The sequence below is a fragment of the Gopherus evgoodei genome, chromosome 13 (assembly GCF_007399415.2).
Source record: "Gopherus evgoodei ecotype Sinaloan lineage chromosome 13, rGopEvg1_v1.p, whole genome shotgun sequence".
NCBI lineage: Eukaryota > Metazoa > Chordata > Testudines > Testudinidae > Gopherus > Gopherus evgoodei.
This window is the reverse complement of record NC_044334.1, coordinates 17981291-18053379: the sequence shown is the minus strand read 5'-3', so window position 1 is coordinate 18053379 and position 72089 is coordinate 17981291. Positions and strand designations below refer to the sequence as shown.

The window sequence follows — 72089 nt, the reverse complement described above, 5'->3', positions numbered from 1 at the left end:
AGTTGCTGCTGGAATACTGTATCGAGTTGTGGTGTCCACAGCTCAAGAAGGATGTTGATAAATGGGAGAGGGTTCAGAGGAGAGCCACGAGCATGATTAAGGGATTAGAAAACCTACCTTATAGTGATTGATAAGCTAAATAGATTGAGCTCCCTGAATCTAAGAGAATGTTAATCAAGTCACCCCTTTCAGTCTATAAGTACCTACATGAGGAACAAATATTTAATAATGGGCTCTTCAGTCTAGCGGATAAAGGTATAACATGGTCCATTGGCCGAAAGTTGAACCAAGAACAATTTACCAATGGTCATGATGGATTCTCCATTGTGACAATTTTAAATCAAGATTGAAAGTTTTTATAACAGATATACTATAAGGAATAGTTTTAGGAAGTTTTATGGCCTGTGTTATACAGGAGGTCAGACTAGATCAGTGGTTTTCAAACTGCGGGTCGCAACCTAGTACTGGGTTGTGGAATGTAAGGCATTGGGTCATGGCGGCTCTGGTCAGCACTGCCAACCAGGCCATTAAAAGTCTCATTGGCAGTGCTGCCCGGCTAAGGCAGGCTAGTCCCTACCCGTTCTGACACTGCTGCGCCCTGGAAGCAGCCAGCAGCACGTCTGGCTCCTACGCGGGGGAGCAGGGCCACAGGGCTCTGCGCACTACCCTCACCCCGAGCACCGGCTCTGCAAGTCGAGTAGCCAGGAACTTCCGGGGCATAGCAAAGTCAACAGTGCCAAGACAGTCAGGAAGCCTGCCTTAGCACCCCCCGCTGCACTGCTGATCGGGAGCCACTTGAGGTAACAAAATCCCATATCTTTGTCTTCTGGCCACTAGTGTAAACTAGTGAGGTTCTACAGTGCTTCATTAATTTAATGAAGCACTGTAATGCTTTTAGTAGCACTATAGCCTTTTAATAGTGAGAACTGAATCTGTCTACCCCCAACCATTTCCTTCTCCTTTCGGATGATTTTGGAAGGGTACCATGTCCTTTACATTCAGCACTGTAACATGTCTTCCAACTCTGCCCCCAAAAGGCAGGTGGTTTCTCAAAGTCTGAAGTATATGTTATTTCTTGAATTGTAGCTATCTGTAACATTTTGGAGATCACCCAGACCAATAATGGTCTCTTTCACCCTCTGCTTTGTAAATTTGGATGTCTTAATGCTATGCTGTTATGGTTCAGCACTCTGACACCAGTAGTCAGCCTACAAGTATAATCCCATCCTGGCTTCCCCCAGGCAAGTTACTTTGTGCAGGGTGACCTCAACAATCCCTTCTGATCCTGAGTCCCCCCAAATCTGTTTTTTCAAGTTCTTAACTACCTGACACTTGGACTTTTCCCTGCTGGTTTATCACCCAGAGGTGGGAAACTTGCCCCCAATTCTCAGTTCACTTTGGCACATACCCTCCACACAATTTGCACAACAGAGACCTACCTGAGGTAGAAATAAACAAAAAATGTATTTAATAAAAAAAATCGTAGATTCAAAGATGAAATAATAAGGAAAAGCAAACGCATACAGGTTACACAGAAAATAAACAATCTCAGGCTTTACACTTCTGTACAATATCAGTTAAATAACTTGTATTAGGAAAAGGGTACCTGTTTCCTCTGAACAGTTTCCCAGTATGCCCTCTGTCCTAGAGGGGATCCATTGTTTCATAGACAGCACCTTGCTTAGATGCTGCCCCTCAGTCTCTGGATAACCTTCACTTCAAATGCTTTGTAGTCTTTTTTTTTTTTTTCTCAGACTATGTTAATTCATGGTTACACAGGGGTGGGATGTGTGTGTCTCAAACTAGGGGTTTCATTTCAGTTCAAGTTGTTTCAGGGTTTCCCATTAACTTCAATGGTCCACTGTTGTCTACTTCTTGGCTGGACAGTGCTAGGTGCTTGGAGCCTGCCCTGGGAGGTTCCCTCCCTGTCTGATTGCCTCACCGCACTGCTCTGTAGTGCAGTACAGTTACAATTGCAACTTTCTCTGCATGTATATGTATACAGGTTATGGTTATGAATGTATACATATATCTCCTAGTGACCATCAAGTTTAGGACATTACATGCTTTCATAAAAGACCTACTTGACATATATTATACACAATAACATTGTATATAACCAGTCGATTCAGTTGCTTATTCTTTGAGATTCATAGAATATCAGGATTGGAAGGGACCTCAGGAGGTCATCTAGTCCAACCCCCTGCTCAAAGCAGGACCGATCCCCAACTAAATCATCCCAGATTGGGCTTTGTCAAGCTGGGCCTTAAACCTCTAAGGCAAGAGATTCCATCACCTCCCTAGGTAACCCATTCCAGTGCTTCATCACCCTCCTAGTGAAAATGTTTTCCTAATAGCCAGCCTAACCTCCCTCACTGCAACTTGAGACCATTGCTCCTTGTTCTGTCATCTACCACCACTGAGAACAGCCTAGCTCCATCCTTTGAAACCCTTGGTGTCTGGACCCTGACTGTCACACCATCTTTGCACCATCCCATATCTTGGGAGTCTTGCCTTTCTGTGTGCTAGAATACCATCTGGGAAGAGAGAGATCAGGTCTGCTCCCAAATCTGGGGTTATGGCTACACTACAGGGCTCACAACAGTGCAGCTGCATCGCTGTAGCACTGCTAGTGCAGATGCTCTAAGCCGATGGGAGAAAGCTCTTCAGTGGACTTAATTACTTCAGCCCCTGCAAGCAGAGGTAGCTTTTTTGGCAGAAGAAGCTCTCTCACTGACAGCACTGTCCACACTGGTGCTTAGATTGGTGCAACCTAGGTTGCTAAGGGGGGTGACTTATTCATCCCCTTAAGCAACATAACTTATACTGACATAAGCTGTAGTGTAAGCCGTAGCCATCAGTCTTCTTCACTACAGAAGGCAGCTCATTGTTAGTCTACCAGGCCTTCTCTCTTTTATTGTTATAAGCGTCTGTTTGGTTAGTGCTAAATCCTTGACCCATTGATTCAATTTTGCCTTTGCCTTCAGAATTTGACCCTTGATTGTGTCACTCTGTACAATAGGCACAACAGGCACACAATTCATTCATTTCACAATTCACTTCATTTGTAGCACGCATAAGCCCTGGAAAGTGAGCTGTTTATAAACTAGTTATGTCCTTTATTTATCGCTCCCCACAAATGCAGTCTCCAGAAGGCAGCTGTATTGCTGGATGTGCAGTGTGGCGATGGTTGCTTTTATAAAATAATACTTTTTGGAAATCATAAGAATTTGCACTTCTGTCCTTCTGAGAATTGAATGGGTTTTCAAATGATGAGTTAAACTTTGACTTCCTTGTGGGATAAGATAATAGTATCCCAGTTTTAAAGATGTGGAAATTGAGACACAAAGGTTAAAGGACTAGCCCAAGGTTATACATGCTGTCTGTGGCAGAGCCAGGAATAAAATCCAGATGCAAGGAAGCTGTTGAGGTGTATAGTCATTGAGAAATCCCAAATAAATAGTAGGTTTTTGCCCTGAGATTTTTCTAGTTTAAGCACAAGTAGGTACAGTGTACAGTCATACACCACTGTGTGTTCATTATAACTATATTGATTCACAGAACAAGTTGAGGTTTTTTCAAGTGTTATTTTTTTGAAAAAGGAGAGGGAGGAAGGAAGATGGAGAATATGATCCCAGGTTTCTTGGCTACCAGTCCCATCCTTTAGCCACTATACTCCTCTTCCCTTCTACTGTGGTTCTTCCCCCCAATAAAGTCTCTGTTTCATCACCTATTTGGAATTTGAGTTTACAAATGTAGAAGATAAATATACTAACATTGAAAGAGTTAGGAACGAAGGAAGTTGCTTTTCAATTGTTGGAAAACTTTAATTTCTTTTATAGGTGGAAGGAAGAGGCTGTGACTACATTGTTTTATGGTTGGATTGTGATAAGGAGGGGGAAAACATCTGTTTTGAGGTAAGATTTTCATTATTATTTTATTATAAAACCATAACACATGTAAGTTTACTATACATTGTGTTACCAGGCATTTTACTAGTTTATGGATATGTACTAAAGGCTATACAAATTAGACTAGTAGATTTTTAAGGCATGGAATAACTTGGTGAATAACTCATGGATTTTCAGCATCTAGAGCAATAGTTGCAAATCATAAATCAATCTTGTAGCTTATGTTTCTGTGTCGAAAGTCCTTCTACATCTTGCAGCTGGAATAATTGTTTTATTGTCTTTGTAAAAACTTGGTCACCACAGTGCTCTGTTAATTGAGAAGGTAGAAATTTTAGCTTGTAGAGGCCACCTTAAAGTGCACGAGAGATTTGGATTTGGTAAACCATAGGTATAGAATTAAAATTAACGACTTTTCCACAAAAGGATATAATGTATCACTTCGTACAGCCTTACTTCCGTACCTATCCCGCACCTGCAATTAACACACTACATTAGTGGATTTGGCTATGTTTTATTTGGTGGTTTTAATAAAATTGTGTTCATCTGCAGCTTTATTTAGCACTGTCATGATGACTGAATTGTCTTTTGAGGCCTTAAAAGGTTAATTCAGATTGAAGCTATCAAGCTTTTGCAGGGTGATGCTGCGAACTCTGCAAAGCAAAATCCCATGGGTATTTCTTTTTTGCACTTGTCTAGAAATAATGCTTCACTTTCACCAGCTGTCAGTGTTTAGTTAAACAGGTTCTTATGATGTGTTTATTCCTTAATGTGTTTCTAATGTGTATATGAGCAATACTGCTCTTGCCAGCATGTTAATGGAAAAGCATGAAATCTCATTGGTGGGAAGAAAGTGGTAATATATTGGCTATTAGTCTGTGTAATCTTTGTTATAGAGATGCACCAGCACGAAAACCCTTGCCTTCCTATTACTGCTAACACGTGCTTCTCTTTCCCCTAGGTTCTTGATGCTGTTCTTCCTGTTATGAATAAACCTCGTGGCACTGAAAAGACCGTTTACAGAGCAAAGTTCAGTTCCATTACTGACACAGACATCTGTAATGCTATGAACTGCCTGGGAGAACCCAATCGTAATGAGGCTCTGTCAGTGGATGCACGCCAGGAGCTGGATCTGAGAATTGGCTGTGCATTTACAAGGTAACAGAGAAGATTGTTCTTGTGCTGATAGTTGTTTACCTAGTTTATACATATATTTTTTTAATTAAAACCGTAACCCTAATTTTCTTTTTAATTTTAACTTCTTTGTGAAATTTAATTCTCTTTTTATGAAAGAGCCACTGATTGTCCATTGCAGTTCTGATATACATGTTCTCTGGCTAAAGAGTCTTCTTGAACCAGGCTCTAAAAATTAGGTTTATCCTGGTTTCTATCTCAGTCCCTTTTCCCAGTCTTTTCAAGAGGTAACAGGATCCCATGTGGAAAGATTTTATTTTATTTATTTATTTATTTATTTATTTATGACATTGACTAGTAAAGATTTTGGTCACTCTTGAAAAAATATTCTGATGTCTGTGTGCCCTTACATTGATATGTATCCATGTGGGTTTATGAAAATTTCCCCTTTTTGAAGGGAATAGAATTTATTAACATGCAAACATTTTTAAACAATTTTGTCAATATTTTCTCTCTTAGGTTTCAGACTAAATATTTTCAGGGGAAATATGGCAATTTAGACAGTTCACTCATCTCCTTTGGGCCATGTCAGACCCCGACACTTGGATTCTGTGTAGAAAGACATGATAAAATCCAGTCTTTCAAACCTGAAACTTATTGGGTGCTGCAAGCCAAGGTAACTTTTATGCCATGCATAGTTGTGTGTTTGTTGTATATGTGAAATTTAGTGCACATTTATCAGTAAAATTAATTTTATTTTGTCTCTATGTATTAACTTACACGCTTGTAACAGCTCTCTAGAATTCAGATTGCCTATAATTTACAGTCTAAAGAACTGATGGATTTTATTCATTTTATATGCATGTGGTCACTTGTCACAGAACAGATTCAAATATGTCAGCTTTAAATTAGTGATTATATGCACAGTTTGTCAGCCTTCTTGAATCCTAGCAGTCTAAACTTAGATTCAGTCAGAATGATTACTCGAAATGAGTTGCTTTAGATCAGTGAGTCCTTGCACAGATCCTCTAGTTATAGTCAATACATGATTTAATTAGTCAGCAAAAAACACATTGCTTCAAAACTCTCAGGCTCAGCAAAGTGTAACACTCAGTGTGCTAATTGCCAGGTGAGTCCTCTGAATACTTTGATAGGTCACACTAGTTTCACTAGCCTTGCTAGTGTTGAAGCTCTGAGAACTAACCAAAAAGTTGTTTGTGTGTACATTGACTTTTTTAAACAAGTAGTAGCAGGATGATAGAGCAGTCTATTAGCTTTTTATCTTAAATGAAAAGATGAAAGCTAATGTGTGTCAGTTCTTGTTTCCTTTCAGTCCTGCATTATATGCTTCTCCTGAATGTCAACATCAAATGTTGATTTTCTGTTCTCCAAGAGCCTAAGTTTATTAGCATCTTTACCAGGATGGTGGAGGTTGATACTTCTTTACAATCAGAATTTTAAACCTGAATTGCATTAGTCATCTCTGTCTAAGATAATTACAAATGAATAGTTATCTGTATTTACAAACTATTTTGATTTATCTGCTGCCTATCCCATGTCATTTAAAACACCCACAATCACTAAGGAACTTTAAATCGGTCGTTCAACATGTCAGCTATTTGACTACTCTGCAAGTACAATGAAACTTATCAGACTCTGAAATTCCAGCTAGGCCATCTACAACCCTGGCCCTAAGAATCCACATCTTTCTCTGAAGTCCTTGCAAAAGGAGGCTTTAGACTGTGCCTGGAAGTTAATAATGCTTGAGTGTGTCAGCCTGTACTTAAATACAAAACATTTAGATTTTTTTTTTCCCTCCTCCCCGTAGGTGAACCATGAAAAAGAAAGTTCTCTCACTTTGGAGTGGGATAGAGTGAGGGTGTTCGATCGGGAGATTGCTCAAATGTTCCTAAACATAACGAAGATGGCAAGAGAAGCAAAGGTAAGAACAGTAGTAAGTACAAGTAAAGCCATATATCATATGGCATAAGTACTAAGTAATTTATATATAAAATCTATTTTTTTCCCCCTTCTAATTCTGAAATAGAAAGGTATTCAATAAAATGTCATTTTTGTCTTGATTTTAGTTCAATTTAGTGTGCATGCAGAACGAAAGGTAGAAGAGCTATGATTGTGGTTCACGTCATTTTAGTATTAGTGGAAGCCCCTTTCCCATGGCACCTAGCACACTGGGATCCTCATTCATGGATGGGACACCTAGGCGCTTGATAATAGAAATAATAATATTGACTTTGGGAGTTGACATCACTCATGGTGGAAGGCAGCTTCCTTTAGACAAGAAGTCTGTATTACTAAACCTGCTGAGAAATACTGCTTTGTCCTTGTTGAATAGATTTCTTATTTCCCAGGAGATACTTTATAATTTAATTACTTATGTGGCAATATTCCTGCAGTGTGTATGGTTAGGGCTTCTGGTTTTTTTGGTAGAGTTGTTCTTAGCAATTTTTAAATTTTACATAGATGTCCAAAATTAGGGGTTTTCCAGGCTTTCTGTTTGTACATACTGTAAAGAGTAGACTATTTGTAAATCTTTCCTGGTATGCTTTAACATAGTACTGTTTCGGACAGCACTACATTAAAGCACATGGGAACCTTTCGTGTGCACCAGCAGAACCTACACGGACCAAGTAATGCATTTAAGAAATCTCACTCCAGTAGTCCACATTACTGCATAGATAAGCCCTTAGATACAAGTAATAATTTTCTGGTATTTTTCAGATAAACACCTGGAGATTTTGGGGCTTTGGTTTTTTTGGTATAGTGGGTTTTTATTGGTAAAACCTAAAACAGAAGCCAAACACATATAGTATTGTTCAGTCTGTATAGCCAATTAACTGGCAGTTCCATTCTATACAGTACTCGTTTGACAGTACATTTGGATTTATGTGCTTAAACCCAGCAAGTTTCCAAGAATGTGGATGAAGCCTTTAAAAATGTGGATTATACACCTCTACCCTCGATATAACGCTGTCCTTGGGAGCCAAAAAATCTTACCGTGTTATAGGTGCAACTGCATTATATCAAACTTGCTTTGATCCACTGGAGTGCACAGCCCTGCCCCCCCAGAGCACTGCTTTACTGAATTCGTGTTATATCGGATAGCATTATATCGAGGTAGAGGTGTAGTTAGAACTGATACTGTACTTGGATTAAGGACTGAATCATTAGCTGATTGAAGTGACATGCAGCTGAGGGGGTGGGAGGTAAAGATGTAATAATATACTGTATGGAGATACACCTGTCTCATAGAACTGGAAGGGACCCTGAAAGGTCATTGAGTCCAGCCCCCTGCCTTCACTAGCAGGACCAAGTACTGGTTTTGCCCCAGATCCCTAAGTAGCCCCCTCAAGGATTGAGCTCACAACCCTGGGTTTAGCAGGCCAATGTGCAAACCACTGAGCGTATCCCTCTCCATCAGTAAGCTACCTCTCTCCATCTTCTAACCTGGGGACTAAACTGGTCTCCAGCACAAAGACATCTTAGGGCCAGGTTTCAACCTTACTAAAACTTCCCCTCAATCAAATTTCCTTGAAATAAGAAATATTTTAGGACCTTGGGGGACACTAGCTCAGAGAATAAAACAAAATAGATAATACAAGCCTGTGTAGTGCTATTAGAAGATGAATTATGAAACTAATGCTAATATCATGAATTAAGCATGTTCAGAACTTACAGGGGAAATACTGTTCTGTTTTTTAAGGTAGAATCTGTGAGTAAGAAGGAGAAAGCAAAGCAGAGACCACTGGCGCTGAACACAGTAGAAATGTTAAGAGTTGCCAGCGCAGCTTTGGGTATGTAGATAATGTGGAGATATAAATGTTTCAGTTTTAAAACAGTTTTTAAAATGTGTTAAGTTCTGACTCATCTCATGAAATAAATGAAGCACATTTAGAACACTTTGTTAGCATTGCAGGCAAGTGATTACTAGCTACAGTGTAATATAAGATCATTATGTTAGCAAAGCAGAATTGATACAATGTAGAGAATTTGTCAGTAGTGAAGGGTTGGGTGAAGTAGCAGATTCTGGTCATGAAATGCTTTTGTAGAAAATACACACACCATAGTAGTGCATTTAAGACCTGTCATGGGGAAATGTTTGCTAGGCAGAGATTAATCTTCTGCATAGCTCTATGATTTTTTTTTCCTCCAGGAATGGGTCCACAACATGCTATGCAAATAGCAGAACGACTTTATACTCAGGGTTATATTAGCTACCCTCGAACTGAAACAACCCAACTATCCAGAAAACTTTGACTTGAAAGAATCTTTGAGACAGCAGACTAATAACCCTTACTGGGCAGAAACAGTAAGTATATTAAGCAAAATTTGAAATGCTTTACAAGTTCTTTCTTGGCCAGTGTTCTTGGAAAAAACAGTATCAAGAAATCCATGCTATCAAATAGCACAAGCATCTTCTTAATGGTCTATAGACCTAAGTAGTCAATATACAATTTGTAACTGTGTTTATTTTCTGTGGTTGTGTTCTTAGGCATTTGATCTGAAAAGCATATTAGTTTGTAGAGAGACTTGATGTGTTATTAACTTGTTTCTGCTTTCTCCTTTCATTTTGTCTAGGTAAAGGCATTGCTGTCAGAAGGTGTTAATCGTCCAAGGAAAGGTCATGATGCTGGGGACCATCCTCCAATTACTCCAATGAGAGCTGCAACAGAAAGCCAGAACTAGGTGCATACAACTCTTACTATAAAAAACAGAAGAGTTTGCAAGAGGGTTGGGTACCTGAGACAGTTTGGAAACCCCAGCTGGTATTTTCTGGAAGAACGGAGTTACTGATCCTGTTCTGGTGTATAAACAAAAAAACCCAGTAAAGTTAGTGACTGCACCGGAACTCCTGAAAAACTGAAACAGAAGTATGAGGAACAGTAGATTAATGTACAGAAAACTACATTATATTAATATTAAAAATTGACTTAAACTCGTAATGGCAAGTTAATTCAGAGCTAAAAATGAACTACCATTCTTGAGCCTGTATATTACAGTACCTTTAAGATCAGTGGGCAATCAATGTATGCTGTAATACCGAAGCTTGAAAGCGTGGATTTAGAATAGAATGGCAGCTTTTAAGTCTGAATTTATTTTCTTAGGGATTGTAAGTGAAATATTTAGTAAAGTAACTGACTTTTTTTGCATTTTCTATAACTTGTCTTTTTTTTAAATTAATTTTTGCCTTCCTGTACTCTCTGATCTCTCAAAGGGAGTTTGTATAGTTCAAAAAAAAGAAAAAGATAATCCATACACTGTTAAGAACTGTAATTAAAATCTTTATGGAAAAGAGATGCTGGCACTAATCTGTAGTTTTAACAAATGCCTTCAACTTTCCATAAATCAGTTAAATAGTCGTAGCTTCAACAGAAAAGGCAAGAGTGTTAGGGTGATTGCATAACCGTTTTACAGAGGCCTGCAGCTTGGTAGACCATATTGGGCATGGGCATGGGAACGGGAACCAAGAGGTGTGATTTTTATTCCAGCTATGCCAGTGGCTCATTATGTGAAATCTTGGCAAGTCACTTAACCTTTCTGCAGCTCAGTTGACCTACCTTAAATTGGGGATAATGATGTTTACCCACCTTTGTAAAGTGCTTTGAAATCCACAGGTGATACTATAAATGCTGCTGCTGCTGCTAATAATAATTATTTATTACTATTACAGAAACATTGGAAACTCAATGAAATGTAAGCTGTGACTTAGTGCTAAATTAAAACTAGTAAGAGGTGATCTATTGCAACATTTGTGCGGGAGGCCACTAGAATTTAGTAATAGGACTAAATTTGGGGTTAGGTTTAGCAGTGGGATACAGCAAAGTCTTCTAGCACTAGAGATGCAAGTTCAGATCCTGATTTTAGATCATACATAAAAATAAATATGAGGATCTTGGCCTAATCCTTTCAGTTGCACACACAACTAAATCAGGTCACAAGATAGCACAACCGGGCTTCTTTGCTCAAGAGAGTATTGGCAGTGGTTCTGCAGCAGACCTGTGTGAGGAAACTTGCGCAGCCCTTGCCTGACCTATGCCTGTTTCATTCCAGTGCTACTCATCTTTCACTTTCATGAGAACTGAGGTGACTCATATCTTAAATAAACTAAAGGTGCTATTGTGCAGAATTCTAATGTGTTTTGGGTATACAGGGACTTCAAGAAAGAAACATTAAAGGAGAAAATAGGTGAACTTTTAGAGTTGTTTAACTTTAAGTGCCAGCTTTTCCTGAAAAGTTTATAGAAAACTGGGGTTTTTTCAAACAAGTATTCTATAGAGCAAGATGATTAGATTTTATGTGGGTAACAAGGTGTTGTCTCTTCAGGTGGTGATGGATGGCGATTATATGAATATATCACTAGACATTTCATTGCCACTCTCTGTGCTGATTGCAAATATCTCCAAACCACCATTTCTTTTATTATTGGTCCTGAACATTTTACCTGTGTAGGAAAGATGGTTATTTCACCAGGTAAGGAAAACATGGGAACAACAATTTGGTTAGTTATGGCTTTTTTGCCCCCCCCCCATAAGTTAAAGAGGAATTAAATTAAAAGCGGGGGATTTGAGGCCGGGGGGGGTGGATTTAAAGCATTAAAATAATAAACCAACTCTTGCTCTCATCCCCACACTTGGATTTCCCAGTGTGACCCATTTTAGGATTTCTGTTCCAGTTATGCCCATAACATGCTAAGCAGCACTGCCCCTGCACACAGGAGGAGACACGAACTGTTTTAAATTGTATGTTCTTCAGTTTTTTATTTATATTTGCTAAGGCAAACTCATTGTTGGTGCTAAAAGGAAATAATTTAAGGCTTTGTGCTAATCTTGCCTAATCACACTTGGTATTTTAAAAAACCTCTCCTGCCCCTTTGAAGTTCAATCTGACAACAGTTCTATTTCTGGCTAAGGAGGGCTGACTTTTGGGGCCTGCCAACAGCATTCCAGAATCAACACAGAGGGGTTAATCATGGGTGGTGGAAGCAACTCTTTCTACAGATTCAGTGCATTATTTCCTTAATGCTCCCAGCCTCGCCTTAGGGAACAGGAATCTAGTATCCATGATCTTCTGTGTGGCAGTGCAAACAACCATTAAGTCAGCTTCTCAGCCTTGACTTGTATAGTACAGCCCCAGTTAGAATTAGAAAGTATCTTGCCTAATGGAAACTGAACCGTTCCACTACTTTCATTTATTTTTATTTACAGGGTTCACCGAGATTATGCCCTGGCAAAGCATCCCCTTAGAGGAGAGCCTCCCCGACTGTGAGAAGGGAGATGTTTTCCCAGTCAGTGAAGTAAAACTGCTGGAGAAACAAACACATCCTCCCGATTACCTGACTGAAGCAGAACTCATCACACTGATGGAAAAACATGGCATTGGTAGGAACTTTGTCTCCCTTACATGATAATGTAATACTCCTCCCAGAGGGCAAGGAGTTGCCCTTCTGAAGTTTCTCTATCAGGAATGGCCTTTTAGTGTTCTGCAAATATGTTCAATGATGGCTTATGTTTCCTGTCAAATCACAAAGTCCTTGGCATCTTTTAGGTGGCTTTCAAGAATCTGCCCGCACAATTCTCCCTCTTTCTTCTCTCCTATCCTCATCTCATTTCATGTCCACTACTCTTTTTGGCCAAGGAGCACCAAATAGTATTCCTTGCATAACCCCATCAGTGTTACTCCTCAATTAACCAGAGATTATATGTGCTCCCTCCATCCAGGGACTGACTTCCTGCCTTTACAGCATGCTTTGTACATGTTGGCTCTGGTATTTTAATGTAGCATGTACATTTCAGTATTACAATATTTATTTTTTATCTAAACTGTTTCCTAAGTACAGTGAACTGCACACCTCCAGTCCTGCTGAAGAGGCCACGTTATCTCCCTTATTCTAGTGGAGTTTCATTCATATATATATTGGCTGACAACATACAATAAGAGAAAGCTATTGCCATAATAGCGGTCTTCCTGGAAGCAGCAAAAGAGTTAAAAGCAAAGTATGTGTTGCAGAATTCTTGTAACTGAAAAATCATTCCTGCAGATTTGAGAAGAACATATGAATTATTAAACAGGAAGGGAAGAAGTAGCTGAGAAATGGAGAATGATGTGGAAAAGGGGGGAGTACTGAATGTTAGCCTTTGCCCAAGGCATGAGAGAGAGAGAGTTAGTGTCTGACTTACAAACCAGGAAAGGGGAAGAGAGACTAGAATAATTGCATGTAAAGTTGTCATTTGTGTTCAAGAAAGATGTTGTGTTTGTGTGTGACAGGAACTGATGCAAGTATCCCAGTTCACATTAACAATATCTGCCAGCGGAACTACGTCACAGTGGAGAGTGGTCGCAGACTGAAACCTACAAACCTTGGCATTGTTCTGGTTCATGGTTACTACAAAATAGGTCAGTTGCTGCTGTTTTATTTTCTGTCATTTTCTTTTCATTTAACTATGTTCCTGGCCAAATCTGGACACCGAGAGATTTTAAGGATCATTTACTACCCCGGACTACAGAGCTCATTCTTGTCATGGAAGCATAGGATTTAGGCTGTGCACAGTTTGTCCCCCCCACCACATACTGAGCTGCAGTGATGTCTGGAGAAAGCCTCTTCTTCACCCCCTGAGAGAGAGGAAAAGCACAATGACTGCATCTCTAGGGACAGGAGGATTCATAAAGAAGAAACCAAGTAGTAGATCTTAAAAGGCTACTGCCAACTTACAAATCACATTTGTCTGAAAATGATGTACTTGCAATCCCTAGCATTAAAACTAAAAAATTATTTTTTTCAGTTTGCATTCTTTGTTCATTTGAGAGCGATTTGTCTGACAAATCTCCCCTCCTTGTCTCTCTGACTTCCTCTTAGATGCAGAGCTGGTGCTTCCTACAATCCGTAGTGCAGTAGAGAAGCAACTCAACTTGATAGCTCAAGGCAAAGCAAACTATCAGCAAGTTCTGGAGCACACCCTTGATATCTTCAAAAGGAAGTTTCACTACTTTGTTGATTCTATTGCAGGTAAGGCTCCTTCACACCTAAAGTTCTCCAACTCTGGCTAATTGTTGGTAAGGACTTGAGAGAGTCCATAATTCTTTAGGAGATCTTTCAAGGGGCTAGGTACACAGAGAACTTGGATGAACAGCTGTTAACAGGGCACTCATTCTGAAGTGCTTCTGAGTGTCAGGGTGCAATGACACCAAGTCCAAATGAACCTCTTCCAGGTTATTAAAGAGTCCGGTAAACGAACAGTCTGTCTGCCCTTGCCTAGGGTCTTCAGCCACAGCTCTGGGCCCTTTAAATTCAGCCCTTTATTCGGGCTCCCAAATAAGCTCCAGACCTTTCTTGGGGTTTATGGCACTTTACCCGTGGCTGTTTGGGAACCCAGGGCCACCCACTGCTCTGGGTTTCAACCCAGGACCCTATAAACAGCCATGTGTACTTCTCAGTTCTAATAGTTGCTGCTTCTTTCCTGTGTTCTTTAGCTTCACCTTTTATCTTCGGGTTAAGGTTCTGAGGTCCTCTTTCTCCCTGAAAACCCAGCTTTGCATAATGCCTCCAGAAAACGAACCGTGGCTATTCCTTACATTTGTTTGGCCAGAGAGGAGCAACCTGCCTTGCCCCCTCTGATCCTGCTCTGAGCCAGGAACTGAACTGCTAAGGGCAGACATCTCCTTTTATCTGGGCCAGCAGGGCCCTGATTGGCTGTTACTAGCCCTTCAAGCCCTTGGGGGGCCAGGTCTGTGCAGTTTCCAAAATAGCCACTTTGGAGAAGCCTCTGTAGACAAACTTGCTTCTTGAGGTGGGGTGTGGTAGGACAGCGGAGCCCCCAGGTGGGAGCCGCTAAGGCTGAATACACCCCCATCACAACAGCACACACAAAGTTGCACTTGAAATCTGTCACCTGGATGCATGGTGGTAGGTATTAAGAAGCAAAACACTAGAACTGGCTGAAATATATTGTGTCTTATGCGTGCTCAATACAGCTCTTTTTAGAAAGCTTTTTTTAATACATATATTTGTTTTGCAAACAGAGTGTACAGAAACAGCATGTTTGTCGCTAAACTTTGTATCTGCTTCTGGCCCAACAGTCTCCTTTCTCAGACTTTTTGTGCAGAGAAAGGGGTGACTTTCGCCATGAAAAAGGTAGCAGCAGGGTTCCAACACTTATGCAATTTCTTTTCTGCAGGTATGGATGAATTGATGGAAGTGTCTTTTTCACCATTAGCTGCCACAGGCAAACCTCTTTCTCGCTGTGGCAAATGCCATCGTTTTATGAAGTACATCCAGGTAAGGTAACCTAGAGATTGAGTTTATACTTCAAAAGTTACTTGCTGAAGATCAATAGTTAAAAATATCTTTTGCCTTAATACATTTGGGTTCATATGTATCTCGTCTCAGATGCCTCTCTGTAAAACATAGTAGAGCTTCTCCAAAGGCCCAAAGCAGGTTCTCCCCATGGAGCAGACCAGATGGCAATAACAGTTGGGTTACTGGAGGTTTTGAACCTTACAGAGTGGATCAGAGCTGTCGCTTATTTGGAGATTCTTTCTCTATTTCTAGGCCAAGCCAAGCCGTCTGCACTGTTCTCACTGTGATGAAACATACAGCCTTCCCCAGAATGGTACCATCAAACTCTACAAAGAGCTGCGTTGCCCCCTGGATGACTTTGAGCTGGTGCTGTGGTCTTCCGGATCCAGAGGAAAGAGCTACCCACTGTGTCCATACTGTTACAACCATCCACCCTTCAGGGACATGAAAAAAGGTAGAGCTGCCATTGAGATATAGAATGATCAACTACATTGTAACAATTTTAAAATCAATTGTTTGTTTGGTCTTTTGTGATTCATTTTTAGTAGATTCCCAGTCAGTGGTACAAAGGTTAAAATGCTGTTCTGTTCAGTTAAATAACTTCAAAACCAAATCATAAGCGTCTATTTGTTGCCTCCCAAAGGCTCCATATCAAATATGCAGAGTTTAGAGCTGAAAAAAGTGCTTTTTCTAACCAAGTTTCTAAAAACAAGCTGGGGCCTTCTCTCTGCCCCTTGATTGTCACTAACAAAGGTTCTGCAATTGGATTTTAGTTCAGTTGATGATGCATGAGAAATAGTAGAAACCAGTTTGTTCTTTCACAGCTTTATTGGCACTTCTGTGCTAAAAGGAATTCTTTAAAATTGTTCGTCAATGAAGTAATTGGCTATGACTTAAAGATACACAGGAACAGATCTCTTGAGTAGGAAGGTGCTATTTTTTTCAGTCACATTTCTGGCTGTTCCTGCACTTAAGAATCTAACAATTTCCTTGATAAATCCCTATCTACAGTGTTTGGTTTTACCATCTGAACTAATCTTGAAACTTGGTGTGAATTTCCTTTAGACTGAGAAAAGGTACTTGCTAGAGCTGGTAAAGCAATGAGTTAAAGGCAGCGAAAATAGGGGATTAACTAATTTTTAAATTCTTTTTATTCACTAACTTTTTAAAATTTGTTATTTCAACTCTAATTTTAAAAAAAATTATTTTTGGCCATTTTACTTTGATAAATTCCACCAAGTTTGTCTGTGTTGGCAAAATATTTGCCACAGTTCCCCAAAATAAATAAAAAATATTTGAAAAATACCATGGTATTTTTCAGTCTCATATTTGGCTAGTTATGTTAAAAAAGAGCCTTTTTCTAAACCCCCGTAATGTGGAGTGGGATTTTTTTTTAATATGAAAACCCCCTTTACTGTTTGCAGTAATGTAGTATTTTTCAGTTTATAAAGTGGACACTCTGAGCATTGTATGGACAACTACAGCAGCTTTTATAAATCAAAATAAATTAGAAAGCAGCCTCTCTGCACATGCAGGGTATCCTTCATAACACTCAATATATTCAATGCATCTTATTGAGCATTCCGATGAGAATAACTTGCAAATTAATATGCTAAGTTTCATAGATCTAATTATGGCAGACATGGAGCTACTGTGTAATAATTTTATGAATTCTGTGTGTGACCTGATCAGTGAGATAATCACTGTGTAGCTATATTGGGATATTGGGTCATCCCATAGGAATGTATTGGTCTAGCTTAATGGGAGGCTATTGTAAAAGCAGGCAAGAAGGAAACAAAATGGCTCTAGATAAAAGATCCTGAGAGAGAGGAAGGGAGGAGTTGTCAGTGAGCTGTCCCTGGAGAACACAGACTGACAGGTTCTGCAGGATTGTTTGAAACAAGTGGGGCCTTCCCTAGCTTCAAGGGAATGGTAAATTTAAGGGAAAGACAGGAATGTGTGTAGATTTGGTCAGTGTCTTAAGATCTTTTTCTCTGAAATGCTTTTTTTAAAATAAACAATACTTTTCTTTGAGAGGGCTCCCTGGTCACTAGATACCACTACTTGTAGCTCCTGGAGGAAAGGAAACTGCAGGTACTGAACCTAAGTCAGTCTTGCAAAGGTAATCGTGGTTGTTACACAAGGGACTGCAGCCCAGGGACAGGTCTGAGAGTGCTGGAGTCATGTGATTTTTATCACAGGCAAAGCGGTGGCATAAAGCCTGATACCTGGAAGAGGAGTGCACTCAAGGAGAGACAGGAAGGGGTCAGAAGTGCATTTAGCCTGGGAACTGTGAGACTAACTTCTAGCTAAAATGCCAGGTTTTTTTATCCTCAATATTCTCATTCATATTAAGGTAGCACTTAGAGGCCTCAGTTGTGGATTGGGGCTCTATCGTGCAATGGTAATACAACACACACACACAATAAAAGGTGGTTCCCTGCTCCAAACAGCTTACAATCTCCATATGAGACAAGTGGACATAATACACTGTCTCACTGAAAATAGATTTATTTTCATTATACATTTTTCCATTACTCTTCATTGTATAGCGACACTGAGAACTCTTCAGAGCAATCACAGTGGCAGTACAGAACAAGGGTTTTGCATGTCCTACTTCAGAGTCACTGATACTGGACCCAATTTTATATCATTAGGTGATCTTTATTTTAACATTAGATTCTCCACTGAATTCTCCTTGTTTCCACATCTAGACTTCTGAGTTGAGAAGACTGAGTCAAGCCTGAGACTCCATCCTTAATCCACTGTATTGTGCATAGGGCTCTCAGGGTATATAGGGTACCTTTAGCTTTGTTTAAATCCTACATCACATTTCCTGCAAAATGCGAAAATAGAACACAAAGTTTCTGATGATGTGGTTTTACTCTTTTCCCTAGGGATGGGCTGTAACGAGTGTACCCACCCAACATGCCAGCACTCGCTTAGCATGCTTGGAATCGGGCAGTGTGTGGAATGCGAGAATGGGGTTCTGGTACTAGACCCAACATCAGGTCCCAAGTGGAAGATGGCCTGCAACAAATGCAATGTGATTGTGCACTTCTTTGAGAATGCCCACAAAGTGCGAGTGTCACCAGAGACCTGCGAGTCATGTGATGCGGCCCTTGTGGATGTGGATTTTAATAAAGCTAAGTCTCCCCTTCCTGGTGATGAGACACAGCATTCAGGCTGTGTCTTCTGTGACCCTGTGTTCCAGGACCTGGTGGAGCTTAAGCACGCTGCCACGAGGCACCCTATGCACCGTGGAGGACAGGGGAAAAGGCAGGGTCGAGGAAGAGGAAAGGGCAGGAGACCTGGAGGGAGACCCAACCCAAAGAGACCCAAGGACAAAATGGCTGCTCTGGCTGCATACTTTGTATAATGCTCACACAACAGCTATTAAAAATTAAACCTTGTATAAAATTTTGTTTTCTTCTCAGTGCATTTTAAAAATATCACTGATCACTTAAATTTTGTCTTTTTTAGGAAAGTAAAACAGTTGGGATTTTTGTACAAAGTTAATTGTTATTCACACAAATGCAAATAGTAAAAATCCCCCTGGGTGACCAGTCCTGACCAACTACATGCTTCTGAATCCTTTTAAAATTTGAACTGGAGTTCATTTATCTGGGCACAGTGCATGGAGGAGACGGAGGAAAATTCAGCAAACTTACCTATAAGAATTACCTGTTCGTGGCAGAAAAAGAGACTTAAACTCTCCCTTTGTATCATTCTCTAGTAGCTTTTGTCAGAGCTGTAAGAGCTGATTAAGATCATTGTCCCGTTGTTGTAACCTTAATATGAGGCTTTGAAAAATGAGGCTCATTTGCATCTTTTTAGGCTGGGTCTTCAAAAATGAGGAATGATGATAGCTTTGTGCTAAATTGGAATTCCTCCAGGCCTCATGTGGCCAGATAAGCCAGCTGTACACCCCTTGCACTATCAGGAGGCTGTTAAATTGTCAAATCAGGACCTGCAGTAGGAAGAAAGCAGCACTGATCACTTCAAAGCTGTAATTACATACTGTATGAGGAAAATGTTGCCCATGGATTTGTAAGGAATATGAAGATGACGGTATGACAGTGAACATTATAGAATCATAGAAACGTAGGGCTGGAAGAGACTTTGAGTCATTTCATCCATCTCCCCCATGCTGAGGCAGGCTTAAATATACACCGTCCCTGACAGGTGTTTGTCTCACCTATTCTTAAAAACCTTGAAAGATGGATATTCTACAGCCTCCCTAGGTAACCTGTTCCAGTGTACTTAAAGTGTGGTGCCCAAAACTGGACACAGTATGACTGCTGAGGTCTCACCAGTGCTGAGTAAAGTGAAACAGTTACCTCCATGTCTTACATATGACACTCCTGTTAATACCTTGCTAGGGGCCAAATTCTGACCCCCTCGTTCTAGTCCTTTTTATGCTGCTCTAGTAGCATAAAGGGAGGAGTAGGCCCCAAGGAGCATTCCCATAGGGAAGAGGCGTGTAGGGTGGGCATATGCGGCCCTCTGCTGTCCTCTCTCATGATCCCTGGTATAGGTGCATGCCAGAAGACGACATGGTGTGCATGAGAGGAGGAATGGTAAGAGTATTCTGGGCTCTAGCAATTCTGGACTGCAGAGCAGCTCATAGGCAGCCAGATAAAGCTGCTGTAAATTAGAGCAGCCCCTAGGAGCTGCACTTACTTTGAGAGGCATAATACAGAACCTGACCCTCGTCATGCATAATGTGCCATCACCGTTTCCTGGATTTTTATTTACTGTTGAGCTGATGATAAATAGGGTTTGTGCCATCTGTACCCTAAATGCTCATTTTACCACTGGTTAATTGAGTTCAAAAGCAGGGTGCCATCTAAATTTTATATGGAACACAGATGCTGAAGCGACGGGTGTCGGATACATCTCTGTATGAATAAATGTTTATAAATATATTGGGTTTTTACCATAGGCATTTGCTCTTGTATGTTTTAAAACTGAGAACTGCATTCCAGCATGAAATACACACCCAGCAACTGGTTGCATGATCCGCTGGCAATAGAAAAATGACAAGCCGTGGCCAATAGTGCTGGAGAGTCCTGCTGTTTTTATTGGTCTGTTTTATGCATTTTCTGAACCACTGAACCCAAATAAGGGCAAGTCAATACTAGAATCGCTACAGCGGTGCAGCTGTACCAATGTAGCTGCACCACTATATCGCTGCTAGTGCAAACGCTATGCCATGGGGAGAGAGCTCTCCCATCAGCATAATTACTCCAACTCCTCGAGCAGCAGTAGCTATGTCACCGGGAGAGCTTCTCCCACCAGTGTAGCATTATCCACACCAGCACTTAGGTTGGTGTAACTTATGTCGCTCGGGGAGGGTTTCACACACCCGAGCGACTTAAGTTATATTGAAGTTAAGCGCTACTGTGTGCAGGGGTCTGCAACCTTTCAGAAGTGGTGTGCCGAGTCTTCATTTATTCACTCTAATTTAAGGTTTCGCGTGCCAGTAACACATTTTAACATTTTTAGAAGGTCTCTTTCTATAAGTCTATAATATATAACTAAACTATTGTTTGTATGTAAAGTAAATAAGGCATTTAAAATTTAAAATACAGAACCCCCCTCCCCCGCCCCGGACTGGTGGCCAGGACCCGGGCAGTGCGAGTGCCACTGAAAATCAGCTCATGTGCTGCCTTCGGCACGCATGCCATAGGTTGCCTACCCCTGGCCCTAAGGCATGATGTCGCAGTCTAAAACCTGTCTCTTGCATAAAGTGTTCTTTTTCTTCTATAAACACTGAATCTTAGTGGAATAAGAGTTTTAGAGCATTAAATGGGATAGCTTCTTTTCAGGCCTTAAAGTGTTTGTTGTTTTTTCTCAGCCCCATAACAATTAAACGTTTATGTTCGTATCCCTTGGGGAGCTCTCATTGACACCATTCTATTCTAATCCTCTCTGCTTTTCTGTGCTTCCTCCTTGAGCAGCATTCTAATGGGGCAGAATGAAAATGCCTATCTGCTTTAATAGATTCCACTGTCTTTGTGCTAGACTGGCAATTCGTGGTGACTCTGCTGCGATATATGCTGTGATTTCCCCCAAAGTGCGGGATTCATATCCTCTTGGCAATCCGCCATTCCTCCTTGTTTTTGAACAATACCTGAGAACATTTTTCCCTTCCGAAATTGCTTTTATTATAACTTCTGGCCACAGATAGACAACCTTCCCCTTCTATCTATGTAGGACCTCTATTTCTCTTGGGGCCTGATCTGTGCACGCTCCAGCAGCAGAGTGCCATGACTGCCACTGACATCACAGGTGGGCCTCTAGTTTGTAATTCTGAGGGTGTCTTTATTCAATTTTGCTTTTAAAATATATTAATAGATTGTTCAGACTCCCAAGTACCTGCATCTTTATAAATGATCTTTCCTTTGAGCATATTGGCAGGGTTTGGTTCCTGATTGCTGCAGGATGGAAACGGCGCAGCAGAGGGCAGCAAAGAATAACTGAAATGGCATGTTTGCTGTGGTGATGTAGCCCTGTTGGTCCCAGGATATCAGAGACACAAGGTGGGTGAAGTAATACCTTTTATTGGATCAACTTCTGCTGGTGGAAGGTACAAACTTTCAAACTACACAGAGCTCTTCTTCAGATCTGGGGAAGGAAGCAGAGTGTCTGGTGGCATGGTTATCTTCCCTGTCCTCTTCTGAGTGTGGTGAAGACTTGCACGTCAAGCTGTCACTGGCAATTGTTTTCCACAGAACAAGAGAAGGCGAGAACAGTGAGGTGACTGGGAATTTTGAGTATCTATTTAAAACAGACTGGATGAAAGGCACATTCTGGGTTGTATTTTAAAAAGCACAAAAGGGGGAGAGAATTTTCAAATGGACGAGGCCCTTGGAGATGCATCTCTAGCATTCAGGTGAGCTTTGTCTATCTCATGCTTATGGATCTTATTGTGAAAAGTCAGATCTGTCAAGTTACAGAGGAGCTATAGCAGTAGCTCGCAAACATTTTTACTGGTGACCCCTTTGACCCTTTTACATAGCAAGTCTCTGATTGCGACCCCCCCCCCTTAAATAAATATATAAAAAATGTATTTTTAATTTATAACACCATTATAAATGCTGGAGGTAAAGGGGGTTTGGGGTGGAGATTGACTGACTGCTTTTGACCCCCCATGTAATAACCTCATGACCCCCTGAGGGGTCCCGACTCCCAGTTTGAGAACCCCTGAGCTATAGCTTATAAAATGGATCTCTTCTACCTTTGCATTACTTTCCTAGGGTAAACTCATTGTGAGGATAACTTGTGTGTATTATTTGAAACCTTTCTTTTAAAATGCGTGGTTTGTGACTTTTCAATCTATTTTGGAAAAGGAGAGAATGCGGGGGGGGGGGGGGCAGTGGCTGTGCGCAGGCTTCAGTTGGCTCCTGTACAATGTGTAAGACGCAGGACCGGTGCTAGGGGTTTGAGCGCCCTAGGCGGACAGCAATTTCGCCGCCCTGTGCGCTGGTCCCGCGGCTCCAGTGGAGCTGCCACAGTGGTGCCTGCGGAGGGTCCGGTGCTCTGTGGCTCCGGTGGAGCTGCCGCAGTTGTGCCTGCGGGAGGTCTACCGGAGCCCCGCGAGGAGCTGACCGTCCACAGGCACGACTGCGGCAGCTCCACCGGAGCCGCGGACCAATGGACCCTCCACAGGCACCACTGCAGCAGCTCCACCGGAGCTGCCTGCCGCCCCCTCCAGCAAAATGCCGCCCACCAATTATTCTGGTGCCCTAGGCGATTGCCTAGGCTGCCTAAATGGTAGCGCCAGCCCTGGTAAGACGACAAAAATAAATGATGTGACTTATAGTATTCAGCTGCAATTTTTGTCCCTGCCTGAGGAGGCACTAATGCACCCTATTGGCACAGCTGGAGTAACAATTAGGCTTCTTGGGAGCATAGGTGCTATATAAGGTGTGGACAGGCAGTGAAAGAAAGAGGCTTAAGACTAGTGAGAGTATCAGAATCTGGACTTAAAAGAAACTAGGGACAGGAGATGATTTTATCTGAAGGGAGAAGGGATGTGATCTCTGGATGGGAAGACAGATACAGTGCAGAGGACAAAGATATAATTGAATGTGTTAATGTTAAGGCAAGCAGCAAGAGAGGACTAATTTATTCCAAGTTTGGGCTCACTTATGTAAACTGTTTATATCTGGGTAATTTTTGCTCTCAAAAGAAAGTGTAATGTTACTGGTGGAGGGTACTTCTAGTGTGCTCCATCCCCTACAGAGATTTAATTTGTTTGAAGTTGCCCACCTGATAGCCTCTCAGGTTTAGAATTTACTTCCTAGATTGCTATCTTTCCAAAATGGTTTCAGGACTCATAAATGAAATGAAAAGTGAATAAACTATACTATGATTGAAACACACAAAATATATAGGAATAGAACTTGTTCTCACAACCTCTCGCCCTCAGACCTTTTCCAGAACAACTAGAGATGGAGTCAAATTAGGACCTGTAATTTAAAATCTGTGCCTTCCCCTGCATTTTGGGGGGATTGAGAATGAAATCACTAGATTTAAACCTTAAAATTTTGAGATTAGATCCAGACCTATGGAGAAGTCTGTTTTCAAATCCTGTTCAGCTGAGGCTCAAGATGACAGAACACACTTTCACGGGCCCAAAGTGTGAGAAGAACATGACTCTACAAGAACAGGGCTTTGCCCATGTGGAGCAGTTTGCAGAATTGGTGTCTTAGTTGCTAATGGCCTTTTCTCTTTTCAGTGTGTATTTAAAAGCTGAGGGAGCAGGGTTAGAATGAACTTGGCCCTGCTGGCTAAAAAACATAACTTGGGAGCAGAGAAGCCTTTAACACATGGCTAACTCAGGACTTGATGCTGCATTATGTTGAGAAGAGCCCTAAACTTCCATTACCAGGAGCTTGGAAAGCTCAGCCCCTTGAAGAACTGAGCCCTGAACCATGTAATTTGAAGCCTGTGATAAAGGTTATAATGACATGTGGTTCTTACATAGCCCTTTATATTTTCAAATAACTTTACAAACTCCCTTGTGAGCTACCCACATGTAACTGCACAGGGTTTTAACACAAAGACCGCTCCCCATTTTGTTTCCAGAGAGAGCTCTCGTGTTCCAAAATATGTGAATGTGTATTAGTTTTTTTGATGGGATGGGGAAGAAAAAGGAACTTAAACAGTCTTGAATAGACATGTCTGGGAAGAATGGGGGCGGGGGGGGAAACTCAGGGATTCAATGCATTGCAGCTACGTGCAGCAATACTGAAGTCATTGAGTTCTAGTTATTGCTGAACTTGCTTAATCTATAGTGAGCTAGAAATGCTACCCCAGCAGAGTTCCGTAATGGAGTCAACAGCCAGCACAATGGGCAGATAAACTGGTAACAATGACCAACTCTTTTCTAAAGCTGGTCTAATTGGACACAATTCTCCATTTTTATTTTACACCAGCTGAGGATTTGGCCCCATATTCTTGTCGTAAATGGTATAGAGATGCTGTCGGCAGTTTAGGTTGCCATGTTTCAACCTAGAGGTGGCTGCATTTTAGTGGTGGATGAAGTGATTGCTATGTATATAATTATAAAGTGCACAGTCAACTTGTGGAACTCCTTACTTGAGGAGGTTGTGAAGGCTAGGACTGTAACAGCATTTAAAAGAGAACTGGATAAATTCATGGTGGTTAAGTCCATAAATGGCTATTAGCCAGGATGAGTAAGGAATGGTGCCCCTAGCCTCTGTTTGTCAGAGGATGGAGATGGATGTCAGGAGAGAGATCACTTGATCATTGCCTGTTAGGCTCACTCCCTCTGGGGCACCTGGCATTGGCCGCTGTCGGTAGACAGGATACTGGACTAGATGGACCTTTGGTCTGACCTGGTACGGCCATTCTTACGTTCTTCTGGAAGAGGGTTGATATATAAACGGAACAGTGAATTTGGTGGTCACTTTAGTAGGGTGTCTCAGTCATAGAATCTCTTCTAACAGTCTTTGAAACAATTATTATTAATGAGGCTGTGGAAGACTTTCCCCATTTCAGAAAAATCATAGTGGGGATGGGAGGACAAGTTGTGAATTCTGGTAAATTAACATAGTCATGGGCAGCCAATATATTTCCCTTACTTGTTCTCTCACTTTTCCAGTTGGGACTTTGCAAAAGCCAGTCAGTATAAACCAATGGAGCACAGACTATATTTCCTATAGGATAGCCTTTCTTTGCTTTAACTTCCTATGGTTCTGTTTTGGCTGCATTTTAAATGAAAATTATCAAGACTGTTTCTCCTCTTCTGTTGGAGGCTTTCCAAGATGGCCAGTTTCACACTTTGAGAATTGCTGGTGTAAGGAAACTCACCTTTCAGTATTCACCCACGAAAGTTCATGTTCCAGTATGTCTGTTAGTCTATAAGGTGCCACAGGACTCTTTGCTGCTTTCACCTTTCAGTGGCTAGGAACTCCTGGTTCTTGGGTACTGCACTCTACCGTGGCTTTCCAGCAGCCAGCTTTTTGTTCCTTCATCCTCCAAAATAGTAATTCTGTGTATAAATGGGTTACGTCACTCCATTATTTTGGACTACATCTTGAAGCTACTATAGTATTTGATTTATACAGTGGATTAACTAGTTATTGCACAGTTAGGAAGTGATAAGAATAGAATCTTTTTTTTAATCCCTCTAGTGCAAAGGTAGCATTTCCGATAGTTCTTGGACTGAAATAATTGAATGAATTTGTCTTTCATGTCTATCAGAGAAAAATACTGGCCCTGTTGGATTTTAGTGGTGTTTATTTTGGATTGGGAGCGGCTTGTGCTCTGGATTCATAGATTCATAGACTCTAGGACTGGAAGGGACCTCGAGAGGTCATCGAGTCCAGTCCCCTGCCTCATGGCAGGACCAAATACCATCTAGACCATCTCTGATTGACATTTATCTAACCTACTCTCAAATATCTCCAGAGAGGGAGATTCCACAACTTGCCTAGGCAATTTATTCCAGTGTTTAACTACCCTGACAGTTAGGAACGTTTTCCTAATATCCAACCTAAATCTCCCTTGCTGCAGTTTAAGCCCATTGCCTCTTGTTCTATCATTAGAGGCTAAGGTGAACAAGTTTTCTCCCTCCTCCTGATGACACCCTTTTAGATACCTGAAAACTGCTATCATGTCCCCTCTCAGTCTTCTCTTTTCCAAACTAAACAAACCCAATTCTTTCAGCCTTCCTTCATAGGTCATGTTCTCCAGACCTTTAATCATTCTTGTTGCTGTTCTCTGGACCCTCTCCAATTTCTCCACATCTTTCTTGAAATGCGGTGCCCAGAACTGGACACAATACTCCAATTGAGGCCTAACCAGCGCAGAGTAGAGCGGAAGAAGGACTTCCCATGTCTTGTTTACAACACACCTGTTAATGCATCCCAGAATCATGTTTGCTTTTTTTGCAACAGTATCACACTGTTGACTCATATTTAGCTTGTGGTCCACCTTGACTCCTCGATCTTTCTGCCATACTCCTTCCTAGACAGTCTCTTCCCATTCTGTATGTGTGAAACTGATTGTTCCTTCCTAAGTGAAGCACTTTACATTTGTCTTTATAGTACTTCATCCGGTTTACCTCAGACCATTTCTCCAATTTGTCCAAATCATTTTGAATTTTGACCCTGTCCTCCAAAGCAGTTGCAATCCCTCCCAGTTTGGTATCGTCTGCAAACTTAAAAAGCGTACTTTCTATGCCAACATCTAAGTCGTTGATGAAGATATTGAACAGAGCCAGTCGCAAAACAGACCCCTACGGAACCCCACTTGTTATACCTTTCCAGCAGGATTGGGAGCCATTAATAACTACTCTCTGAGTACGGTTATCCATCCAGTTATGCACCCACCTTATAGTAGCCCCATCTAAATTGTATTTGCCTAGTTTATTGATAAGGATATCATGTGAGACCGTATCAAATGCCTTACTAAAGTCCAGGTATACACATCCACCGCTTTCAAGGTGACTGTAGTTAAGAGGTAGACAAGTATGGCGTTCTGACATTTGAGCTAATCTAGCAAAAAATGAAGCAGAAATGTCTGTGTTTAACCCACAGCTCTACAAGATAGAGGCCAAGAATCCCTCTGTTAAATAGCACCCTAATACAGAGCAGTTTATATGAAAGGCACTAAGCCATGGCGAGTGGCGTCTAAAAGTGGAGTTGTTAAATGACAATCCAGGTTTCTCCTGCTGTAAATCAATAATTAGAATGCTCTGGATGGTTGGAATATTTGACTTATTACAGCTTGTGATTCAGTGACTCAATATTCATGGCTCTGTTAGGTCAAACACAACACAGCACCATTTGGTATGTTTATTTTGCATGCTGTTTGGTGTGCGCTGCCTATGCTATGCTCCTGTTGGAGCTATTCAGTGCTCTTGCTCAAGTTTTGCTTCTGCTTTTGTGTGCGCCTGTCGCTTGAGGTTGTTGGGGTTTGTTTTTGTTTTGCTTTTAATGTAGAATTGGAGAAGGCAGTTTTGCAAACAGGTGCTTGGCCCAACAAGAAGGTAAAACTGTTACCAGCAGCAACTCCAAGTGCACATTGGAAACTGCTGTTGTCTATGGAGTCTGAAAATGTCTAAGGTGTGCATAGATGACGTTTTGCCTTTCCTAGGGTCAAGGAGGAGAGGCTAGAATATAACTAGGATTAAGGATTTTAAGTTACAAAGAGGGAGATTTAGGCAATTAGATTTCATATCAGGGTAAACTTTCTGATGGAGCTGTTAGATTGTGTAATAGTCTCCAGAGGGAAGTGCTAAAAGGTCCATCTGTTGGGGCATTGAAAATTTAGACTAAACAGAAAACTAGAAGACCAGAGAAATAAATTCAGTTCTGCACTTGATAATATAATAGATCTTTTCCATCTCTAGACTACATGGATCAAATCAGAAGAATAGTATTGTAGCCTAGATGCATCTGGTACAACTATTCTAGGTGGGTGCTTGTGATGGTTCTCGGGGTACCCAGGACCAAGTCACCTTCTTACCCTCATCTTTAGTGTGAGGTAGACTTGCCCATGGTAGCTGGATGTTAGCTCCCTAACATCACCAATTTATTAGCCACTCAAGGGCACTCCTCTGGGCTATGCTAGCCCTGTCTTTGCCTTGCAGGTTAACAATAGGGGCACCCAAATCTCTTTGAAGCATTTCCCTGTAATCCAGCTCCTGGTATTGGCTACTCACAAAAATCCAAGGCTCCTCTGTCTCCAAAGGAACTGTGTACCCTAGTTTACCAGTTTTTTCCATAAACCACCGCGCCTGTATAACACACAGCATTCATGAGCACTTAAATAATACAAAAGTAGGTTATTCTAAAAGAATAAAGATTCAGTTAGAAACAGAGTGATGGAAACAAATGGTTACAGTACAAAATGAAATGCGAACTAGGGCCTACAGTTAAAAATAGTCATCTTTCCTATCTAATAAAGTAGGTTTTCCCCCAAAGTTCAGTATGCTGGAGAGCTGTCTGGCTTCATGGGAACCAGGATCCAACCTTTCATGGAAACATCCCCACTCTAATAGATATCTCCTCGATGAATTAATTCAGAGTGCCTCTACCCACTCTGGGTTATACTAGAACAGTCTCTTTTGTCTTTATTCATAGACAGGGCCACCCCCTGTCTGTTACAATGTTCATTTTTTACCTCGAGCTGGTTTTGATTGTTGCTGTTGTCTTTGATGGTTTTCCACTGACTGTCTTATGATGGGAAAATGGTAGACAATTGAGCCTTGCATTACATCGTTGGCTAACTAAGAAGGAGTGGCAACTCCCTCCTGCATGAATAGGCTATCACGAAGCAATGTTAAAAATTATATACTACACAGGTTAAGAGAAGAGTATCTGTACATCTGGGTATAATGCTTAGATTATCCTCAAATACAAAGTTTGTTTTTAAAGTCATCAGATACATATAGTACATAATCAGCAATAACCCAAATTTAGCGGTTAAATTTAAGAATACAGTTTAGATATTAGGATGCAAGTATTCTGGTACATCATTCGCAGCCTGGGTGTCTCACAAAACTTTGCTGCTGTAACTCTCAACGTGGGCGCTTCACAAGCAGTCAAGCAGCATAAAGGTCACACCCTGTGTCGTGTGTGAATACAGGGGCGCATTCGGACGCATTAGATACTTTTCCATTTCTCTGTCAGAGGTGCCAGTAGATGAGGATGAAATTCAAAGTAATGGTTGATGACAAGTCAACAGTATTAATTAAAGTAATTAATTAGTTACTAAAACTGGTTGAGAAACAGGAGGGAAAGTCAAACTGACACATGGCCAGAAAGGGTTAAACATCCTGCAAAATAAATAACCCTCAAAAGACATGTAGAGGGATAATGTTTGTGGTTTTGTGTATTTACATATGTATGAGTAGCGTAGACAATGTAATCAACAGCCCCTGTCTATGCTATATTCTGATAGTTCAGAAATCAAAAGAACATCCTAGCATTTAAATTAATTGTAAACACGGGATATCTCGGTATTCATCTTTTTGAAATATACTGAAAATAGTGGAGGAACAAGCAAATTGCTTTGTTAATTCTATAGCTAAGTATTGGTGATAGACCTCCTTCAAAGTCATCCTAATTACCTTTTGTTCCCAGAAGAACTCCTAACTTGTCAAAGAGGACATGAAATTGTATAAAAGGTCCTTGGGTCCTGATTTTGTCATCTCAGATCTGCTTGAGGCTTCATACAGGGGAAGCTTAGGCAAAAGAACTGAGCTAGAACACCCTGCAATGACATTGGACTATAACCTATGAACTATTTCCGAAAGAACTCTTTGCAACTACAAAGCTCACCATCTCTGCTATGAATCTGAACCTCAATGAATTGAACTCGTCTGTATGTATATTGATCTTTTAACCATATTCTCTCTTTTTTTTAAATCAATTTTAGTTTAGTTAATAAGAATTGGCTGTAGCGTGTATTTGGGTAAGATCTGAAACATTCATTAATCTGCGAGGTAATATGTCTGATCCTTTGGATGAAATAAGATTTTCAGGCATCTTCATTGTATTTGACTTAAGTACCTGGATGGAGGCCTGAGGCTGGATCATTTTAAGGTAACTGTGTTGTTCCGACTTCTCAGGGCTGGTGCAAGGATGTTTCGTGCCCTAGGCTCCTCAACTGAGCACATGCACCAAATGTCTGAAGCTCCCCTGCATGCCTATTGAGCAGGATTGCTGTGGTAATACCTCAGCAGCGGAGCTAAGGAACTAGAATCTGTTGCCTGTGGACAATTTCCCATCTCCAAAATGGATGGGCCATTACACAAAGTAAAACTATTTCCCCATGCTTATTCCCCACCCACCTACCACCTCCTCCCCCCAAGCTTGGCTACACTGGCACTTTACAGCGCTGCAACTTTCTCGCTCAGGGGTGTTAAAAAACACCCCCCTGAGCACAGCAACCACGGGCAGGTGGAGTACCTGCAGCGCTGGGAGAGCTCACTCCCAGCGCTGGCGCTGCGACCACACTTGCACTTCAAAGCGCTCCCACGGCAGCGCTGTACAGCTCTGTGTAGCCATACCCACAGACACAGTTCCTTACATCTCCTTGTCAATTGCTGGAAATGGGCCATTTTCATTACCACTACAAACAGTTCTTTTTCTCTCCTGCTGATAATAGCTCACCTTAACTGATCACTCTCCTTATAGTGTGTATGGTAACACCCATTGTTTCATGTTCTCTGTGTGTGTATATATATATATCTATCTTCCTACTGTATTTTCCACTACATGCATCTGATGAAGTGGGCTGTAGCTCACGAAAGCTTATGCTCAGATAAATTTGTTAGTCTCTAAGGTGCCATAAGTACTCCTGTTCTTTTTTGCAGATACATGGCTGCTACTCTGAAACCTGTCATCTCCAAAAGGAATTTCAAAAGGAGCAGGGCAGCCTCAGGAGCACCTGTAGAAGCTCTGGGCAGATGCAGGCAGGAGCCCAAGGGGGCAGTTGGCTGACCTGCTTTCCAGTGAAACATTTGACCCAATCATATGCTCTGTGCTAGAGAATCAGCGTTTTCCAGTGGAAAAGTGTCAGGCGGCTGGCCCTAGCAGCAGCCCACGGTGAGACTGGCAATGAAGTTGTGTGAAACATTTAAAAAATCCTTTGCAATATTTTGTTTGTTTGATGGAAAAAATGAAAAGGGTGGTAATGGGGGGAAAGGTTCTCGAGGTCAGCCCCCTAGCTCTCCCTAGGCCTTGGCCAATGCTTAATTTGTAATGAAAGAGGCAGGGCCAGCTTTAGACACCACTGAGCCGATTCGGCAGAGGGACCTTCTTCTGCTGCAGCAATTGAGCTGCCGCCAAAGACAGTGGTGGGACTTCGAAAGCAGCTCTTTTGGGATGTTGGGGGGTCCAATTCCAGGGAATCAGCTGAATCATCCTAAAGCCGGCCCTCGAAAGAGGTGCTGGTGCTCAAGCAATTTTTTACATTTATAACTGGTGCAGCAAGCCCAGAAGGGTGTGTGTGGGAGGGCGGGGGGGAAGACTGTGAACAGCCTAGCCCAGAGGTGCTGGGGCTCATCCATGGCAAGCCAGGCTGCCACAAATTAAGCACTGGCCTTGGCTGAACTGCAGCAGGCAGCTCCCTGTGTAAACACCCTTCCCAGTGAAGGCAGAGCCCTCCCCACCCCCCTTCGCGCCGATTCAGCAGTTTCCCGCCCTGCCCCAGACACCAGTGACACCCCCCCCCCAGCGCGCCGGATGGCTCCTGGCCCCGCCCCCTGCAGCTGGTCCCTCCCTGTTACCCTTAGAGCCGCCGTCTCGGGCGGTTGGTGGCCTCGCTCCGCGGCGCGTGGCGCGCCCCGCTCCGGGCAAGGCGGCTGCCGCGCCCGCCGGGCCGTACCAACGCGGCCATGGCCTTGCCCGCGGAGGCGGCCCGGGGTGTCTTGGGCTCCCTCCTGCGGGACTTCCCGTCCCCGCTGGGCCCGGAGGATCCCTTGCCCTGGAGCGCGCAGGGCAGCGCCGCCCTCAGCAGGGCCGAGGCGCCGGGGGAGCTGGCGGAGCTGGCCAGGCGCTTCCTGGGCGGCAGGTGAGAGTGGGGGCGGGAGGCTGTACCCGCCAGCCGGGACTGCGCGGGAGGGTGAAGCTGCGCTGGGGCTGGGCCTGTCAGCCGGGGTGAGGTGGGGACGGGACGGGCAGGGAGCTGGGCCAGTCAGCTGGAGTGGGGGGAGAGGGGCTGGGTCTGTCCGCTGGAGCTTGGGGGGACAGTAGAGTTGGGGGGGCCGGCAGGGGGCTGTGCCTGGCAGCTGCGGGGGAGACAGTACAGCGGGGGCTTGGCTGGCTGGGGGCTGTGCCTGGCAGCCAGGCCTCGGGAGGGGGGTACAGTAGAGCTGGGGGGGCTGGCAGGGGGCTGTGCCTGGCAGCTGCGGGGGAGACAGTACAGCCGGGGGCGGGGCTGGCTGGGGGCTGTGCCTGGCAGCCAGGCCTCGGGAGGGGGGTACAGTAGAGCTGGGGGGGCTGGCAGGGGGCTGTGCCTGGCAGCTGCGGGGGAGACAGTACAGCCGGGGGCGGGGCTGGCTGGGGGCTGTGCCTGGCAGCCAGGCCTGGGGGTGGGTGCAGTTGAGCTGGCTGGGCCTGTCAGCTGGAGCTGGGGGGAAAGATAGTAGAGCGGACTGGGGGCTGGGCCTGTCAGCTGGAGCTTGGGGGGAACAGTAGAGCTGGGGGGGGGCTGGCAGGGGGCTGTGCCTGTCAGCTGCGGGGGAGACAGTACAGCCGGGGGAGGGGGCTGGCTGGGGGCTGTGCCTGTCAGCCAGGCCTCGGGAGGGGGGTACAGTAGAGCTGGGGAGGCTGTGCTTGTTAGCTGTGATTTGGAGGGCAATGAAGCAGAGGGGCATGGGGGGGACTGGCGGGGGCTGTGGCCATTAGCCAGGGTTGGGGGGGGCGACACACTAGGGCTGGGGAGGCTGTGCCTGTTAGCTGTGGCTTGGAGGGCAGTAAAGCAGGGGAGTATGGGGGCGGGGGGGTTGTGCCTGTCGGCTGGGAGGGACTAGAGGGGGCTGTGCTCATTCGCTGAGGCAGAGGGGACACAATAGAGCTGGGGAGGCTGTGCCTGCCAACCGGGAGGCGACTGGGGGGACAAGGATGCCTGTGCCTGTCAGCTGGGGATGAGAGGGGGCTGTGCCCACTGTGCGGGAGGGGGAAGAAAGAAGAGTGTTGTGCCCACTGGGAATGGGGGCTGTTAGTGGGGGGGGGTGTTAAGTAATGTGGGTGTATGATTGAGTGGGTTGGTGGAGGGGAGTGAGGGGCTGTACCATGTCTCTTTTCTTATGCCCGTGGGTTGGGGCACATGCTCTGTTTTCGGGAAGCACTGAGTAACTGTCTCTCTGCCCTATGTGGTGCTGAAAGCTGAGCCATTTGTATTGCACTGACACTTCCAACTTTACATGGTAGGGTTGGGAGACCCTGTGTCCAGGGTGCCTATGCAGGCTTGACAACACTCCCTGAAGTCATCTGGGGCATGAACCAGAATGACAGGCACCCCATGGTAAGCAGTGAAACTGGTACAAGGTGGCAAAGGTGTGCAGAGTTCCGTTGGTGTAACTGCAGAGAGTGAAGCTCCGTGCATGCAAACAGGAGTATTGGCGAGTCTAGGATAGGAAAACTTTGCTATCACCTGTTGAGTTGCACTGGTGTTCACCGCACTGGGAGCTTTAGGTGGACTGGCATGTGTGATTAGACTTGCTCTGAGCCAGGTTGCATGACATAACACACGAGCATCCTATTTGTACTAGGATTTCTAGTATTGCTAATGTCCGTGGAACTTTAACAGATGTGTGGTATGGTAGGAAATCTTCAGAAAACATCCCTAACCTTGACATCCCTTGGTATCGTTATTGTGCTATCTACTACTTGAATTGGACTAAGTTTAAAGAGATGCTGTCTTGAAATCTAATTAGTATTAAAAAACCAAAACAAACCTAAACACAAGGATTTTTAATATATATTCTCCTCCGACCCCTGCAAACTTTTGTGCTTTTACAGTCTCATTTTCTTTTTAAAATGTTTTTCTTTTTGCTTTGTGACAGATGCACATAAATGGGGGAAACTAAAGGTCCCAATCTTCCAACTGGATTTATGTGGATAAGCCTGGGATTTCAGAGTGGGTCTGGGTGGGTGCTGTGTTCCACCCATGTGTAGATCCAGTTGCAGGATCAAGGCTTAAATGATTAACTCAGCATGGAACATAGCTCACTTTGCACAAAGGGCTGTCAAATGCACAAAATAAACTGAAAAAACACAATTTTTCAGACTTACCCAAGCAGACTGCAATTGAAGTATGATACTTCTAACTAGAATAGATACAAATATTTAGACAAAGTTGACATTGTCATTTTCAGCTTCCAAGATTGCAATTCTTAACAGCTTGCCATTACAAACTTATGCTCTTTTGATGATCCTACATCACAATTTCAAGGAAAATATTTTTTTCTCCTTGATCCTAATTGGTGGAGGCTCCTTCTCATAGACTCAGATTTTAAGGTTTGAAGGGCCTATCATGATCATCCAGTCTGACCACCTGCAGATTGCAGGACACAGAACCTTGCCACTCACTCATGTAGTAGGGCCCATAACCTCTGACTTTGTTGTTGCTTTATAATTTAAGCAGTAAATGTTGATTCTCTACCCAGCCAGAACAACCACATTATCTTATTCATGTAACCCTTTGACCTCTTATTCTCTTCCCTCACATTGTCTGTCTTTCTGTTTTGTTACATTTTGTCTCTGGTAAATACTTCAGAGTAGGGACCATATTTTATATGTTCTGCAAAGCACCTACCACAGTCTGTGCTTTATAAAAGGTAATAATTGCAGGTGACTTGCAGAAGAATACTGTGGATTTATGTAGATCTTCATGAGGTCTTCTAAATAAAAAGATGGCTTTGTGCAGTCAAAGCAGCTAGGGATTAATGAAGTGAAGAATGAAAGAAAATTTAAGATTGCTTCCATTTAGGTACACACACTTCCCTAACATATGTAAACTGTGTATCCAACTTTCTGGTATGTGTGTGGTGGGATGACATTGGTTAGGGTTTTCAAAAGCATCCAGGTCATTTAGGAGTACCAGTCCCATTGACTTTTTTAGCAACTTATGCTCCCAAGTCACCTAGGTAAATAAATTCACATCTATTTGTTCAGTGACATAGGGGCTAAAACTCAAGAGTTCCTGGCCCCACTGCAGTGCTCTGACCTCTAGACCACACTTTTCTCTTTGACAAATGCAATTATTTTAGTTTCAGCACTTGAGTGCATAAAAAGCATAGCTTTGAAAGGATGTAAGTTTTCTCTGAAAAAGTCAAACATTTTAACATAATCCTTTTTTTTTTTTTTTTAAATGCAGCTACAATATATTCCTAATATCAGTGGCCTAAAACCTGCGATTGTCAGGCTATTATGGCTGGTGTATTAGATTACTACTCTACAGCTTTCCAATACTAGAAATGCAAATTAAGTTTCTGATTAAGATTAGATGTGAAAATTAGTGTAGTGATCTCAAGACAGTCCCCATTTATGAACTTGTAACGGAGTTGTCTTTGATCAGAGCACTGTTTAATGAAAGTGTTGTATTTTAAGTTGGATCTGAAATAAATGGTGTGCTCTGTGATTTCTAAACTGTTCATAGATTAGAGTGGTTCTGAATGTGCACTTTATGGATCCCACCGATACACGGTGGTGCGTGTCTTGAACAAACACTCAGCCAACTAATCACCAAGTGAACCAAGATGATGATCCTAAAAGGAACTCTGTGCAGGAAAAAGGAGCACTCTGTGTTTTGGTCACTTGAAAAAGAACTAACTTTTAGGAATTGGGGCTTCTGCTAGTTACAGCTGCAAATTCAGTACTGTTTTTGTGTGAATCAGTGAAAGTGGAGAGTCCATGCTGCTTTTGCAGTGCTTTCATCCTGCCTATCACTCATGCTGTTTACACAGAAAGGAGCTTGTCCTGCCAGTAGCAGAATTCTTCACATACCTGCCCTCCAGCCAGTTGTGATAACACAGCCTATGTCTGAGAGTTCCTTGATTCCTAAAACCTCATTCTAATAGTCCCCCCTATCCCGAGTTATGTATTCTTGGTCTACTACTAGAAATATTGAGAGAGACAGACAAGGCAGCTGTGTAACAAAGCAGACTAGATAAAAATGGCATAGGGACCCACAACACACTTCTTCCTTGTGGAACACTCTGAAAAATCAGAAATAACTCTCTTTAATAAAGGACATAGTCATTTCATATTATCCCCTGCCTTGCCATAGAAGGCAGAAAAGTGAAGCATAGAGTCTCGTGCAGCATTGCTTAGGAACAGCACACATAAGTCTAAAATGCCAGATATTGGGGTCCCACTACAAAAAAAAGGTTTTGCCATTCAGTTTGTGCTCTTGGAGCTGATGCCACTCTGGAACCAGAGGTGAAAAACATAACTCATTCCCAAAAGGACTGCCATATGGTGGAGGTGGTCATCCAAATATTTGCGTACAAGGGCAGAGAAATGATTTTGGGAAAGAGAGAATTTTGTGGACACAGGGCTCTACCAGAGGAAGACTCTGGTGTTCTGGTAGCACGCAGCCTCATTTTTCATATACTGAACACTCTAGACTGATGGTTTCATATAGTCTCTCCCACTTCTCCTCCCCACCATATTGAGGCTTTGCACAATAAATCATAATATAGTTTTAAAGGATAAAGAATCACAATAAGATTTTCAAACTAAAACCCAGAAGAACAAATGGGGAAGACAAGGAAATGGCATGGGAGGAGAAAGAAAAGAAAGGGCTCTCAAGGCCATAATTTAAAAGAGAGAAAAAGCTATTAGATGCATTATGGTTTTTGTTTAAAAGTGGTGAAGGCTGTCTGTAGTCAAGGATGGGAGCAGCTTATGAAACTTAAGATCATCACAGCATAGATCCAGTCACCTGTTGCTGTAAGATCATTGTCAGTACGGACACTTATCAGGAATAGGCTCTAATATAGACAGACTTACCTCTGTTAGACTTTAAGAAAACAGCAGGATCAATTTAAAGCTTGGTAGTGGTTCTTTTCTTCTAGTTTGAGATAGAATTGTACGAGAAGGTTTTGAGTAGTGTGAAATTTTGGTGCTACAATATCCAACTTCTGTGGTGAAGAAGGGCCTTCTAAGTGATCAGATTGTAGTTTCAAGTGAAGATCTGCCTGTAATTATTTTAATAATCTCTGCTCTGTCAGTTACTTCATTTCCATTATAGCCAGCGTTGGTGTGCAGGTCAACTCTTGATGAGTCCGAGGGCTTGTCCACATGGCACTGGCAAAACACACCAGAAGGGTGAGATCTATAAAGTGCTCTAATGTTCTGCACTCTAACTGCCCTGTGTAAACTCTGCTAGTGCAGTATAAAATATCTAGATTGTATTAACATAGGAGTACGTTAATATAAACTAGGTATCCTTAGAGTGCACCAGCTGCATCTGCACACAACTGCAGAGCACTTTACAGATCACACACTTCTGGTGTGCTTTGCTGCACTACATAGACAAGCCCAGAATTCATGGACTGGCAGCATCCCCGTTTCTTGAGATTGCGTCCAGTGTTGCTGTTTGGCAATCTAATGCAAGGAAAAACACTTGTTGCCTCTGGAGGGAGCCGTGTTCTGACACCCACCAGTAGGAGAAGGGTTGCTGTGGCAGGGCTTTTGAGAGGAATGAGTGGAAAACTAAATGGGATTCTGCAAAGGACTCTGAGGACCACTGGTTTTGCAATTTATGGTGAAGAAGCAGCTAGCTAGCTCAAGCCCAATCTAACTCTTGCTCTCAGTACCCTCTGTTGTCTTTATAGATGGCACTGTGAAGAATGGTTTTGTTCTTTTTTATAGCTCTGTTATTATGCACAGCACTTTGCGGTCATGGTCAAATACTTTCCTTGTCTGAGAGATTGTGCAGTCTGAGGCATTGATCCTGTAAAGACTTGCACATGGGCTTAACTTTATACACTGTGAGTAGTGCGATTTAAGTCAACAGGATTGTTTGCATTCTGCCAAGTTAAACACATTCCCAAGCATTTGCAGAATGAGGGCTTGTGAGAGCTTAAATAATACTCTTATATTTTTTGTGGAATTTTTATTTGAAATATATTTCCAGGTAAAAGTCACCTTCCATGAAGACTTACAGAAAATGGGTCAATGTGTAAGGTATCCAGAAACGCTTTCCAGTAGCTTTAAAGGTTTTAATTAATCTGAAATTTTATTAATTTACCCAAACTGGAAAATAAAGTGAAATGTGTCCCCTCCTAATGTAGAAATGTTCCAGATTCCCTTTTCAAAGGAGCTGAAATTTATTAGAAGATGGTGGCTACTTGGTTGCATACAATATAGAACACAAGCAGGTTTCCTGTTTGAAGAGACTCTACTACAATAATTGTTGTGAGACTCCTCCTAACTTCCTGTTTTGACTCTCTCCCCTACCACCAATGCCTTTCTGACTGTTTTTTTTTGTTTTAATCTTTTGTTTGCAAGTACACATTCACCATCCTGTTCATGGTTTTCAATAAATGTCAAATATTTCCATTCTCAATAAGTGTTTGTCCTCTCTCGTTTTCCTTCAGTTAATGTTGAATTTCTGGTTTCAGAAAAACACTTCTTAAAAGGAAAATCGAAATTATTTTAATTTTGCCTCGAGATTAATTGTGACACTGATTCCACTAAATCGCAGTAATGCTCTGATCCAGCATTCCCATTTTTCAAATGGTGCGTAATGTGCTTTTTATCTATTTCACCTTTTTCCCATTGCATCCCAATTTATTTTCCCTGACAGGGAGCCAAGTATTACTCAGAGATATGCAGATTGTGTTCTGTGGGAAGTATGTGAGAGGAAAAAGGGTGCAGTAGTGCTGCCATACCTCTGCTACAGAGTACAGTTGCATGGGGAGAGAGAATAACTGGAAGTGCCTGGAATTATCTCAGAACTGAAAATAAGTCTTAGAGTAGGGGAGGAAGGAAAATTGTATCTGCCTCCGGCTCAGAGCTTAACTTTGCTTTATCTTAGCAAAGTCTTGACCATTACTTTAGTTCATGCATATGGCCTCATACCAGGCTTCTGATACTAAGGGTTTATATCTCAGGGCCTCCTCTTACTACAGCGTCCTCTTCTAAATCAGCTCCTGTTTCTCCATACAATCTCTCTCCCATGAGAAGAGAGAGATTGTAACTGTCCATTGCTCCCTTCCTCAGTTAATCAAAAAAACCTGAGAGAGCGCTAATCACAACATGTCATTCGTGTTGTTCTAGCCCAGGGGTAGGCAGTCTATGGCAAAGAGAAAGTGTAACATCTTAGCCCAGCATAAGGTGGCACGCGAGCTAATTTTCAGTGGCACTCACACTGCTCGGGTCCTGACCACCAGTCTGTGGGCCTCTACATTTTAATTTAATTTTAAATGAAGCTTCTTAAACATTTTAAAAACCTTATTTACTTTACATACAACAATAGTTTAGTTATATATTATAGACTTATAGAAACAGACCTTCTAAAATCATTAAAATGTATTACTGTCATGCAAAACCTTAAATTAGAGTGAATAAATGGAGACTCAGCACACTTCCAACTTCTGAAAGGTTGCCAACCACTGTTTTAGCCAGTCATTCAGCCACCCACTAGCTAGGCTATCAGTGGCACTGGATACCCGATCGACATAGCGCACCACAGCCCAGAACCCCTGAGTGATCTGCCAGCTTCTGCCTCCCAAATAGCTGGGATTACAGGCACACACCACTGTGCCTGGTATGGTAGATAGTGCTGCTAGTAAAACACTATAAAATATAGCTCAGAACTACTAGTTCATTTCAGGTTTAAAAAGGATACTGCAAAGCTATTTTTCCACAGCTTGCTTGGCAGTGTCCTGCTCTTCCTGAAAATGCTAAGGAATCTTCAGTGAATTTCCTTTTGGGGATTGAGTGGTAATTGGCAAGAATGGAAGGATGTGATGTGATGGTTTGTAATTCTTTCCTTCGCTCAGAGGGCATAATCTACCAGGAATGTTGCACACTTCCTGCGATTAGAAGTCTCAGTGAGACCTGTGCATTACAGCATTTCCTGTGTTTTAAAGTTCTGTCTAGGGTCCAGCTCATACTGAGCCAAGGCTTTTGAAGGAGAACCCTGCTGAGCCTGGAACCAAAGTATTGAACACTATTCTAATGTCAACTAGAAACCTGATTTAGCTTTCAAATTCCATTCACAAGGCACCATAGATAAGTCTGGAAAAGATCCTTAACTGTGGCTCCTAATGGCCATTAAAATATACTGTGATTTTTCTTCCTGTTTCACCCATTTTCTTTCCTGCTGTTTTCCTCATAATATTTTCTGTTTCCATCTCTGAAGATAGGACTTATATTGACACTTAATCATGGTACAAACACTTGCACCATTTCTAGGCTAAGAAAAAAGGTGTAATGCTAGAATATCTTAGGTAACGTTCTAACTAATAGCTTGTCTACATTAGATGTTTCAAACGTATCTGGCTGAATGAAAGCTGAGATGGGAGTATAGGCTTTAACTTAACCAGCCTAGCACAGGTTAATGTATATTCTACTTTGTCTGCGCTAGACTTTTCAAACATGTTAACACCTTTACATCATAGACCTTGTCTGTACTACTGCCTAAGTCGATATAAGTTATGTCGCTCAGAGGTGTGAGGCCTCCCTCCCCCGGCAACATAACTTACATCAACTTAGCATGATGTAGACACTGCGTGATGTCAGCAGGAGATGTTCTCCTGGTCACATAGCTTTCACCTCTCGTTTACATGGAGTAATTACGTTGACAGGAGAACATTCTCCTGTTGATGTAATGCATTTTCACCAGACATGCTGCCAATTTAGTGCTGTAGTGAAGACAAGCCCTTAGTCTAGACAAGGGTGAAAGCCTGACTTCCTCATGTTATGCCTTGTTCTGCAATGCAGAGACTAGCTGTGCAGCTGACAGTTGCTGAAGCATTCTTGCACTCATGTTGTATTTCATTCTCCTTCCCCCCAAAGATGCAGTCGCTCAAAAGGGGAGAAATAGAACATTTGTTGCATTTCTACGTAGGTTGACTGCATTTCTCGTTTGCAAGGTGGTCTTGAAACTTTGAGTTGTCCATTGTGTCAGCCTAATCCTGCTAGCATATTCCTAGTAAGCAGGTGTGGTTTGCTTTTGTCTGTTTGGATTGGATAGGAAAACAAAAACCTTTTCAGGCTTAACCATGCACTAAAAGAAATGGCAAAGTAGCTTCTGGTTTTCCAGTGCTTTGAAATGAAAGGAGGACTGCAAATACACTTCTGTGTGGTTTTGGAGTATTGAAGTCACTCTCAAACTAAAGTACGATATCCCTGCTACAGAACATTGCATAAAACAAGCTTCTGTATTAGCAGCCAGCTGATCTGTGTGAAGAATTCTGTTTGCTGTAGCAGGAGGCACGTGTGGCCATGAATACTTGACAAAGTCTGTCTTTCTTTCAGCAAGGATTTTTGAAATACAATGAAAGCTGTTTTCTCTGGCATTCTGGGTGAATAGGGGGTGCTTGTAAGTGAAAAATGCCAGTTAAATAAAAGGAAGGAAGTTTGTGTGCAGGAGGGGGCTAAGGGTGCCGGATCCAGGGGGCGCTTACCTTGGGCAGCTCCCCACAAGTGGCAACCTGTCCCAGCTGCTCCTAGACAGAGGTGTGGCAGACAGTTCTGCACACTGCCCCCACCCTGAGCGCTGGCTCTGCATCTCCCACTGGCCAGGAACCACAGTCAATGGAAGCTGCAGGGGTGGCACCTGCAGGCAGAGGCAGTGCACAGAGCTGTCTGCTGCACCTCCACTTAGGAGCAGCCGGGACAGGTCGCTGTTTGCGGAGAGCCACCTGAGATGAGCACCCCCAGATATGGGACCTTGCACCCCCTCCCACACCCCAAGCCTCCTGTGCCTCAATCCCTTGCTGTTCCCGCGCCAACCGGACTATAAACCACACTTTCAATGAAGATCAGAAATCCTGGTTTATAGACATTTCCGGTTGGTGAAGTGTTGGATAAAATAGCTTTTACTGTACATATGAGTTCTTAACACCACTAGGAACTATAAATGTTCTTTTAAGATTTGAAAACAGGAGTTTGAATCTTTATAGAGCATTCATTACACTAAAGCCAGCCAATTTATGCAGGCCTTCCCAAACTCTTTCCAGGAAACCCTGCTCCCACCCAAACCTGTCCTTAACCTGATCAGGATGGCTTACTGTTTTACTTCTTTGGATGCAGTGTTAATATCCTGTGTATATCCAGAGACTCTCAGAGCCATGTTTGAAGTCCTGTGTTCATGAACTTCTTCGTTCCCAGTATTCTTGTTTCTATTTCACTCCTCTCCTCCCAGAGATCCTCAGCAGTGAATTCTTGATGCCTGCTACACAGATATTACATATGAAAGGATTATTTTGCAGCCTGTAGCCTGATTTAGAGTGTACTGATAATATTAATTTGGATAATATGGGAATTTAATTTTATTTGATTTTAATAATTATTATTATTATCATCAATATTAATCAGTATGAATTTTAGGCTCACCAATATGTTTGATCAGAAGATAAAAGTTCTTGTCCTGAATCAGGCTCCACAGAATTTATAAAGGACCCTCGGGGGTATGACAGGAAGCTCACAGTGAGACAGATATAGCCTTAAAATACTTTTTATTAAACTTAATAATAGTAAGTAAATGGTAAAATACCCAGAGTTACAAACTTACAATTGCATTACTGCTATTCAAAAGATACATATGATAATATAGTATTATATTCAACAAAGCCTTGGTTAATATAGTCACACCCTTCCTTGATAACCTGGTGGTAAAAGACACAGGAACAGCCTTGTAGTTCAAGTTTCTCAATTGTTGAGTGAGAGATGCAGTGCTTAGAAAATGCTAACCTAGGGTTTACTTGACTAAGTAAACTTAAATCAAAACCTAGTAAACAAACTAAGAATAAAATTTAGGGAAACCAAGCTTCGCCTAGTTCCTTTGAAACTTAAAGTTTAAGAACAAGTATAGCTTACTAATAGTAGCAGTCATCGTAGATAGATAGAATAGATAGAGTGGAGGAAGTAAGTGAGACTAGAGTAAAGTGAGAACTGGAGTCCTCTATTGAGGTGGGTCACCTCTTTTATAGGGCAAAGTGCCGGAAATCCTTCCTCCTATGGCCAAATTTCATTCCTGACTCACAACATGTTAGGGTACACTTACCCCATGGGCTAATATCTTTGTGCGTATTGATGAAAGGTATGTACGCACATCAGTCTCTTCTGGTGTACTTGTTAAGTCAGTGGGTACAACATTGAAAAAAACCCTATTCCATTCTCCATTGGTCTAGATAAAAGGTCATAGGCATGGATACTCATCTATTTAGATAACAAGCTATAGGTCAACTTTGCTTTCTGAGTCAAAGGTCTTAATATAGATATGCTAACCTTGCTTTAGCTTAACATACAAGATATGGCCTGTAGGCCTCTTGCATTACAGCCAAACTTACTTTAATGTAAAATTTATAAACCTATTACAATAAACCAAATACTTAAACTATAAGAAAAGATATCTATGTATATATGTATGTGTCAAGTATCAGAGGGGTAGCCGTGTTAGTCTGGATCTGTAAAAGCAGCAAAGAGTCCTGTGGCACCTTATAGACTGTTAGTCTATAAGGTGCCACAGGACTCTTTGCTGCTTTTATATGTGTGTGTGTGTATATATACATACAAGCAAGCACGTTAGTCCTGTAGGCTACAAGTCACACAACTTTAAAGTTGGAACAGATTTGCCTTGAATCTGCAAATTCATTATTTAAAGCCTTATCATGAGTCTCTTGTGTGTATCATATAAAACTCTGACTGTGCATGTACTATATCTGTTCAAATCCTAATCCACAGTGGACAGAATGGACACTTTTTTTCAGTTCCACCCTGCACTGGTTTTGTGGATCCTCAGCTTAGGAGAACCTGGGGACTATAATGCTAGAGGCAAAACATTCCAACCTCTCTCTGACCTATGCTGTGCTAAGATGTTACACGTTCTCTTTGCACAAAAATTCAGTCACCTTTCCCTTCACCCATCCAAAGTGTATTGGAGCGCTGGAGGCTATGTGTTTAATGATGTGTGCACATACTATATACTGGGATTCTAATGTGCTTTGTAATAACAATGCATAATTATCCACATTTCAAGGAAGAAATTAGCAAAGACCCACCAAAAGAAATGAGTATTGGGGGTGGGAAGCTGAATAACTCCCATCCCCCATATCTGTTTAAAAATAAATAAGTAAATAAGACATGGCACACAGTGAGAGAAGCGAAGTGCCTGAGCTCAGTCCTAACAAGGCTCTGTAAGTAACAGTTCCCATCACCGAAGACAAGAGCACAAGATGCAGTCTGTAACTGAAAGAGTAAAAATGAGGCAGCAGTTCGAAATCACACTTCATGCACCTCCTGCCCTTGCGTTCTCAAGGGAACTGCTTCTCTTTGAGTCTAAACTGAGTTTAGAAACTTTTAAAGGTTTGTATACTACAAATACTGTTAATAGTGAAGTGTGACACTTGTTTTCAGTGGTCTCTGGAGACTATTAGAGTTACATCCCTGACCAGTCACAATTATTGGTAGCTGCTGGAGCTTTCTAACTTTTTGAGCCCTGAGGTTGCTGACTTCAGGAAGGCCATGGTTCAGTTTAAATTTAATACAATTTTTTTTTTCTTTTCTTCACATCAGGGATGCACCACCTCTTCTGGCAGCATCTTTGATCCACGCTGCAATTGATGAGGTGCTACAGACTGATCTTTCTGTTTTTAAGAGGCAGAGTGTGGAAGAGAAGGAAGAGGGAGACCAGGGGAAGTTCACCTGTAAGTATAATATCCCTCTGTGGATTTCCACAGGGTGTCTGCTGGTACACTTGTAGTTTGAAATATTTCCTAGAATACCTGGTGGGATATTTTGGGAAGCCAATAGGGAGCAGAGCTTTCATCACGCTACGGAATGTGAGATGAAGGATGGTTTTGTGGTCAAGGGGCAAGCATGGAGTCTGGAGACTTGGACCAAGACTTTCAAAACGTTAGTGATTTGTGGTGCCGAATAAAGGGATGTGATTTTCAGAAAATGCCAAGCTGCCTACTTCCTGAAAATCAGAGCTGAGTCACATTGGGAGGAGTAACTGCGCTCTAGCTCTGTTACTAAATGAAAAGACTTCTGTGAAGAGTTGATTCAGTCTTTCTTGAGTTGTTTGTTTCTTTACATGAGTAACCTTTTCAGTGATTAGCTAATGGTAGTCCATTAATGTGCCTTTTCAGTCCACACTGGAATCAGTGAGGTCTCTACTATGCAGCTACATTAAATATCATAAGTGCAACCCATTTAAATCTTTGAGCATCTGTGCCCACACTCAGGGTCAAGGTGACAGCACCTATGGTCACGCTTGAGCCTGCAAGTGTCAAAATTCCAGGCCCTTACATTTGGTGAAACAACTGCCTGAAGGGGGGTTCCAAAGAGGATGGAGTTAGGCTGTCCTCAGTGGTGGCAGATGACAGTACAAGGAGCAATGGTCTCAAGTTGTAGTGTGGGAGGTATAGGTTGGATATTAGGAAAAACTGTTTCACTGGGAGCGTGGTGAAGCACTGGAATGGGTTACCTAGGGAGGTGGTGAAATCGCCATCCTTGGAGGTTTTTAACCCGGTTTGACACAGCCCTGGCTGGGATGATTTAGTTGGGGTTGGTCCTGCTTTGAGAGGGGGTTGGTCTAGATGACATCCTCAGTCTCTTCCAACCCTAATCTTCATGTTTCTGTAAGATCATCAGTACTGTAAGGACCATGTGGTTATTGATGGAGAACTGTTCTTGGACCTTCTACCTGGTGCCTCCATTTTCTCACAACCAGCTGACATTGGGGTAGGGAACAGTCAGTTGCGCACTGTTTGAGCACCGTGTAACAACCAGTTCCATCACATTTATTGAGTAGAATTTTTAACTTTAAGCCTTACCAAACCTCCTTTTACCATTTGATTTGGAGCTAGAGTGAGGGTCGGATGCTGCAGGAATCAGAAGGTAGAAATGGAAATAATCTCTTGGGTAATCTAGTCCATCCCAGACAATGAAATGTTATTTCCTGTTACACATGTTCTCCAGTCTGTTTTTTAAAGCCCTACAGGATGGGGCTTCCACTTCTTACCTTGCAAGACTAATCCACTGGCCATCAGATTCCATTGTCCAGAAATCTTTTCTGATATTCAGCTTAAATTTTCTTTCTTAATTTCATCCCGTAACTCTTGGCTGTATCCTTTACAGCACCCTAAATATTTTCTCTCCCTCCTTGATGTGTACAGCCTTCATGTGTTTGTAGACTGTTATCACTCCCCCTCTATATATGCAAAGAGCTGGTTTAAATCAAATTGGCCAAGACCTAAATAACGAGTGCTAGCTCTCCTCCTCCAGAGCATAGAAAAATTATGTAGTGGTAGACTTCAGCAGAAACTGTGGGAAGGGAAGTGCAGGAAATATAAACAAAATTGTTTTTAAACACAGTCTTCTCAAGACATTTAGCAGGTTTTTAGTCCCACAGATTCAGGAAACATTTTTCATTCATAGGCCAACCCAGTTTGCTTTCTCAGAATTGAGCTGATAGTAAATTGGCCCCATCTCCTGGGATACTTGAAAACTGCAGGCCCTTATGTAAAGCTGAGCTACTTACAATTGTGATCATCTCTCAATAGCTGCAAGCATTTCTTTATGAAACTGGCTTGTTCATTCCCACAGTATCCTAGATGACACTGTAGATGCCTCATAAGCCTTTCATAAATTTTCAACCTCATGGGCCTCACTTCTGCCATTCTTACTCACTTGAGTAATACCTTTCTTTGAGAGCAGTCCCATTGATTTAAATAGAACTACTTAAAGAATAAGAATGGCAAAATAGCTCATGATGGACAAAGCACTAGTAATCAGAAGTATTCACTCACTGCTGCTGTTTTCTGATTCATTGGATTTAATCCTTTTGTATTCTGACTGTGCTAACAGAAGGTTGCCTAGAGGGGGTACACAGTGGTGTTAACTGCCCATGCTTCCTGTTTTTTGGGGGAAGGAGGGCAGAGTTGACTGCTACAGCTCCCAAAGTAGGTAGAACCAGTTAGTAAGAGATGGGATCAGCACTCTTCCCAGGCAGCCTCTGCCAGCGGGGTTCCTATAGAGCCTGGCTGGAATTTAAAGCTGCCTTCACCAGTTAGAATCCACAGGGCAGTATGGTCGTGATACTGCTGATTACCACCCTCTAGGATAATCTGCTTTCCAAAGCAACTCTCACACAGGGTTAAGGAGATGCAGTTTGTGCCCTGGGCACTCAAGGTGAAAGTGTGGCTCAATATTTGTATCCACTTGATTGGATTCTAGATGTGAGTTTCTTTCTTTTGGGGATATGGTGTGTGGAGGTTAGAGTTCTGTAGCCAATGTGATTTCACCAGTGCAGTGCATGTCACTGAGTGAGAACCAGAGATCTATGTCACTGTGGCCCTATGTAGTCTAGAAAAACAAGCTTAAATGTTTTAAACAAGAGTCATTCTTAATGGCACTAAAAGAAATTCCAAAAACAGAAAGGCAAACCAACAAAACGTATCTTTTTGAAGATGACCTTGCAAAAATTGTGTTAGTCTGAGCAGTGTGGTGTAAGGTAGGAGATGGAGGCACAAGTCCACTCAATTTAAACTTAATCAGTTTTTGCCTTTTATTTATAAATTTTCAGACATGATTTATTTATAGTTTCTGATCATATATTTGACAGATAAGTAGATAAGATGGAACAGCTTCAGTCAACATTGAGCATTGAGTCTTGTGTAACCTGCGCAATACGCGTGTGCAAGCTTCAATTAACATAACTTTTGCTGTCTTCGCTATTTTTGCCATGTCACCGTACTACTGTTTTTCCTCAACACAGGGATCTTTTTAGCATTACATTTTATCTTCCTCTTCTATATGTCCTTCAGCACAATACATTCCGTGAACAAATCACCTTTGTGCTGTCAGCTATAAGTATTATTTAAGTAAGCCTACATAAGAGAGAAATGGGCAAGACAACTCATGTCAAGCAAAAGCCAAGCTATAGCCTTAATATAAGTATTAGCCTGGCCTGTCTGAGCTTGTTCACTACACATAATTTAATGTTAATAGTTCGATTAATGAAATGTAACCCTTATTTTTACCATTCAGCAGTTCAAGTTTAAATATCATAATTCAATAAATGTATATCATCCTATGTTATTTATTAATATAACTTCTACTTTTTATTTAAATAGAAAAGTTTTATGAAAAACATATCCTTAGTGTTGTCATATTATCTTTCCAAACATTGGTTTCCAAGTAACTTTTTACTCAAAATTTAGCTTGTAAATCATTAAAAAAACCTGTCAGTTAACCATGGCATGGAGTTCGCAAACCACTTGAAACTTACCTAGACAATAAAAACAAGAATAGAAAAATATAAAGCAAAACCAGAACAAAAATCACAGAAAAAAGAGAAATGAGATAAGATACAAAGGGACAGAAAAAATAGGAGTTGTGGAAAGAATATGGACAGAAAGCAAAAAGGACGCAAGCAACTATTCTAGAGTATGAGGGGATTGGGCGGGGGAGATAGCGTGTGAAACTGTCCAACTAAGCATGTATCTGAACTATGTATATGTGTTTTTTTTTTATTATAGTTTCCCTTGCCCTACTTTTCAGTTGCTTATTAAACCCGCTTGTCTTAACTGTAGGGTAGTAGCCCTCTTTTACTGTGTTTATACAGTGCCTAGCACAATAGGGCCTCACTCCTCACTGATTCCCATATTTACTATTATAATACAAATGATAAATAACTTTGATTTGCTAGGATATATTTTAATCTTTTTAAAAAGAGAAATTTATCTCTTGAGATGAGACTTGCCATATTAGACCAGAATACCATTTCATGAAAATAGACTTCAAACTAATTTTAATAACTTGGGCTAGTGACACAATATCACTATACTGTTTAAATGCCTGGTTAAGGAAACACGCCTCACAGGCATTATGATGTGTAATGGTATGCATATTTAGCATATATTAACCAGCATAAATTGATCTTCTCAATTTAAAAATAGCTGCATAGGTGGTGAGTGCATTTCTCAGAATTAAATATCTTGCCTATTTAAAATTTCTAAAAATAAGTAAATCAAAAGTGATTATATCACAGACCAACCACTTGGCAAAATTTGGTGCATTAAATCAAAGCTGTTTTCATTCTCAGGGTTCAAGAAGGTATCTGAAACTGGACATCCAGTACCATGGATGAGAGAACGTGCTTGAGAAACTGGAGTTAATGCTGAGACATTCTTAGTGCTAGCAAGAGTTGCTATAATATAGAAATTGAGAAGGTAGTTTACCCAGTAAAGAATTTCAGTGCTGTAAAGTAGGAAGATCTGTAATAGTTAATTGCTTTAGCTGTTTAGATGCTTTACTCACCCTTTAAGCAAATTGATTTAGCATTGGGTGATAGTCTTGGACAGCAAACTTAAAATTGCAGCCTACTTGAGAGACCCTGCTAAGCTAGAAATTATCACAAATATCACAGTTTACTGCTCACCAGACTAAATGCTGGGATTAATGAAATTTGAGATGAGTCCAGGAAAGTATTTGAGTGTCTGGCTAGTACTTTTAATGTTGCTCTCTATGAGTGTTGTGATTCTGCTCTGTAATGGCAAAGCAGTAATGTGGCAGAGATGGTCCTCTGTCCCTCATGCTTTTAACATCTGATAGTTCACTTTCTGTGTAAAAATGATTGAAGACAACAGTTTAAACACTTATGCAGTCTGATTATCCTGGGCTGCTACCCAGTTGATCCTTCGAGTGATGCATTCTGTATGTATCCATTGTTTTCAGTGACTATAATTCAACTGCACATAACCCAGGTCTAACCCAGACTAATATTTGTGACCTGTATCAAGACAACAGCAGCCCTGTGCATAGTCTTAGAGTTTTCTGATCTGCATCTAATTTTCTTTATAAACAGATACACTTCCACTAGTATGCACAATACATTGCACTCACAATTCCCAGTACTGGATCTTTTATGTCTAATCTACTAAATTGACTTTGATCCTTGTTGTGACCTTAAGTGGTCTGTTGCCCTGGAGAACTGTCAGCCATTTGATAGCACGATTAACTTCAGAGGTAATAACTATTTATTTAATAAACTGGGTGCCTGAAGAATCCTCTTGTCCATGATACTGTTCTGTTGGGTCAGAACTTTTTGCCTATGATTCTCAAGAGGGGTTTGACTCAGAAGTGTATGGGCCACGCATCATAATATATGCTTGTTGCTTCTTTTTTCATAGTGTCCCAATGGAGTGACTTTCAGAGGGAGTGTTCTGTGTATCCATAGGCACTCGTATGTCTAAAACCAGTGGATTAAAGGGAGGGATAGAACTTTGGCTCCAAGTCAGAGGCTAGTACAGGCAGAGTATGTTGAGAGAATGCATATAGTCCCAGGGAAGGAAACTTGTAGGAAAAGACAAGTGAGGGGGTAAGTAGGAGAGAGGATATTGGGCTTGAATATCATTATTTGTTTTCCTCCTCCTTTTCCCAAACATACAACTAAGTCATGTACTGTCTCTCTGCCATCAGTGCTGGATGGAGGCTCTTTGCAGCGCTGTTTCTTTAATAAGCTACGAGACATCTGCTGTGAATGGCAGAAGCAACTGCCATCCCTGAAGTCACTGAAGCGCTTCCTGCTTATTTCCAGCCATGCCATCCGCAATGTCCGCCGGAAAATGGAGGACAGACATGTTTCTCTCCCTGAATTCAATCAGCTCTTCGGCTTGTCGGTAAGTTTCTGGGGCCAAGAGAGGTCAGTTCTAGCAGTCAAACACCCCTTGAAACACACTTCAGGTCTGTATCGGAGCAGAGACCTACTGGATTGATGTATGTGGGCTAGCCATATAGCAGTTTTTTGTGACATTGTTATGCTCCCACCACAAGGGGGAGAGAGGGAAAATAACTTACTTTGGGGGTGGAGGCTGTTGCTATATTTTGTGAGAGAATTGATGATGTAAAGTTGAAAAATAGCATTTTGGTTGAGGATCAGGGATGTTTACTAAAGATATAATGGAACCACACAACCTTCCAGTCTGCCTTTTCAATTCCTATTCCTTTTGAAGAATCTGGTCAGTGATCAACAAGGAGCAAAGAAAAATAACGCATACCCCCATGAGATGCATATTCTATCTATTTTACAAACTGGTAAACTGATGCAAATTACCCAAGGTTACACACAATTAGTGGGAAAGCTCAGAGTAAAATATAGGCATCCTAATTCCTACTCTCCAAGTCAGTTTGCTAGATCATGCCACCTTACTTTACTTTCCCGGGGAAGATCATGGTGTTTGTGGCTCTGAGTGTATTTGCGTAGTATTGTGTCCATGTACGCACTTGTGCGCTCTCATACATATGTGTGCATATTCTTTCACTGAAATGCTTGCATAAAATCTGGCAATTTACTTTTATTTATGAACTCTTTGTATCTCCCTCCTGCCAAAAGGATGATGTTGATCGAGCATACTTTGCTGTATTTGATGGCCATGGTGGAGTGGATGCCGCCAATTATGCAGCAACTCATTTGCACATAAATGTTGCATTGCACAAGGAGATTCTTAAGAACCCTACTGAGGCCTTGAAAGGCTCTTTCCAGCAAACAGATGAAATGTTCCTTTTCAAAGCTGAAAGAGAGGTGAGTGTGCAGTGTTGAGTTGCCAACCCTCCAGGAATGTCCTGGAGTCTCAAATTAAAGGTCATGTGATGAAACCTCCAGGAATACATCCAATCAAAATTGGCAGCCTTAATGTAGAACCAGATTCCATTGTAGTTAAGCAATTGAGGAATGCTTGGGTGATAGTAAAAAGGAATGGTGTTATGCAGAGAATTTTGATCTCACACAGTTAGACTTTGAATTCATTTTGATTTGTTTGCCAAGTATCCTAAGTGGAAAATATTTCATTGGTCAAATTAAATTCTCTTAAGCACCAGGGCCTGCAAGTTCAGAGAGATGGAAACTTTGAAGTGAGGAGTTAGTGCTCTTTCAGGATCCTTAATCTCAGGGAATATACAGGCAACAAAGAGTTGTTTCCCTGAAAAAAGAATAAAAAATAGCCCCAATATTTTTCATTGCCATTAGGAAGGCAGAGATAGGGTGGCTACATCTGTTTGTATGGGGAAGAAAAGTCACATTCAGTACTGAAAACGTTCTTGCTGCTGAAGTTAAAATCAAACTAATTCCTCTACTTTTCAGAAAAACCTAAATAACCAAATGGTTCTGAGCCCTTCGAAACTCACGTTTCAACTAATGTTGAGGTAGCAAAGACAAGGGGAAGAGCATAAATGTAGCAGTGTCAGACATTTGAACGCTATAATAGTTTCTTCTAAACCTATGTTTTCTCTTATGTTTGTACCTTTTATTCAGTGGATTGCCATTCACAAAGGTCTAAATTGCTGCATAGTTAACAAGCTTTAATTAACCCTAATAAAGGTTAAGATTTTGTCATGGTTATTTTTAGTAAAAGTCACAGACCAGTCACAACCTCCATGAATTTTTGTTTATTGCCTGTGACTGGTCTGTGACTTTTGCTGCTGCGGGTCCATGGTTTCCCCTGCCACCGTGGTGGCTGGGAGCTGTGGGGCCAGTTCCCCCTCTGCCCATGGCAGCTGAGGGCTGCAGGGTGACCATATTTCCCAAAGAGAAAAAGGGACACCCTCAGCCTCTCTCCTGAGGCATCTCCCTCCACACTCAAGGCTGTCACCCATCACTGGAACCCTGATGAGGGCCCCCTCAGGAGTCCGTCACCTGTCTTTGGAACCTTGCAAGGGGCCGCCTGTTCCTGGAACCCTGCCACAGCCCTGCTAGCTGCCAGCTCCAGAGTCCTTCAGCCCCAGGGGCTGAAGCAGAGAATGTCACGGAGGTCTCTGGAAGTCACGGATTCCATGACCTCCGTGACATAAACGTAGCCTTAACCCTAATTTACAATGTTATGATGTTAAACTGCAGTTTAACTTGCACTGCTCTGTTTCTCTTTGTAGAGGCTGCGGAGTGGTACAACAGGTGTATCTGCCTTAATTGTAGGGAACAGGTTACACATAGCCTGGGTTGGAGACTCTCAGGTAATGTTGGTGCAGCAGGGAAAAGCTGTGACCCTGATGGAACCTCACAAACCTGAAAGAGAAGTAAGCCTATTTTCTTTGGCTCTCTCCTCTGATGGCTGTAATTAATTTACTTTTGGCTCACTTAATCTCTTTAAATGAAGACCTGGCCAACTACCAGCTGACACTGAACTGCTCTCTTTGTAGACAGGTTATAAAAAAGATCTCTAAGTAGCCTTGGAACTATTTGGAATCTCTAGATTCCCTGGAGTGTGGCACATATGCAAGTCTATAACTAGAATGACAAACTGAGCTGATGTATTGGTGGCAGATCTCTTCCTTGCAATGGATGAGGATACAGTCTGTTAGCAGTTGTTAAATGGTCATGAGTTACAGCTATTAAATGTAAAGTCTCTAGCAGGACTAGAGAGAGCTACTTCTCAGTGATTTCATCCCTTTTAAGTTGGATGGTTATGGAGCATAGTTATGATGTGTCAGTCTTGCCTTTCTCCTGCCTAGTTGTGTGTTCTCAATGCATTTTTTTCCAAAGGAAAAAAGGATTGTGCTGAAGAACAGACTTGATCTGTCCTCTCAGTTGGGAATGCCCTTAAAAAAATAAAAAGAACCTTGTGAAAACTGTAATACACCTCTACCCCGATATAATGCGGTCCTCAGGAGCCAAAAAAATTTCACCGCCTTATAGGTGAGACCATGTTTTATCGGGTTTGGTCTTGCCAGTACACTGTGCCGGTCTGGACCAGCTTCCCCGGCGATGATTCAAAGGGGCCCGGTGCTGCAGCCACTGCATGGAGCCTCGGTCCATTTAAATCACCACTGGAGCTCCAGCAGCAGGGCTCAGGCAGGGATTTAAAGGGCCTGGGGCTCCCCGCAGCAGCCAGAGCCCCAGGCCCTTTAAATCACTGCTGGGGCTCAGGCAGGGATTTAAAGGGCCTGGGACACCGCACGAATTCGGATATAAAACGGTAAAGCAGCAGGGGTCAGGTGGTGCTTTAAAGGGCCCGGGCTCCCCACTGCTTTACCGCGTTATATCCGAATTTATGTTACATCAGGTCACATTCTATCAGGGTAGAGGTGTACTATGGAATTTTGCATACATAGCAACCGTAAAAAATCTACAACTGCAAGCCTTTTATTAACAAAATTAACTAATTTTTCTTTTTTAAGTTACCATTGACTTAGTAAATTAATGTTTTAATTTCAGACCTGGCTTGCATAATAGCATCATTCAAAAAGCAATAATAGTCTAGTATCATAACTGGCTTAATTAATCTTACATTTCTTTTTATTAAAATAGGTCAATATTACTAAACTGATTTAAGTACAAACTGAAAAGGCAGTAGCAAGTTTTTAGGGGTGGCATTGCGTGAACCTTTTCCTTTATAGTATGAACAATATAAAATTTTTTGTAGGGCTTGAGGAAGATGGATTATATTGATGAAAATGAAATTTGCCTCTAAATGCACATTTTATATGTACATCTGAAAACTTTAGCTTTACAATTATCCTTTTCTTCCTACTTCCGTTCACAATCTTAAATATTTGCACGGTGATGGGGATATTGCCACTCCAGTTTGTTCCTATAGAAATGACTTAGGGATTCTTCCCTTTTGTTTCACGAACAAGCAATGATGCAGTCATAGAGAAGATGTCTTGTCTTGTTCATGTACACTCAACTGAATGTTGCAATAAGGCTGTTTCTGTTTATTAGCACATTTTTCTCTGAACACTCTTGATTCCCATTTATTTAAAAATATAAAGCTGTTTGCATCCTACTATAAGTATACGAGTTGAAGGGATTTAAGATTTTTCTCTGCAACACTGGCTAGCAGTGAATTTAGTGAGGTATGGGATATGCTCTTGGTATAAAGAGTTGATGTGCTTTTTTCTTCTAGGATGAGAGAATGCGTATAGAAGCCCTAGGTGGCTGTGTGACCTACATGGACTGCTGGCGAGTCAATGGAACCCTTGCTGTTTCCAGGGCTATTGGTAAGTAAAGCCATCTAAGTTAGTCAAAATTGAATTATCCTTAAATACATAATCTAAAAAATCCTGGGGCTGAATAAGTAGACAGCCATTCATTAATAAAGAGATTATAGTGTTTGCCCAGCTTGGGCCAAAGAGTAAATTGCTTCTATTATTGTAATTGCTTGAATAATGGAGTATTAAATTGTTTGATCAGCACAACCCTTATCAGTTTGTGAAGGAAAAAATAAAACTATTTCAATTCCTTCTTTGAAACATCTATAACAACATATCATGTTGCAAATGAAAGCCCAACAAGCTTGCAGAGTATATTGTACATGACACCAGAGCAAATATTGGCTTCTGATCTGATAGATGTCTGAATATCTCTATATAAGGTGGGTGAGTTAATATCTTATTGGATCAACTTCTGTTATTTAAAGAGACAAACTTTTGACCTTAGAGTATTTTTTATTTTAGTATCTACGAGTTGTTCTCTTCACTATGTTTCAAAAGTCAAATTGTTGTCATCCTTCAAACTGCAAATAGCTAACATAAACATTGGCAGTGGACCATTAGCATTTAAATGCTAATATTCCCAAATGCCATGGAAAGACCTTTCTTGGATGCTTGCCACTTAAAGTAAAATGAGAAAAGACGCTAAGCAATTGCAGTAAGTGAAGAATTGTAATGGCTGAACTGAAGAATCTTATCATGGATTTATACAGTATCTTTTTTTTTTTTTTTAATTGAGAAAGTGGTAAGCTTGTATCACTTGTGTTGAAATGAATGTGTACAGGTAGAACAGTTGAATTAAGTAGTTGGGCACTGTACTGCATGCAACGGGATCTTCTTATTCCTGTCATGTCATCGCTAATGAAAATAAGCTTCCTCCCCGGTGTTCCAAGGGTTTCACAAGATGCACACTTCTTAAAAAAAAAAAAAAAAAAAAAAGGCCAAAGCATCCCAGCATTTCCTGAGGGAGGAAAATCTGAGGTTTTCCTTGGTGAGCTCCTCATACCATCCTGTTCTGTAGGAGGGATATAATGAGCCATGGTACCATCCCCAAAACACCAAAGGTGCCCTTAAATCCATATGAATCCCAGGGGAGCATTAGGAATTGAAGGCCTTCTCCACTGGCTCTGTAGTCCCCAACCATCTCCTTCCTTCATGGGGCATTGAGAGAGCTGTGCATGGATCTCTGGGATATGATCTGGCCCTAAAATAAACCATTGCAATTCTGGGGAATCATAGAAACAGTTGACTGGTGAGGAGGCAATGGCTCATAAAGTAATCAGATTTGTATCTTTTCTTGTTAGGTGATATATATCAGAAGCCCTATATCTCTGGAAATGCAGATGGTAATTCATTTGAGCTGACAGGTTCTGAAGATTACTTGCTCCTGGCCTGCGATGGATTCTTTGATGCCATCAGACCATATGACGTGGTGGATCTGGTCCTAGATCACTTAAAGCAAAGCCAAGGAGATGGTCTCAAGGCAGCAGAGAGACTGGTGGCTGCAGCAAAGGAAAATGGATCCAGTGACAACATCACTGTCTTGGTGGTCTTCTTAAGGGACCCCCGAGACCTCTTGGCAGACTGCTTGGGAGACCCTAAAAGCCTCAGAGCTGCTGAGGGTGCAGAGGATTCACCCTTTAACTTTTTCAGTTCTGAGATGAACAATCAGAGCGACAGCCACACAACGACAAAATCTTAACTCTCATATGTTACACAAAACAAATTTTCTTTCCACTGAAGAAGCATCTAGTAGGATGGGTAAAATGTCAGGAATAAGGTGACCAAAATTCCACAAAGAAAAATGTCAGAGCTCATCTTACTATATTCATTGTCCCCTCTTCCCCTGAAACAGCTGAGCAGGCTGGAAGACTTGTGCAGCTACTTCTTCCCTGGAAATAGTATTAAAGTGTTTGCCAGGTTGCCAGTTCATGTCCCTCTGTCCTGGAGGTGGTAAGGAATGTATAAGCTAATGGAGAAGAATACTTATTTGTATTATGCTTATTTGAGTTCTGCTTTAATTTAAAATAGTGCTTAAAAAAGGAAGCTAACATGCAGATAGTTAATTGTAATGTTATCTATTGAGGGTGAGAGTGTGTGTGTGGCAGGGGGGAGCCATCATCAAAGAGAAGCTTGTTTCTGCACACACACACACTCTCTCTGTAACCAGGTTCAGTATTCTAGAGGATCAGGAGTGGGATCTTGTGCTCTTCATTACATACCCTCAGAGACTTCTCAACTTCATCATTTTGTACCAAAGACAAAATTGTGAAAGAGGGTGATGTAATATAAACCTCATCCTTTTAAAGAGCCATTTGACTTTTTGTATTTATGGGGAAAATAACATGGAACACGTTAGGAGGGAAACTAAGACTATCCCAAACAGAAGAAGCAATTTGTAGTTAATTACTTTCTGGCATGGTCTGGTAATTATTTTAATTGCCTGATATGGAAAGACTAACTTTAGATTAAGGGTGAATTATTTCTGTGACACAAACACACTTTATTAGCTCTTTGGTAACCTGAAAAGAGAGGACACTTGCTGACTGTGTTTGAAAGGGGTCCATGGAAATTGTGTGTATATGCTCTGCCAATTCACTAGGCCCTGTTCTTGCCACATCCTCTTTTATGGTTTGCTATAAACAAAGTGAAGTATTTTATTTTTCTCTTTTCATAAAGTTTTTGAGTATTTACTGAATATTATGATTGTGGGAACTTTTTTTGCAGTTACTGTATTTTGTTGTGGTTTCTTTTTATTTAAATAATTAAGAATTTTAAAATATACACTTTTGTTGTCTGGCTTTAAAAACTGGCCACCTTCAAGTGCCTTAAGTGTTTCAGAAAAGGATGGGAAAGGTTAGTTTTCTATCAAATTCAGGTGACCATGTTCTAGTTATGTTTTTAAAATTTGATTTATTTAATTAATATAAATATTTTAATGCACTTACAGCTCTTTCATTTTTTTGTGAATGACTGAGCAAGAACTGTGTTCCAAGAACATTTTGTTTTTTGGTGTTGCCAAACTTTGTGTTGATTGTGAGGCTCCTGATATTTGGTGTTTTCTTAAAGGCCCCAGCTAGCTGGCCTCAGGTTATTTACCTGAGAATCTTTGATTTCATTTTAAAAAAAATTTCTAACCCTCAGTTTTGTGGATGAAAACAAACCCTATGTGCTCCAATACCATTGTGTACATGTTCAATAAAAAGAACCCCAAGTGTTTGTTTAAAACAAAAAAAAATGTTGGGCCTGACTCATGATTGCTGGACTTTTGGCAATACTGCATTTATGATATATTTGATACAGTAACTTTCTGAGGAGGTGAGAAGTTGAGATTATACTAGAGAACCATGTGACTGGTATATAACATGCCTGGGTGCAAGCACACGGAATGTGTGCATATATCATTGCATTGCTTAGCAGGTAGTAGACCCATGACAGTCACGATCAGTGCTGCTGGAGCCTCTAGTCTGATTCTGTCACTGTTCCCATCACCAGGACACTTTCTGTAGGAGCAGGTTCTGAGAGTTGTATTGCAAATTTATTGTATAACTTTCGTATCTGAACAGAAAAAGCAATCCATCAGGTGATGGGTTGTAACATCACTTTTGACTTTGGCACACTGTTGTCATACAGCAGTCCTGTTGGTTAAAATGCCCTGAATATTTTAAATTGGAAATGTTTTAAGGGGAGTAAACTTCTATGGAAAATTGAGATTTGTCTTAGCTTGATCAGATAGCAGCCTTAAAATAATGAGATGGGGCGAGGAGGCAGAGCAGCACTGATTGTGTTCATGCTAGGATAAGCTGTTAGCTAACATAAGATAATTCAGTTATCCAAGCGATTTCTTTGTCAGGTTACCCCCAAAAGATTGTACAATTCAACATGGTAGCTCCATGAGTGTGGGTGGGGGAATATTCCACCACCTAGTAACTCTTGACAATGGCTCTGTTACTATATTTTGGAAAGGCAGTAACCTCTCCATAGTTAAGGTTGTAACCATTTTTCTGTTATAAAGAGAAATTTTGCTACCCTTCTAAAATGCTTGAGAGAAGCTTTCTCTTACTGAAAGTGAGCTAGGTAAGTTGGTAGGTCAGAGGGATTTTTTTGTGCCAAATCTGGCTGTTCAGTTTTGGAGACTTCTCTGATTATAAGAATAATTCAGTGAATCTTTGTCATATCCTTCCTCTAGAATGATGCAACCTAGAAGCTTTGGCTTAGATTTGTTTGTAGGGGTTTTGGTGACCACTAGTGCATTTTGGCATCTTGAAGAGACCGGTCCCCATATTCAGAAATAGAACATTCTGTGTGTCTCTTATGGACCTGTCAGGTTCACTGTTACTTTTGTCAAAACCAGGATAGCTTATAGAGGTGGTGTAAGATTTGGAAGATTCATAAAGTTGCTGTTTTGTTTCAGAACTTGGCCAGCATTTCAAAGATATGGAGGGAAGCAGGCAGACTTTAAAAGCCATGCCTTTGTCCTACCTTTCTGTTACAATCTTCTGCACGGTAAAGCTGCCAAAATTAAATAAATCCACCTGAAACTTCTGACTGAGGCTCCTTGCCAGGTGAGAATATCTTAGCCAACTATCAAGTGACTAAGACATATTTTTCAGATATGAGAGCTAAAATGAGACTTCACCTTAAAGCAAAAACTAACAAATGGTTTAGACTAGAAGAATCCATAGTTAGTGAGAAATATGGATACTTTGATTTGTAGTTATTTGCTATGGATTTTTTTTGAATCTTCATGGACTAATGGAGAATTGCTGGATGAAATCCTGACTCTACTGAAGCCAATGACAAAACTCTGATTCAGTGGGGCTAGAATGTTCTATTGAATGACCCTCTATCCTTTACAGAGGATCATACAGGCTTTCAAAGGTCAGCAGCTCCTACAGATCTAAGCAGAACCAGTCAGGTTAAAAAGTCAGCAGATGTTAAGTACGTAGACAAGTATATTATGACTAAAACTGTTGTCATCAAAGTGCAACCTGCTGTACACAGTACTTGCAAATGCGAATGGCTAGCCAGCTACAAAAGCAGTTTCTCCTCCCTTGGTGTTCACACCTCAACTGCTAGAAGAGGGCCTCATCCTCCCTAATTGAACTAACCTAGTTATCTCTAGACTGATTCTTACCTGCATATTTATACCTGCCTCTGGAAACATCCACTTCGTGCATCTGACGAAGTGGGTATTCACCCATGAAAGCTTATGCTCCAATACGTCTGTTAGTCAATAAGGTGCCACAGGACTCTTTGTCGCTTTTTACAGATTCAAACTAACACGGCTACCCCTCTGATATTTGAGTACTTGCAAAAGTAGTTTCAGAGGTATCAATAGTTGTCCCTGATCAAAATTTGATAAACCTAAGGAATTTTTATCAAAGAAGAAAAACTTCAACCTGTAGCATTTAGTACATATCAGGAATTTTAAAAAGAGGAAGGGGGGAGTGTCATTTTGAATGACATCCATAAAAAATATTGAAAACCCAGGAAACTCTAAACCAGTGGTCCCCAACCTTTTCATCTGGCGGGTGCCAGATGAAGGACCTTGGCGGCGGTCGAGCATCCGCCAAAATGCCACCGAATTTCAGTGGCATTTCGGCGGTGACGCTTCTAGATGACGTTGCTTGTCGGCAGCAAGCAGCATCATCCAGAGGCGCTGCCACTGAAATGCCGCCGAATTTCGGTGCCATTTCGGCAGATGCTCGACCGCCGGCCAGGACGCAGGCGCATTTAGATGCCCCTGCGGGCGCCATAGTGCCCGCAGGCATGACATTGGGGACTGCTGCTGTAAACCTATCCTTTGCTCTCTCTGTGTAAATCACACATTTTATCTTGATTTAGGAGGCTTTGTGTATGTACATATCTTAGTGCTGTATATGACACTTACGTGATTGGTGGCATATGTACTCCTTATGGACAGTGAGGAATGAGTTTCTTTGCTTATTCATCTACATTTAAAAAAAAATCTGCTTTTCCTGAGACCTGTCTGTGGCCATTAAAAAGACACAGATCTTCATTCACTGTAAAAATCTTCTTTTTCTTTTTGATTCTGTGTATTATTGACTAATTAGAATTATCAAATCATTCCGATTGTTCTCTGGGCAATGGGATAGGGAGTTAAGGTCATTTGATCTTAACTTTATTTCCATACATTCCAATGCTTGGTCTTTTTACAAGTTTTTTCTTCAAAATTTCCTGGTTTTCTTTGCATTTACCATTCTCTTCATATTTGTTTCCCACTGCCAACTCCTTAAATTATTGATATGGCGTAGCTTAACAAAGGTGTAGTCTCAAGTGTGTGAACACTTTTTTAAAAATGCATTTTTTTTTAATTTTTGTTTTGTTTTTGGCAGTCTAAGACGCCTTTATAGCTAACAGCAAGGACATGTCCTGAGTTCTCTTGTTGAACTCGGCATGTAAAACTGTTCATGATTCCAGCCAATTTCTCAGTTTTAGGCCCATAGGTTTGAGTTATAGGTAGGGCCCTATGAATTCTTTGGATGCCAAATTGTGCTTAAGAAAGTAAACTTTTAATTAAAACAAAATTAAAAACCCAGCCCTTAAGTTATTGCTTTTCTTTGAAACTCTGAGTGCAAATGTTGACACTGGCTTCTTCTGGAGACACAGAAAGCCTGAAATGATCTGAGAAGTGTGACATTCCTTATTTATGTAACTGGGTTGGTAATGCTGAAACCTAATGATAGACATTTAAATGTCAACATAAAATGATCAACTGCAAAATAGTTCAACGATTTAGCTGGAAGCTTTGATTATCCCACAACCCCAAACTACCCAGCTGTCAAAACCTGCAGCTTCACTCTTGACAATGTCTAAGATGCAGTTTTACATCAATGATGTAAAAGAAATTGGCATGTTGAACATGTGGGGACAGCATCAAATTTAAACACAGGGAGTTACTATTCCTATTGTACTATTAATTTTCATATTTAAACTCCCTTTAAATGAAACCAGAATTTCTAGTCTGCCTCAAGAAATGGCTACAGAATCCCAGAATCTTTCTGTAGAACTTAAGTTCAGCTTCCAGGGACTAAACACTCTTGGAATAGAAATGAGTATCATCCATGAGTGTACTAGAAAAAAGTATAATTGATCAAGGGAAGTACTGGACATGACACAGTTTAGATACTGGTAGCAGAGTTCAAAGGGACACCATCAACTTAAAAATCACATTTACCGGAAATTAATTTTTTTACCTTCTTGTGTTAAGGTTACTATAACCTGAGCAAGACAGGGGCAGGGAGGAGAATGTAGTCTTTATTTTGTCAGTCTGTTTCTGCATTTAGGAGCCATTTGTATATAGTTTTACTGTTTCCTCTGTGTAGTCAGTCAGATTTCCCTGATTTTGGAGGTCTTTTACATAGCAATAGTAAAGGAGGGGAAAGTGATGTGAAACCACAAAAAATGGCTGAGGGACTCGGCAGATGTAGTACCTGCAACTATTTTTCATCTGACTAGATTTCAAGTTGGATAGTGTCCCTTTTAAGAAGTAGTTTAGAGTAACCAAGCACTAAAATGCAGTAGTCTTTAAAAACAATGCAACACACACTTAAAAGCCTCATCTTCTGTTGGATGAAAACCTGCTTTTTCATGATATTTGGATATGTTACAAGTCTCCCTTGTGCTTGAGCAACTCAGTTCTCATCCTTTTTACTTTTATTCTTTAGTGCTTGAAAGAAATGTAAAATAAATTAATAAATCAAATGTTCTGGGTCTAACCTAAACAAAAGGACCAGAAATTCATAACTCATGGCTGTAAACAAGGAGAGTTGTTCAAGGGAAAAGGAGTCCTGTCACAGTCTGTTAATGTCTGTTTGACATGTAGTATTTTGTAGAACCTTTGAGAGCTAGAGAGAGAGAGAGAGGCGCAGAGCAATTTTTAGAACAGTGGGGGAGGGGGAATTAAGTAAAATCTACACTCTAACAGTGACAGAGGAATGAAAGAGAGCATGCAAGACAGGAACACATTTAAGTGTTATTAGTGCCTATTTTAAAAAGGAAGTGGGCTGGAAAATAGAGCTACAAATGTCAGTTTCTTATGGAGAAATATCAAGTCCTGGCAGAAATTAAAAACACTTTTAAAATGGCAGAACTAGAGTGATAACCTTGTCTAATAATAGTGAGGTGTGGGGTCAGGAATGGGATCAGAGTAAAAGCATCCAAGGTGATTTCTGTGACCTTGCTCAGTATTGTTGTGTCCTTAGAGGTTCATGCTGATAAGTGGAATTCTTCTAAACACATTGCATGTGAGGGAACTAGGCTGAGATACACAGTTCTGTGTACACAGGTTATTGGCTACCACACTGTTGCTGCTATAAGTAAATGCCATGAAGTGTGTTTAATGAATTGATACTGCTGGTTGGATCTGATATGAGTAATTGGTATGGAGTTGTTTCAGCAAAGTTGGCAGTTGAATAGTGTTAATCACAGTGATGACTTTAATAGCATTTAATAGACACTTTTATCAGATTCAGATCAGATGATCTATTGCTTTAAAAAAAAATCCCAGTGCAATTAGCATTATATGGTAAAAAGACACTAAAATTGCCAGAAGAAAGTTGTGGGGTTTTTTTCTTTCTTTCTTCCCCTGTTGAGAAGTGCTTGCTTTCTGGGTTCTGGTTATAGGTCTGCTGCGCTTTCCATTGGAAAAGTACGCTTTCACTTGATATTTTAATAAAAGAATAGTTTTGAGCTGAAATTTGGAGCCACCTCCCAGAAATCCTAAATGGAGCTTTCCAAAACAGAGATGCTATTAAAGACTAGGAAGGAAATACAGATGTTTTTAAAATATGTATTGGACAATAGGTCTTGGCTCCTAAGGTGTCACTGAAGATTGCTTAAATCACATACAAGTCTATGAAGGGTATATATTGAAGAGTTGTTTCAGTTGAAGCTTCCTAAGATTAAAAAAGCTATGTTAAAAGAAAATTCGAGGTCTGACTTGACAGACAAAAGCTAGGAAAATTTGGAGTCAAGGTTGCAACTCCATTCTTAGCACTTAAATGCCACAGTGATGGGTGTTCTACAGACACTGAAAGATTAATGGATCACTGTGCACAGTTTGAGGTTATGTATTGCCACATGTGTTGTATTTGAGTAAAAGCAAATGCTTCTGGGGATGTGTGGGGGAAATGTCAGCCTTAACTGAATTTTTCTGATCCTTGTTAGTCTAACACTTGAAGAGTGCAGGTGGCTTTTATATATCTAGATTGCTGTTAGTTAAATTTGGATTAAAACTTCCATTCTTACTTACAGGTGCCTTTAGGCACTAGTGCAATATCCTAGTCACAGTGTGCTAGGCAATATACTAACAGAATAACAGCCTCTTTGCAGTTGTTCATAACTTTGGACTCTTTTCTTTTGGGTTGAAATTTCTCAGCTTCATCTCTGCTCAAAAATTTGTGATTGGAAAACTAATGCAAAATCATCTAAACTGTATTGAATATTTAATGGTTTTCCCCATGAATCTATTATGTATATATCTTTTCAAGTTTGGGCTGTGAACAGGAAGGGTGGTTGTGACCTCCTGCCGCTTTCTTTCTGATTAAGTGGAGGAGGTGGTTCCAAAAATTTCTGTTGTAACAGTGTCCTGGTCTGGAGAAGGGTAAAAACTACTGCTCTGAAGCAATCCATTTGGTTGGCAGAATGCTACCATTGGAACGTCTGTGCTACGAACCAGAACCCTGTTTCTACCAAAAAGGTTAACTTGTAGCATGGACAAGACTAGGTTAGTCCCATCCACACTAAGAGCTTGAATTTTAGTTCAGTGCAGCATTTTAAAGTCACTGTTTATGAGCCCCTCTGAAAAGAAGAAACCCTTGTGAGCACCCTAATTTGTTCAGCAATTCTAGTTTTATGTGAGTTTTCCAAGCTGTGCACATTCCTGCTGAGATTGTTTACTTTCCTGTGCACCAGCAACAAAAGACAGCTGTGTTGGCAGCATAGGAAATTTTGCAAAATGCAACATTTGTCAAACAAAGGAGGACAAAATCAATAGAGAGAGAAAATGTTTTCAAGCTTCTTGGAATACAAACAATGGAATACAAAAAATCCAAGCTAGAAGAAAGTTGGCAGTGCACTGTCTGAACATATCTTAGTTAAGGAAACCACTGTTTTAAGCTAATGCATATTGTCTGCTTTATTTTATTGACAAGCTTCCTACACTCAGGGGTTCATGTCTTGTTGCTGTTGTGTACTTTTTAGCATGAAGAAATGAGACAAATATTTAACTTGCTGATGACTGGGGATCTGTTTCTGCATTTGTCTTCGTTAAAACATGATTTACCAGAACTTTCTGCTTTCACAAGTAATGAGACATATTGCACAAATCTCAATGACACTTTACTATCACTAGTCATGGCTTTTTTGTGATAACTCATGCATTTGCCCAGCCTAGTGACACTGCTCTATATTGCCATACTGAAGACAACAGTATTGTCATACTAGTATCTCTTCCCCTGGTGAATTGATCTCCAAGGCCTAGCAATATATGGGAGGTAATGCACTCAGCTCCAGGGGGGTTGTGTCATTCAGCAGTGACTTTTGCCAGTTGTGAAGGGAGTATTATCCATTCCTTGGTCAAAAGGATGATGTCCTTTAGGACTTCAAGGATAAGGGAGACATAGCTAGAAAACAAGAGGGATCTTAGGGGCTTCTGAGGGGGGTGTCCAATGCAATCTGTTTCTGTAGATGCCTCTGCATATTGTCCTTTTCTAGCTGTCTAATGTGACCCTAGTTATTGCTAAGCTATTTATTAATGATGCTGTTTGCTCTAGGGTTTGAGCAATATAGTATATAAAATGTCATTCTTCTTTGCTAGAGATTCTCTGTGATGGGAGGAAATGTTATACTAGTATAAACAATGCATCTATTTTTACCTTTAGTTCTAGAGATCTAAGTCTGCCTCTTATCCCCTCCTCATTTTTCCTTTTCCTCCCACTTCTCCCTTGCGGCTCCTCATCTAGAAAGGAAGAATTTTATTCCTTTGGAACCAGCATCAAAGTTTGCATGTGACTCAGACAATAAACTCCACCTGAATTGTTGGCTCAGTGCAGATGCCCTGTATAATTTTGTCCAGTCTGACTAAATTCCACTGGAAAAATACAAATCTGTGGTCTGATGCTGTAAATGAGCCTCTGGCATTCGGAACGTAGGAAATACCGTACAGAGTATACAGGACTAGATGACCCACTGGTTTGATGTCACTGACATTGGCCAATACCAAATGTTTCAGAGAGAGACTTGAATCTCCTATTATTCCATAACCTGCCACTAGAGGATGCTTCATCTTAAATCTAGGCAGTTAGAGCTTCTTGTGCCCGTAACATGGGGGTTTATATTGCTTAACTTCTATCCTTGTCTGGGACACACCTTGCTATCACCCTGCCCATTTTACACTGGTTTGAAAGGAGAATTATTTGCCTCTTCAGTTCTTCCTTTGCTCCCCACCCCAAGTAAACAAAAAAGAAAGACAATCTAATACCTATACTTTGTATTTTGAGTGACTGATCAAACTTCTCATCCAAGACATTTCTCCAGTGTTAGGTGTATATAATATAATGTAAACACAGTATCAGACATCTAGTAGTAATGTTAGACTTTTGTAACTACTTGTATTGATTAAAAAATGCACATAATTATGATCAGTATTAAAATAGTTTTTGAGAGTACACAACTCTTGCTTTATTCTGGCAACCTCCTCTCAGTGTGTTGGCTAATGAACCTTGGATGAAAACAAGAAGGGCCGATTATTAGAAATAAGGGATCTGTTGTGTCATTTAAACACAGTCCTCACTTATTTATTTTGACTATTACTGTGCAGTTGCAATCCTGAGCAGAGAGGCTGTGATACAGCAGGTTTTGTAAGCTGTGGCTTAAGCAGTTATCCAGTATTTTAAGACTTTTTCTTTCCTATTTAGGCTGACTGGTTACTTGTGCATGAGCTGTGAACCGGTTATTAAACATGCTGTGCATATTGTATATTCACTTACGTGAATTGTTCTAACAGTGCTTGTGTGTGTGGTATTATGATGCTACATTTCCTTATATATTTAAGTGTATTGCATGAGGTTGAATTGTTTTTATATTGTCACTTTTGTATTCACATAGTGCCTCAAGTATCTATTTGCTTATTGCAAGGAATTTAAATTGTTTCAAAACAGTGATTGAATAGCAAAGGGAGTAGGGGCAAGAGATTCCCTTACCGTAGGATGTGTTTTGAAGTGTTAATAAAGTGCAAGGATCCAAATACTTTGTTATTCATTTCTTCATTTTAATCACAGAAGTGGCTTAAAAACACGTGGGCCATATGACTAACTTCCAAGATCATGTTTTTCCATTTCAGGCTGGCAAATACAGCTTAGCCTTGTCAGAATGTTTCAGTAGGCTTTCTACTGGAAAAGATTGCTGGAGCTCTAGAAGGAAAGAACCCTTGCAGTACCTAGAAGGAAAGAACTCTTTCAGCACTGAACAACGGGTTTGAAGGTGAAAGTGTGTGGGGTGGTAACAAAAACTCCCTTTAATGGGGGGCATAGGATAGGAGCAGGAGTGAGGGAAATACTGAGATGAGGTGGAGGGGTGCACAGCTGACTCCAGGCTGGGAAAAGACATCCCAATAGTTGCTGCTGCTGTTCCTATGGCAGTGGCAGCTGGTGCCCTGTGGGCCTCAACCTCCCCTCTCAGTTACTTGTGCCTGTGCATGGATGCACCCTGTCCTGTCCCCCTCACCCCTTTAGCTGGCACATGTGTTCCTGCCTCTTCCCTGGGCCAGATATCTCTGCTGGTACTTGTGGTGGCTGTAAGGCTTGTCTGGACTGGGTCAGGGAGTCCTGTCTGGCTCTCTGGCAGCCAGACCGATCTTGTGTCCTTTGGATCCTTCTCTCATTTCCACATCCTCCTTCCTCCCTCCATCCCAATGCATACAGATATGGAAATATAGCCAGGTCCCACTCTTCTGCCCCCCAAATACCTTGCAGATGTGAAACATGCATCTGTCCCCAGTATTTCCATTGCAGGAATGATAGCTTCCTCAGTTCCACCACCTGTGAATGAAGGGACTATTGAGAAGACCATCATAAAGTTGCCTTCAAAAATATAACAAGCAACCCTTTGACTTGAGAATAGTGGTTTTGAAAATCTCTCTTGCAATGAACATGGCTAATGAAAAAAAATCCAATAATTTAGTATGATGCGCTTTTAAAATGTTTCATTACTGAGGCTACCTTAAAACCAAAGTGTCAGACTTTGTCTTTAGGTTTATGCCATTCTATTCTAATTCATTGGCTCATTATGTGTTTCCTTTGCTTCTCTGTATCCTGGAGTTAGCAACACAAACTACACCTAGGATTGACTTGGCCCAGGGCCTAACGTTCTGCAGTGCCAGGGAAATGGGTAACTCTTTGAAAACAGCTGTCACTTTGTACAGCTTGGCGCATTCTAAAAGTCAAGTAATTGCTCTTCAGAGGTATCATTGTGCTAGAAGTAAGACAACCCTGGCGGAGGATGGCTTAGTGGGATCTAGAGGAATGGGGATACATTTGCATTAACCCTTAGGAAACTGGTGAATACCCAGACCTAGATTGCCTAATTTCCTAAGGCAGAGATTCTCCAATTTGTGATCAACCAAGTCTTTGCCTGTGGTCTTAGAGAACTGACTGTTCCTGCTTTTACAGGATCCAAGTAAATCCACAAGCTAGAGCCATGGCAGTTCATTGACATCTGTAGAAGGGGTCGCTATTAGTAAAGAATCCATGTACAACTTGCATTCACTTTCTGTGTCCTGCGCATCCCCATTGCTCCCTAGCAATGGGTGTTCAAAGGACCTATCTCTTCCCTAAGGACTGGAGTCCATTGCCACTGCAATCAGATACTGACTTCAAGGAGAGCTGGATTGTATCTTGAATTGAAGTTCCATCCTGTCATTGTATTGGTCCTCCTCACTGGTACCTGGCTTCAGCTGTCCCAGAGTTTGTTGCTTCACCGCTACGCAGAGTGAATCAGCAGCGTTTGTTCTCAAGTCATCTACTAGAGGGCCCCAATTTTCCCGTGAGCATCCCTTTCCACAGCTCTTCCTGGCCAAGTGTCTTCAGCCAACCTCTTCCCTGTGTACAGGGCAATGACAAAGCTAATCAGCTACACCTGTGTACTGCTGGGGAACTCAAGAAGCAATGTTTAAAGTAAAGTACAAGAGAATATTGTGGGTTTTGATCTAATATACATTAAGTAGGTGTAGCTGGATGTGGATACCCATGCTGACTAGCTCCAGCAAACCAAACAAAAGTTGACCAGGGCAATGGGCTAGTGGATAGTATTACACCTTGTCATGTGTAAGATGTTCATCAATCTTAATGTTTTCTGCCTAGGGACATTATATCACAGCCAAGAGCCTGCCTCCCAGCGCAGTAGACAGACTCAAACTAGCAGGGCTCAAGTTAGTGCACTAAAAATAGTGTGGATGCTGTGGCTTGAGCTGCAGTTCATGCTCTCAAGCCCACCTGACCAGCTCAAGTTGTTCCATCCGCACTAGCTCAAGCTCCACTAGCACAAGTCTGTCTATTCAGGCCGGGAGGCACTCTCCCAGCTGTGGTTTCCAATCTTATTTCATTTGCGGACCACTACAAAATTTCAAATGGAGGCATGGACCCCTTTGGAAGTCTTAGATAAAAGTCTGCGGACCTCTGGGGGTCCACAGACCACCGGTTAATAAACACTATTCTAATAAGTCAGTGTGCTGAGCAAATGGGAGAGAGTTTAATTATCCATTAGAACAAGCAGAATGTTTAAAATGGAGCAGCAGCTATTTAAACATCAAATGAGAGAGAGCTCTAATAAATGTTCTAAATATGTCTGGGAAAACATCAACTTGTACCATAAATGCTTGTATAACATGACCATTTTCCCCCTTGAGGAGAGTCTTTCATTCTGAATAAATCAGAAAGAAATTTATTCTAACTCCACTGTTTTTATAATGGAGCAGATTAGCTACAATATTTGAGTGTGAAGTTTTGAGATTCTATTTTTCTGATCCTAAAATAGATTCTACTGTCATGTAAAGGGATGTACTTTCCAAATCACGCTCTGGGCAGAATAGCAAATACCTCCAGGAAACTGTTACGTAAGGTAACCTACAGTCCTGTCACCTTCTGGTATTCAATATGATTTCTCTCTTGCTTTTTCCAAAAATTTAGAGAGAGAGAGAGAGAGAGAGAGAGAGACAGCTCTGAGTTTCTACTTCCCACTTAATGGAGTCAGATTTTTAATATCTGCCCTCTTGCTCTCTAGCAGTCTTTTTAGTGGAGTAACAACAGAAATGCTGGGTCATAGTAAAATGCACTTTACAAACATCAGTGACTTAGGTTTCTGAATCCTGGCGATGAATGGCAAAACTCCCTTTGACTTCAACAGGGCGAGGATTTTACCTGCAGAAGGGAGGGGGGGACAAAAGAAAAAATACCAAATTAATCATTTTATAGCAACATTGACATGGCTGTTTAGGTGAAGTTTATTCTTAATGCCTGGTTTTCTTGACTTAATTACTTCTGTGTTCCTAACTGCAGCTGAAGAATGATAATTATTAAAATCAAAAGGCTGAAGGCAATGGAATAAATCAGTAGTTTCCAGGGGCCTTGCAGAAATCAATGGTAGCCATTCGTATCCTGAGGAACACATGCATTCACTCACTCACTCATGCCCATCACAAGGCCTCTGATATGCAGGAGAGACAGATGCTACAGGCATCTGTGCGTTCCTTTCCTTTAGTTTTATGAAAGGTCTGTTTGTGTTTCCTGCCTCTAGAGGGCTCTCTCTTACTTTTTGGCAAAAGAGTTCTGAAAAAGGTTTTTGGTGGTGCCCAGCTGGCACTATTAACAAACTAACAGCCAATGTTGCATTCATGGGTTTTTTTGCCTTGTCTCTGGAAGCTTGAAATGTGAAATGTTTTCATAGTACATTAATACCCTCCTGCCTGTGTGGTTCATTGTACTAAGGATACTTGTGAGCGCAGTAAGTCTGCCACTGCCATGTTGTTGGTTTGTTTGTTTGTTTGTTTTTTCAAGCACAGAAAGGCACAATCTAGTAGTTTGGACCCTACTTTTAAATTAGGTTCTGTAACACCAAGGGCCATCCAGTCCTGTTTCCATCAGTGGTCAATACCAGTTGCTTCAAAAAAGTGGGCAAGAAACCCTACACTTGGAAGGGAGGGGATAACTTGTCCCAGGGAGAATTTCTTCCTAATTCCCATTAATTAAAGGTTGGTTTAAGCCCTGAAGCACCAGGGTTATATCCTTCTGAAAATTCTTCTGTTGGTGGTTTGTGCTTTACCTGTAAACCTGCATGTCCAGCGTTAATAGTAATATCACATCTATTTTTGGGTCCTGAAGAGATACTTGTGTGAGCAAGTGTTAGACTAGGTCCCTTATTATGGAGGTGCTGGTTGCAGGTAAGGCTGAGCTTCATTTTGCAATTAAAGGGATTCATTCTTTGTTTTGTATGAAAAATACAGCCTAGTGTCCCCCAAACTTTCCACACTTACTTTTTGTGTGCAGAATATATTTTTCC

General features: G+C 41.4%; 2 protein-coding genes across 2 annotated transcripts in view; both read left to right on the top strand.

Annotated features, from left to right (window-relative positions):
- The window catches only part of TOP3B (DNA topoisomerase III beta), a 23122-nt gene extending 4348 nt beyond the window's left edge, over nt 1-18774 (top strand). Inside the window, 15 exon segments of the mRNA XM_030582916.1 lie at nt 3843-3917; nt 4870-5066; nt 5562-5718; nt 6871-6984; nt 8764-8854; nt 9214-9296; nt 9298-9369; nt 9639-9735; nt 11370-11531; nt 12266-12439; nt 13326-13454; nt 13915-14064; nt 15233-15333; nt 15607-15808; nt 18252-18774. Coding sequence (XP_030438776.1) covers nt 3843-3917; nt 4870-5066; nt 5562-5718; nt 6871-6984; nt 8764-8854; nt 9214-9296; nt 9298-9369; nt 9639-9735; nt 11370-11531; nt 12266-12439; nt 13326-13454; nt 13915-14064; nt 15233-15333; nt 15607-15808; nt 18252-18733 — 2286 coding nt within the window. The 3' untranslated portion in view covers nt 18734-18774.
- Nucleotides 18775-32216: 13442 nt separating this feature from the next.
- PPM1F (protein phosphatase, Mg2+/Mn2+ dependent 1F) lies at nt 32217-60612 on the top strand. The gene is made up of 7 exons (XM_030583002.1): nt 32217-32412; nt 45099-45229; nt 51009-51208; nt 51922-52110; nt 53454-53597; nt 55427-55520; nt 56816-60612. The coding sequence occupies exons 1-7, from the start codon at nt 32237-32239 to the stop codon at nt 57211-57213; spliced, it is 1332 nt and encodes a 443-aa protein (XP_030438862.1). The 5' UTR covers nt 32217-32236; the 3' UTR covers nt 57214-60612.
- Nucleotides 60613-72089: the final 11477 nt, after the last annotated feature.

Bases quoted from the DNA above. Each gene is read 5' to 3' on its own strand.
- PPM1F (XM_030583002.1), top strand. From the start codon at position 32,237: ATGGCCTTGCCCGCGGAGGCGGCCCGGGGTGTCTTGGGCTCCCTCCTG. The intron at 52,111-53,453 runs GTGAGTGTGCAG...TTCTCTTTGTAG, and splicing joins TTTTCAAAGCTGAAAGAGAG to AGGCTGCGGAGTGGTACAAC. The intron at 53,598-55,426 runs GTAAGCCTATTT...TTTTTCTTCTAG, and splicing joins CTCACAAACCTGAAAGAGAA to GATGAGAGAATGCGTATAGA.